Source organism: Scyliorhinus canicula, unplaced genomic scaffold (assembly GCF_902713615.1).
Source record: "Scyliorhinus canicula unplaced genomic scaffold, sScyCan1.1, whole genome shotgun sequence".
In the NCBI taxonomy this organism is placed as follows: domain Eukaryota; kingdom Metazoa; phylum Chordata; class Chondrichthyes; order Carcharhiniformes; family Scyliorhinidae; genus Scyliorhinus; species Scyliorhinus canicula.
In genome coordinates this window covers 24,727-96,815 of record NW_024055881.1, presented here as the reverse complement: position 1 = coordinate 96,815, position 72,089 = coordinate 24,727, and the positions used below count along the sequence as shown (strand labels likewise).

The following is a 72,089-nucleotide window of genomic DNA, read 5'->3' as shown; positions in this document are numbered from 1 at the left end:
TGTCGACATCCTGGTCAATCTCCTCTGCATTCTCTTTGGGATGAACACATCCTTCCTGTAATGTGGTGCCCAGAACTGTACTCAGTAATGCAGCTGTGGTTTAACTAGTGTTTTGGACAGCTCCAGTATAACCTCCCTGATCTTATTATAAACACAGAAAATGCTGGAAATACTCAGCAGCTCTGGCAGCATCTGTGGCGAGAGGGGTTTCAGGTCTTTCCTCCAATAGAAATTGCCGGGAATATTCCCTGCTCTAGTACTCTGTCCCCGTGAATAACAAAGAATCCTCTCTGCCTTTCCAATCACCGTATCTACCTCTCCTGTCACCTTCAGGGATCTGTGGACATGCACTCTAATGCCCCTTTGTCCCTCTCACCTCACTATCATACCATTCATATTCTTTCCCTTTGCCGTGTTTTTCCACCACAAATGTATTTATTATCCCGCGCTTCTCTGGATTGACCTGTTTGCTACTTTTCTGGCCGGCTGATCAGTCTATTGATGTCTTCCTGTAGTCATTACAGCCTTGGTTCAAACATGGACAAAAGCGCTGAATGCCAGAGGTGAGGTGAGAGTGTCTGCCCTTGACATCAAGGCAGCATTTGACCGAGTATGGCATCCAGGAGCCCCAGTTAATCTGGACTCACTGGGAATCAGGGGAAAACTCTCCGCTGGTTGGAGTCGTACCTGGCACAAAGAAAGATGGTTTTGGTGATTGGAGGCCAACCATTTCAGCTCCAGGACATAGAACATAGAACAGTACAGCACAGAACAGGCCCTTCAACCCTCGATGTTGTGCCGAGCAATGATCACCCTACTCAAACCCACGTATCCACCCTATACCGGTAACCCAACAACCCCACCCCCTCCTTAACCTTACTTTTTAGGACACTACAGGCAATTTAGGTGGCCAATCCACCTAACCCGCACATCTTTGGACTGGGAGGAAACCGGAGCACCCAGAGGAAACCCACGCACACACGGGGAAGACGTGCAGACTCCGCACATACATCATTGCAGGCATTCCTCAAGGTAGTGTCTTCGGCCCAACCATCTTCAGTTGCTTCATCAATGACCTGCCTTCATCATAAGGTCAGAAGTGGGGATGTTTGCGGATGACTGCACAGTGTTCAGAATCATTCGCCAACTCTCAGATAATGAAGCAGTCCATGTCCAAATGCAGCAAGACCTAGACAATATCCAGGCTTGGGCTGAGAAGTGGCAAGTTACATTCGTGCCACACTAGTGTCAGGCAATCACCATATCTTCCAAGAGAGGATCTAACAATCGTCCCTTGACATTGAATGATATTTACCATTGCTGAATTCCTCACAAGCAACATCCTAGGGGGTGCCATTGATCAAAACATTAACTGGATGAGCCATATTAATACTGTGGTTACCAGGAAAGGTCAAAGACTAGGAATCCTACGAAGGGTAACTCATCTGAACCCCCTCTCTCCCCCCCCCCCTCCCCTCTCAAAGCCTGTCCACCATCTGCAATGCACAAGTCAGGAGTATAATGGAATACTCTCCAGTTGCCTGGATGAGTGCAGCTCCAACAACACTCAAGAAGCTCAACAGCATCCAGGACAAAGCAGCCCGCTTGATTGCTCCCCCTTCCACAAACATTCAGACCATCTATAACCGACGAACAGTGGCAGCCATGTGTACCGTCTACAAGATGCACTGCAGTAACTCAACAATGTTCCTTATTCAGTACCTTCCAAACCCATGACCACCGCCATCTCGAAGGCCAAGAGCAGTAGATCACTGGGAACCACACCAGCTGGAGGCTCCCCTCCAAGTCACTCACCACCCCGACTGGGAAATATATCACCGTTCCTTCGCTGTCACTGGGATAAAATCCTGGAACTCTCTTCCTAACAGCACAGTGGGTGTACCTACACCTGAAGGACTGCAGTGGTTCAAGAAGGAAACTCCCCACCATGTTCTGAAGGGCATCTAGGGATGGGCAATAAATGCTGGCCTAACCAGTGAAGCCCACATCCCATAAATTAATAATAAAAGTCTGCAGCTTTCTTTCTCACTGCCAAAAAGAGGACCGTAAATGACTTAATCCCATCCCCATGTTAAAGTCTAAAGCATTGATATAGAACTCAAGAAGCATGGAATCATGTCCTGGGAAATCTAGAATCCCACTGGAAATACTCCACCAATCACAAACATACCTCTCGACCACTGCCCTTTGCTTCCTGCTGCTCCAGCTGATGTCACTTCCTGCACTTGTGATTGTTCTGGACATGAGAAGTATCCTGGTTTTCCCACGTGGAGCAGGACTGGAATCCCCAGCCAGGTCTTTAATTATTTGATTATTTGACTTAAGCAAAATAAATTTAAGATTAAAATAAATAAAGATCCATCAGCTTCTCACCAATCAGTTTCTTCCATTGAGCTGAAGTCACCTTTTATCCGGAATTAACTGAAATGTTTTGATAATTTTTAAAAAAAATAAATTTAAAGTATCCAATTCTTTTTTTTTTAATTAAGGGACAATTTAGCATGACCAATTCACCGACCCTGCTCATCTTTGGGTTGTAGGGGTAAGACACACGCAAACACAGGGAGAATGTGCAAACTCCACTCGGACAGTGATCCTGGGCAGGGAACGAAACCAGGTCCTCAGCGCCTTCAGGCAGCAGTGCTAACCAGTGTGCCACAATGCCACCCGTTTTTGTTAATTGTTAATATCTAAACCTCTCAAATGATTAATTCACTAAAAATTCAGACGTCTTTACTCTTACAATGCCAACTTCATCTTTATTCCCTGGATTTGATTAACGGACCGCAAACTGTAATTCTATGAACGATGATCAGATTATTTCAGTTTTGTGATAATTAATGAATCGTCTCACTTTATAATTGATGAATGCAGTGACCAGGATGTGCTCCCCACAGGACTGGGATGCCCTGTCATTGCCACAGGACTGGGATGGCCTGTCATTGCCACAGGACTGGGATGCCCTGTCATTGCCAAGGGACTGGGATGCCCTGTCATTGCCACAGGACTGGGATGGCCTGTCATTGCCAAGGGACTGGGATGCCCTGTCATTGCCACAGGACTGGGATGCCCTGTCATTGCCAAGGGACTGGGATGCCCTGTCATTGCCACAGGACTGGGATGCCCTGTCATTGCCAAGGGACTGGGATGCCCTGTCATTGCCACAGGACTGGGATGGCCTGTCATTGCCAAGGGACTGGGATGCCCTGTCATTGCCAAGGGACTGGGATGCCCTGTCATTGCCAAGGGACTGGGATGGCCTGTCATTGCCACAGGACTGGGATGGCCTGTCATTGCCACAGGACTGGGATGGCCTGTCATTGCCAAGGGACTGGGATGCCCTGTCATTGCCACAGGACTGGGATGCCCTGTCATTGCGACAGGACTGAGATGCCCTGTCATTGCCACAGGACTGGGATGGCCTGTCATTGCCAAGGGACTGGGATGGCCTGTCATTGCCACAGGACTGGGATGCCCTGTCATTGCCACAGGACTGGGATGCCCTGTCATTGCCACAGGACTGGGATGCCCTGTCATTGCCAAGAGACTGGGATGCCCTGTCATTGCCACAGGACTGGGATGCCCTGTCATTGCCACAGGACTGGGATGGCCTGTCATTGCCACAGGACTGGGATGGCCTGTCATTGCCACAGGACTGGGATGCCCTGTCATTGCCAAGGGACTGGGATGCCCTGTCATTGCCACAGGACTGGGATGCCCTGTCATTGCCACAGGACTGGGATTCCCTGTCATTGCCACAGGACTGGGATGCCCTGTCATTGCCACAGGACTGAGATGGCCTGTTATTGCCACAGGACTGGGATGGCCTGTCATTGCCACAGGACTGGGATGCCCTGTCATTGCCACAGGACTGGGATGGCCTGTCATTGCCACAGGACTGGGATGGCCTGTCATTGCCACAGGACTGGGATGGCCTGTCATTGCCACAGGACTGGGATACCCTGTCATTGCCACAGGACTGAGATGCCCTGTCATTGCCACAGGACTGGGATGGCCTGTCATTGCCTTTATTTATTCCATTATTAACTGACTGAAGCAACAATAAATTGGAGGTTAAAATAAATAAAGATTCATCAGCCACTCACCAATCAGCTCGTTCCATTTCCCTGAAGTCACATTTATTTATAATCTAATAATCTAGGAATTAACTGAAATGATTTTCTTCATTCTTATTACCTAAACAGATTGGATTTTAACTTACTGAAGAATTCAGACTTTTTCACTGCTCCAATCACTTGTCATTCAGCTTCAACTTTATCCTCTTGATTTGATCAACAGAACACTAACTGCAATTATATAAATAATCACATTGATTCAGGTTTATACTAATTAATGAATCATGACTTATAGTTCATTAATGCAGTGACCAGAATGCTTCTCGCATAATCTCCTTGCTCTTATATTCCAGGCCTCATCCAAGAAAGGATTCTTGGCTGCCTGATCAATCTATCCAGCTACCTGTGGATAGGGACTCCAATGCCTCTCTGTTGCTCTATGTTCTCAGTATCATTCTATTTATAGTTCATTCCCTTGTCTTGTTTTCACTCTGAAATTCATTATCTCTCAATGTTTGCAGCACAGCAGTTAACACTGTTCACAGCGCCAGGGTCCCAGGTTCGATTCCCAGCTTCGGTCACTGGTCTGTGCGGAGTCTGCATATTCTCTCTGTAGCTGTCTGGGTTTCCTCCAGGTGCTCCAGTTTCCTCCCATAATTCCTGAAAGACATGCTTGTGAGGTGAATTGGACATTCTGAACTCTCCATCTGTGTACCTGAACAGGCACCAGAATGTGGCGACTAGGGGATTTTCACAGTCACTTCATTGCACTGTTGACGTTAGCCTACTTATGACAATAATAAAGATTATTATTAAATTGAATTCCGGGGCGGCAGGTTGGCGCATTGGGGTATGTGGAACATTCCTTGTTCCAGGCCTACCCGGGTCCCCTCCCATAACCCCTTTACCGGTACATTGATGACTATTTTGGTGCTGATTTATGCTGTCGTCCGGAACTGGAAAAATTCATCAACTTTGCTTCCAGTTTCCACCGCTTCATCACTTTCAACTGGTCCATCTTAGACTCCTCCCCTCCCTTCCCTTCCTTGACCTTGCTAGCTCCATTTCTGGCAATAGACTATCTACTAATATCTATTACAATCCCACTGACTCCCACAGCTATCTTCGCACCCTACACCCTGTAAGGACTCCCTCCCTTTCTCTCAGCTCCTCCGCCTCTGTCGCATTTGTTCCGATGATGCCACTTACCAAAGTGGTGCTTCAAATGTGTTCCTTCTTCCTCAACCATGATTCATCACCTACAGCTGTAGTCAGGGCCCTCAACAGTGCACGGTCCATCTCCCACACCACTACCCTCACACCGTCCCCTCCCTCCAAGAACAAGGATAGAATCCCCCTCATTCTCACATTTCACCCCACCAGCCTCCGTATACAAAGCATAATCCTCTGCCATTTTCACCAACTTCAACATGATGTCACTACCAAACACGTATTCCCTTCACTCCCTCTGTCAGCATTCCACAAAGACCATTCCCTCCAAGATAATCTAGTCCACTGCTCCACAATACCCAACACCTCTCCCATCACCTATGGCACCTTCCCATGCAATCGCAGAAGATGCAACACCTGCCCTTTTACCTCTTCCATGCTTAACATCCCAGGCCCAAAACATTAATTCCAGGTTTAAGCAGCGTTTCACATGCACCTCTTTCAATTTGGTCTATTGCATTCACTGCTCCCAATGTGGTCTCCTCTATGTCAGAGAGACCAAATGTAGATCTTCGGTCTGTGCGCATTCAGGTCCCTGACCTTTCCGTTGATTGCCATTTTAACACAAGACCGTGTTCCCATGCCCACATGCCTGTCCTTGGCCTGCTGCAATGTTCCAGTGAAGCTCAAAGCAAACTGGAGGAACAGCATCTCATCTTCCGGTTGGGCACGCTACAGCCTTCCGGTCTCAACATTGAATTCAACAACTTCAGATGATTAGCTCGAGCCCACCTTGACCCCTTTATTTTTATTCCATTTCATTTGAACTGTCTTTTACCTTTTATTTCTTTGTCTTTCTTTACATATATTTCCCCCCACTCTGTCTCACTACCTGATCCCCCCTTTCCCGCTGTTACCAGACTCCTAAACGACCCTCTTATGGACTGACCTCAGTAACACTACACCCCTGTATGCTTCATCCGATGCCGGTGTTTATGTAGTTACATTGTGTACCTTATGTTACCGGATTATGTATTTTCTTTTCATGTACTTAATGATCTGTTGAGCTGCTCGCAGAAAAATACTTTTCACTGTACTTCGGTACACGTGACAATATACCTGACTAACCTTTTGGACACTAAGGGGTAATTTAGCATAACCAATCCACCTAACCTGCACATTTTAGCTCTCTTTTCCCTTGGTTTCTGTGGCTATGACTAATCTTTCATTCGCTCACCCTACAGTATAAGTATCTCCCACTTTCAACGACTTTTAGCTTTGACAAAGGAGCATCTGGGCTCTTTTTTCTCCTTACAGATGCTGCCAGACCTGCTGAGATTTTCCAACATTTTCTCTTTTAGTTTCAGATTCCAGCATCCGCAGCAATTTGCTTTTGCAAATCACTTTGGGAAATAGAACATTACACAACACCCATTTGCACGAATTTGTGTTTTATTTCAACTAGGTAACAAAATATATTTTCTACTGCCTATTTGGAGTTTCAACGGTGCTGTTATTACCCAACATACCCAGCGTTTGTGAATCTGCCCTGATCACTCCCCAGGAGCCCAGTACGCAGGCGCAGTGTTGTATATAGAGCATGCGCAGTTTCACTTTGCTCGGAGTCCTGCGAGCACATGAGGCTTTTTTCGGCAGGTGAGGGTCGCTGGGGCGGAGGGAGGAATTGAGTCGGGAATTGGGGTGGACAGCGAGCGGAGGCTTCATAAACACCTGGTGCAGGTTGCAAGCCCCGACAAGAGCCTGCCGGTCCCCTGCTTTCTGTTCCAGGGCGTTTTCCCGGGAACAGGCCCGGGTTAATTGCCGCCATCTTGTTTGGGCGGGCAGCGAAGCGCATGCGCGGATTCGGCCGGACGAGTGGGCGGGGCCTCAGGTTCCCAGTGACCCGGATGGTGACAACAATCCAAACGAAACAGCTGGAGGACATTCCACGGAGCTGACTGGGTGGGAGGAGGTCTGAAGGTTCAAATTAGAGCAAAATACTGCGGATGCTGGAAATCGGAAGTAAAGACATAAAATGTGGATAAATGTTCAGGTGTGTCAGCTTCTGTGGAGAGAAACAATTAATGTTTCGGATCGAAATGATCACAGCTGCAGGGACTGAGTATGCAGAGGGGAGGTTGGGGAAAGTAGATTGTTAGTGAGCAGGGGTAGTTGGAGTGAGTGGGGAAGGAGGTCTGAAGAGAGGAACCTGAGTGAGATGGGGGGGGGGGGGGGTTGAGAGAGGGGCTTCTGACTGAGTTGGGGGAGGAGGTTTGATGAGAGTGACCTGAGTGGGCAATGGTAGTTAGGCTTCTGTCTGTCAAGGGACGGGATATTGACAGAGTTTTTGTGTTTATATGTTGGGAACCCGCATGGAGTGTCTGGGAGCAGCCTAAGGTCCAAGAGAGCTCTGTGCACACTGTTGGTGGGGAGAACAGGCAGAGTGTAAGTCAAATATTTTATATCTGGAATGTTGCAAGGGCATATTTTTGGTTTTGGACAACTCTTGGGCCTCCTCCACCATGTAAATGGTGTACACTTGATACCCCTGATAAACCCACATGTCTCCAGTTTCCACAATCTTCACTCTCAACAGGTTTCACCCTTCCCCCATCAATGGTTTTGTCATCAACATCTCCCACCATACCCCCCCCCCCCCCCCACCACCATACCCTCGCCCCTCACAAGATGTCCCCTTTTCTCCAGTGGATTTGGTCACTCCTGGTGTTGGGTGAACAGGTATTAGTGTGAATCTGCATACAAGCAGCAGATTTTGACATGACCTTGTGTGGAGTTGAATCTGAGAGGTTGGCAAGGGGATAATTAGAGTCGTCAAGGTTTGAGGTGACAAAGGAATGAATGAATTTCAGTAGCAGATGTGATGAGGCAGCAGCAACTCTGGACAAGGTTACTGAGTTGGAAATAGACAGTCTTTGCGATGTGTCATCAAAAAAACAGTTTGGGATGAAATTTGAGAACCAGATTATGAACAGATTGGTTCAGCCTCAAAGTGTTGCAATAGAGATAGTAGCTAGGGAATGGGATATGTAACAGAAACTGAAGATGGTTGCTTTCCTCGTCCTGATATTTAGATGGAGAACATTTCTGCTTATCCAGTAATGAGTCAGATAATTTGGGATGTTTCCGGATTTGGAGGGACACTTGGAGATGATAGTGGAGGTTAAGGGTTTTGGACGTCACATGAAAGCTCTGGTCGAGTTTTAGATAAAATCCTCTCCTTCAAGCCTTCCCACCTCCTTCTTCCTCTCTCCCCCAGATTGGGGGGTGTAGGCCCAGATCAGGTGGCAGCTTCCCTTCCCGAAAGGACATTGGTGAACCAGTTGTTTTTTATGACAATTCAGCAGTTTTCATGGTCACATTTCCTAGTGTCAGTCCCACAAATGACCAGATTCATCCAACTCCATTTCACAAGCTGCCTTTGTGTTTATCACTCTCTTTTTCTCCTCTTTGAATTCATTTTTCAGGATATTGGAAGGGTAATTTGTCAATATCACATCAGGATGTAACAGTCACTCGACTCATCAGAGCCAAAACATCAGCTTTTGAACATGGAATCAAAAAAAAACACTCACAAGAGGGAGAAAGTGTTTCCGTGTTCTGTGTGTGGACGAAGCTTCAGCCAATCATCAAACTTGTCAAAACACAAGTGCTGTCCCATGGGGGAGAAACCGTGGAAATGTGGAGATTGTGGGAAGGGATTCAATTGTCCGTCTGAGCTGCGTATTCATCAACGCAGTCACACTGGGGAGACCATTCACCTGTTCTGTGTGTGAGAAAGGATTCACTAAATCATCTGACCTTCTGAGACACCAGCGAATTCACACTGGGGAGAGACCGTTCACCTGCTCTGTGTGTCGGAAAGGCTTCACAACTTCGTACCACCTCCTGAAACACTATCGTTCCCACAGTGAGGGGAGAAATGGGGAGAACGTGTTTCCGTGTTCTGTGTGTGGACGATGCTTCAGCCGAAAAGCAAACCTGTCAAAACACAAATGCTGTCCCAGCGGCAAGAAACCGTGGAAATGTGGAGATTGTGGGAAGGGATTCAATTACTCGTCTGAGCTGCGTATTCATCAATACAGTCACACCGGGAAGAAACCATTCCCCTGCTCTGTGTGTGGGAAAGGATTCAACAAACCATCTGACCTTCTGAGACACCAGCGAGTTCACACTGGGGAGAGACCGTTCACCTGCTCTGTGTGTGGGAAAGGCTTCACAACCTCATATGGCCTCCTGTCCCACCATCGTATCCACAGTGAGGAGAGACCTTTCCAATGTTCTGACTGTGAGAAAAACTATAAAAGGAAAACAGGTCTGTTGAGCCATAAACTCACTCACACCGGGGAGAAACCGTTCACCTGCTCTGCTTGTGGGAAAGGATTTGCCCGTTCATCCGAGCTCCTGACACACCAACTTGTTCATACTGATCAGAGGCCGTTTAAATATCCTGACTGTGAGAAGAGCTTTAAAAGCCGGAAGGATCAGCTGACACATGAACACACTCACACCAGGGAGAGATCTTTCATCTGTTCTTTCTGTGGGAAAAGTTTTACTTGGAAGTCCAACCTACTTAAGCACCAGCGGATTCACACTGGGGAGAGGCCATTCATCTGCTCAGTGTGTGGGAAGGCATTCATTCAGTCATCCCACAGGCTGAGACACCAGCTATTTCACAAGTGACTGAAGGGATTGGATTTGGATTCTGCTGTTAATCACATCCGGACCGAACCATCTTCACACTGACAGCTGGAGTTTGTTGCTGCTGATATTAATAAGCCTGAAAACTGGGGTGTGTATTGATGTTCTGTATAAATATTGATTAAATCAGCTTTGATTCAGACACTGTGTTTTGAATATTTGGTTTCCTCAATGATGAGAGGAGACTGATTGATCTGCTGACTGGGACATTATTTTGATCTTTTCTTACTCTGAATTATTTCTGTTCTCTGGTTCACCTTCTCCCAGATCAAACACTGAGCTTTCATCAATCCTATCAATCTGTTGGAGACATTGGGCGGTTGGTGAGTTTCACCTGATGTTGGTGTCAGTTGCCCTCGGAAGATTTCCCAGTTTTCTGAAATTCCAGTGTGGTTGTGTGTTGATGTAATGACCGGAGTTTCAGTTCCAATGCTGATGATGGAGGGCCTGTGCTGCCAGAACCACAGAATGATTACAGTTCAGGAGGAGGCCATTCAGCCCATCGAGCCTGCACTGCTCACTGAAAGAACATTCTACCTAATCCTACTCCCCTGCCTTATCCCTGTAACCTTGCACATTCTTTCTTTGCAGATAATAATCCAATTCCCTTTTAAATACATTGATTGAAGCTCCATCTCCATCTTAATATGTTCATTCCAGACTCTATCCACCATCTGGGTGAAAACATTTTTTAGCCTCCCATCACTTCTGCTCCTTTTGCTAATTATTTTAAATCTGTGCTCTCTAGTTCTTGATGTACTCCTGAGGGGAAATAGCTTTTCATTATTTACCCTGTCCAAACCCCTCAGGATCTTGATTACCTCTACAAGTCTCCTATCAGCCTTCTTTTCTCCAAGGAAAACAGACTCAGCCTCTCCTCATAGCTCCAGTTATTTATCCCTGGAATCATTCTTGTAAATCTTCTCTGGACTCTGCACTCCAATGCCTTCACATCCTTCCTCAAGTTTAAAAAAAATAATTTCATTGGGATGTGGTGTCGCTGGCTGGGCATTTACTGCCCATCATTGATTGCCCTTGAACTGAGTGGTTTGCTCAGCCATTTCAGAGGGCATTTTCAGAGTCAACCACTTTGCTGTGGGTCTGGTGACACATGAAGGCCACACCAGGTAAAGGCAGGAGATTTCCTTCCCTAAAGGACAAGAGTGAATCTGATGAGATTTTATTGCATTATTTTATTGCTTTTTTCATAAATTTAGAGTACCCAATTCATTTTTGCCAATTAAGGGGCAATTTAGGGTGGCCAATCTACCTAACCTGCACATCTTTGTGTGGGGGCGAAACCCACGTAAACACGGGGAGAATGTGCAAACTCCACACGAACAGTAACCCAGAGCCGGGATTGAACCTGGGACCTTGGCACCGTGAGGCAGCAGTGCTGCCCCCAGATGGGTTTTTCTGACAATAGATGATGGTTTCATGGTCATCATTGGACTTTTAATTCAAGATTTTAAAATATTGAATTCACAATCCACTATTCTAAATACTAAGAAGTTAATTTCTGGACTAAAGAATTGTGAGTTCTTCGAAGATGTAACAAGCAAAGTGGATAATGGGGATCCTGGAGATGTAGTATATCTGGACTTCCGGAAGGCGTTGGATAAGTTGCCACACAAAAGGTTAATTGACAAGGTGAGATCACATGGGATTAGGGGTAATTTATTAGCTTAGATAGAAGACTGGCTGACCGACAGGAGACAGAGAGTCAGGATAAATGGTTCTTTTTCTGGATGGCAAGATGTAACTAGTGGGGTGCCACAGGGTTCAGTCCTTGGGCCCCAGCTATTTACAATCTATATTAACTACTTGGATACAGGGATAGGAGGTTCTATAGCCAAATTTGTAGATCACACTGCGCAAGCTTCACTCAAGCCCAGTCCCGCCCCCTCATTCACACTGATTGGTTGGAGGACCCCTGACTCCCCACAGGTCCTCCGTGCCAACCTATTCTTTACCTATTGGTCAGTGCTGCCGTCAATCATTTCGCGCATTGTGAGGTGTCAGGTGAGAGGTCTGTCGGGGGGCGGGGTTTACAAACCCCAGTGCGGCCCCAGAGCCGAACAATGAACATTCTCCACTTTTACTGTCCGTCACTTCCGGCTTCTCTCCATAAACAACATCATAGAGACCAGGGGAGGGAGACACTGACCCAGTGACAATGTCACTGCATTAGTGGGCAAGTCTAATGTAACCTCTCCTGTTCCCAAAGGCAGAAACTAGAAACCTAGTTAGTTTAAAAACTGTTGTTGGGAAACTTGGAATCCATTAATGAAAAAATGAAAATCGCTTATTGTCATAAGGTGGTATAGGGTGGATATGTGGGCTTGAGTAGGGTGATCATGGCTCGGCACAACATCGAGGGCTGAAGGGCCTGTTCTGTGCTGTACTGTTCTATGTTCTATGTAAATGAAGTTACTGTGAAAAACCCCTAGTCGCCACATTGCGGCGCCTGTTTGGGAAGGCTGTAACAGGAATCGAACCGTGCTGCTGGCCTGCTTTCAAAGCCAGCGATTTAGCCCTGTGAAAAACAGCCCCGCATTAGTGAGGATGTAGCAACTGGACATTCGTAAAGTCAAAATGCATCAGAGTCAGTGGAAAAGTCTAATGTAATCCCCCCCCACTGGTTAATGATTTGCCGCACACAGCCACTGGTTAATGATTTGCCGCACACAGAGCCACTGTGTATTGATTTCCCGCTCTAATTGACTTTCATGAATGGAGGCGGATATAATATATGTCCCCACAGGCCAATTTGAAAGGCAGGCCGGCTTTGGGGGCTTCCTTGATGGGTGGTTTGCAGCTAGGACCCCATCGGCCCTGGTCCCTGTGGGAAGGGCGGAGGGCTGGTCCCGACGGTGCTCCTTTTCCGGGGAAACGGTTCAGATTCGCTCCCTTACTCTTTGGCGGGCAGGGAGCACCCTTTCCCAGGGACACGGTTCGGATTCACTTCCTTACTCTCTGGAGGGAGAGGGTGCTTCTTTCCCGGGGAACATATTTCAGATTCACTCCCTTACACTCTGGCGGGAGAGGGTGCTCCTTTCCTGGGGACACATTTCAGATTCACTCCCTTACTCTCTGGCGGGAGAGGGTGCTCCTTTCCCGGGGAAACATTTCAGATTCACTCCCTTACACTCTGGAGGGGAGGGGGTGCTCCTTTCCCGGGGACACGATTCAGATCCAGTCCCTTGGACTCTGGTGAACTCTCTCAATTAACAACAGGGAGGTGACTTTTTAGAAATGAATCCATGGACTATAAAGCAATGTGGATGTTGCAGAATTAAAGTCTCTGAATGGGAAGTGGGTGTAATTCTGGATTTAATAATCCTGGAATAAATGTGTTTCAGACTGAAATGTGAGGCTGGAATGAAATGGAGTTTCTGCTGCTGTTGTTAGCACTGTTGGATTGCTGTGTGTGTGAGCCTGGGGACAGGAGAGAGAGGGAGAGGGACGGAAAGCAGCAGTTGAAAAAAAAATGAAAATCGCTTATTGTCATGAGTAGGCTTCAATGAAGTTACTGTGAAAAGCCCCTAGTCGCCACATTCCGGCACCTGTCCGGGGAGGCTGGTACAGTTCCCCTTGTACAAAGGGTCAGTCACAAGGGGACACACATTCATGCTGAGGGGCAGGGGATTTAGAAGGTTTTGAGGAAAGTGAGGAAAGAGGGTGGTGACGGTCTGGAATACACTGCCTGGAAGGATGGTAGAAGCGGGTTGCCTCACATCCTTTAAAAAAGTTCCTGGTGAATAGTTGGCACGCCATAACATTCAAGGCTATGGCCAAATGTTGGCAAAGGGATTAGGTAGGTAGGTCGTGTTTTTCATGTGTCAGTGCAGACTTGAAGGGCCCCAAGGGCCTCTTCTGCACTGTTGCTGATGAAACAAATTTAAGTGGCATTGCAGACAGCCAGATGATGGCATTAAATTGCAAGGAGATATTGACAGATTAAGTAAATGGGCAAATTTGTGACAGATCAAATTGAATGTAAGCAATTCTGGACCAAAAAAGGATAGAGCAGTGTATTTTCTAAATGGAAAGAGGTTTGGTACAGTGGATGTTCAAAGAGACTTGGGGTACAGGTGCACAGATCCTTAAAATGTCACAATCAAGTCCAGAACATAATTAAAAAGGCGAAAGCCATTCATATCTAGAGGATTTCAGTATAAAGACTGCAGTTATACAAAACCCTGGTAAGACCCCACTTGGAGAACTGTGAGCAGTTCTGGGCACCACACCTTCGGGAGGATATTTTGGCCTTGGAGGGAGTGCAACTAAGGTTTACTAAAACGGCACCCCACAATACACTGACTACGGGGGGGGGTTACGTGACAAGGAGAGATTACACAAATTAGGCCTGTTTTCGCTAGAATTTAGAAGGTTAAGGTGTGATCTGATTGAAGTATTTAAGATATTAACAGGGAAAGACAGGGTTGATGAAGATAAACTATTTCCACTGATTGGCGATTCGAAAACTAGGGGTCATTGTCTAAAAATCAGGGCTGGACCGTTCAGGAGATGTTCGGAAGAACTTCTTCACACACAGGGTGGGAGAGGTTTGGAACTCTCTCCCACAAACAGCAGGTGAAGCTGGATCACTTGTTAAGTTTATATCTGAAATAGATAGATTTTTGTTGAGCAAAGATACAAAGGAATATGGAGTTAGGTCACAGATCAGCCATGATCTCACTAAATGGCAGGACAGATTTGAGGGGCTGAATGGCCTACTCCTGTCCCAATGTGTATTTCTGTGATTCTGTGAAATTCAGACAACACCATGACAGGGAAAGAGTCCGGATTAGAACCTGAGTTAGTCTGAGCTGCAAACCATCCCTCCAGATCCTTGCCCTTCATGGATTTAGTGAAGATCAAGGCAATAGTTGGGGCAGCACGGTAGCATTGTGGATAGCACAATCGCTTCACAGCTCCAGGGTCTCAGGTTCGATTCCGGCTTGGGTCACTGTCTGTGCGGAGTCTGCATATCCTCCCCGTGCGTGCGTGGGTTTCCTCCGGGTGCTCCGGTTTCCTCCCACATTCCAAAGATGTGCAGGTTAGGTGGATTGGTCATGATAAATTGCCCTTAGTGTCCAAAATTGCCCTTAGTGTTGGGTGGGGTTATTGGGTTATGGGGATATGGTGGAGGTGTTGACCTTGGGTAGGATGCTCTTTCCAAGAGCTGGTGCAGACTCGATGGGCCGAATGGCCTCCTTCTGCACTGTAAATTCTATGATCTATTGAAAGACTTGACGGAGTTGTTGGATACCGTTTTTCGGGTTGCAGGATAAAGCCTGACGGAATTCACTCTCCACAGCCTTGAACTGCCTTTGAACTTCATCGATGCCTTGACGCTTTGTTTATGTTGCTGCCGAAAAGTCCTGAATCCTCCCCCTCTCCGGGGGCCAGGTGCCACCTCACCGTACCCATCTCCAGAATCTTCTTTCAGATTGTGGAAGCGAATGATAACAGGCCTGGGATAAAAACTATCCCTCAGCCTCAGAGACAGGATATGATGCACACTTTCTAATTTTAAACTCCCAGGCTTCAATTATCCCATTGAATGGTTCAGGTTGGATGGGCCGAATGGCTGACTGCAGCTCATATTTTTTATGACCTCCTAGACAGGAAGCAGTGAGCTGAGCTTGGATCTGTCAATCAGCCTGAATCAGCACCTTCAGGGGAATAGGGAGGGTGAATATTAGATACAGCAGAGTGAGAATGGAGGGAGAGTGTGTGGGGTGGAGATTTCCAGCTTTCGGGGAATAAGAGAGAGGAAACAAATGTTCCATTTATTGAGAATTATTGTTCTGAGTTTCTATCCTGTACTGACAGTGATGAATTTTGTAATTTTTTTTTACAGAATATTCAATGAGGAGGAATTACAGACAGAAATCTCAACAGTCAAGTCTCAATTTGACAGTCACTCGATTCCTTAGAACCAGATTATCATTGGCCTTTGAGTTGATAAGATGAAACATTTACCCAAATTGTCGGCTTCTTAACATTTCAAACATTAGTGCGACTGGAAAAGCACCAAGACCCACACAACACACACCCCAGTGGGAGTGTTCCAGTGAACTGACTGTGGAAAGAGCTTTGACCAGTTACACAGCCTGAAAAACAACATTCAGAGCGGGGAGGGACCTTACCCGTGTTGTGTCTGTGGACGAGGCTTCAACTGATTGGGAGACCCAAAAAAATGGAGAAACCATGGAAATGTGGGGACTGTGGGAAGGGATTCAGTTTCCCATCTCAGCTGGAGACTCATCGACGCAGTCACACTGGGGAGAGACCATTCACCTGCTCCAAGTGTGGGAAGGGATTCACTCAGTTCTCCAGCCTGCAGACACACCAGCGAGCCCACGCTGGGGAGACGCTATTCACCTGCCCTCTGTGTGGAAAAAGATTCACTGATTCATCCTCCCTGCGGACACACCAACGAGTTCACACTGGGGAGAGGCCATTCACCCCTCAATGTGAGACGGGATTGCATGTTGGACCACACCTGCTGTGACACCAACAATTTCACAATTGATTACAGGGGTTGGATTCTGCTGTTATTGTTTCTGCTCTACAGCCAGGACTGCATTTTGTTCATTCTGACAGGTGGTCAGTGGGGATGGTCGGAGGGTTTCTTTCTGCTGGACTGGCCGGTCTCACCACTTTGCCTCCAGTGGGCTGATGCTCTTTGAGCCTTGTTGCTAATACCTGGCTTCAAATTGCACAAGGATCTCAGAGTGAAAGGGTGTTTGGAAGTTGAAGATATTTAGTTCCCATTTCTGTTTGGAAACCCCCCCCTCCCAAGCAATGATGCCATGGAGATGGGCCCTGGTGGTTACATGGTTCTTTTGTTTAATTTATCTGGGTGTTCCTCACAGAAGGAAACTATCAGGGTATGAGGGGCAAGTTGTCTGAGGTCGACTGGGAAACTGATTGGTACAGGGAATACCTAATATTTAAGGAATTATTACATATTTATCAGGGGGTCGGTTAGCTCAGTTGGCTGGACGGCTGGTTTGTGATGCAGAGCGAGGCCAACAGTGAGGATTCAACACCTGTACTGGCTGGGTTTATTCATGAAGGCCCGGCCTTCTTTTTTTTTTTTTTTTTTTATAAATTTAGAATATCCAATTCATTTTTTCCAATTAAGGGGCAATTTAACGTGGCCAATCCACCTAACCTGCACATCTTTGGGTTGTGGGGGTGAAACCCACGCAGACACGGGGAGAATGTGCAAACTCCTCACAGACAGTGACCCAGGGCCGGGATCCGAACCCGGGTCCTCAGCGCCGTAGGCAGCAATGCTAACCACTGTGCCACCGTGCCGCCTGGCCCGGCCTTCTGAACCAGGCCCCTCGCCTGAGGTGTGCTGACCCTCGGGTTAAATTACCCCCAGTCAGCTCTCTCTCTGTCAAAGGGGAGAGCAGCCTATGGTCCTCTGGGATTTTTGCAACTTGTATTTCACATATATACAACAAATATAGATTCCTTTAAGGAACAAACATCCAACAGGAAAAGTAATGTAACCGTGGCGAACAAGAAAAGTTAAAGATTCCATGAGAGCCATTAGAATTCTGCAAAGGAGGACCAAGAAACTGATGCGAGCAAACTGGCGAGAAACATAAAAACCAACTGGAAAAGCTTCTACAGGAATGTGAAAAGGAAAAGATTAGCAAAGACCAATGTGGGTCCATTCCAGGCAGAGACAGGAAAGTTTATAATGGGGAGCAGAGAAACTAAACAATGTGTGTCTGTCTTCACAGAGGAAGATACAGAAATAGTCCCCAAAACACCAGAGAACCAAGGGACTGGCAGAGATTAGTAGTGGTGAAAAAGTAGCACTGGAAAAATTAATGGGGTTGGAAGTGAATAAATCCCCAGAAGCTGATGATCTACGTCCCAAAGTGCTGAACGAGGTGACTGTCGAGATCTCTATTCCTCATTCTAAATTCTCCTGACTCTATCTGGAATGGACAAACCTTTGAGGGAAACATAAGAACTAAGAGCAGGAGTAGGCCATCTGGCCCCTCGAGCCTGCTCCGCCATTCAATGAGATCATGGCTGATCTTTTGTGGACTCAGCTCCACTTTCCGGCCCGAACACCATAACCCTTAATCCCTTTATTCTTCAAAAACTATCTATCTTTGCCTTAAAAACATTTAATGAAGGAGCCTCAACTGCTTCACTGGGCAAGGAATTCCATAGATTGACAACCCTTTGGGTGAAGAAGTTCCTCCTAAACTCAGTCCTTAAATCTACTTCCCCTTATTTTGAGGCTATGTCCCCCAGTTCTGCTTTCACCCAGTGGAAACAACCTGCCCACATCTATCCTATCTATTCCCTTCATAATTTTAAATGTTTCTATAAGATCCCCCCTCATCCTTCTAAATTCCAACGGGTATAGTCCCAGTCTACTCAACCTCTCCTCATAATGCAACCCCTTCAGCTCTGGGATTAACCTAGTGAATCTCCTCTGCACACCCTCCAGTGCCAGTATGTCCTTTTTACGTAGCCACAGAAACTTTTACAGTCCATTTTTATGTATTTTGCTAGTTCACATTCTATTCTATTCTCCCTTTTTTTTCCTCGGTGTCTTGGTTGAAGAACTGAAGTAAATCCTCGGGAATGAATCATCGCTTTGGACAGGTTCTGAGACAATTAAGTTTTGATTTATAAGGCAGAGTAACTATAATCGTGGAGTGTATTTCTAGATTGTGAAAAAGGGCAAAGTTCTAGTTTATAGTTTAATGTGTAGGGATCTGACTTAAAGTAGCTTCTAGTTTGTTTGTTTGTTGTATTAAAACTCATAAAACCTAGTCATGTCGTGTGATCCTTTAATTTGTTGACTGGGAGTTTGATTTTTTCTAAGAAGTTGCTGACCTTTATGGGGGTCCAAATCCACAAGTTTTGTTTTCCTATTTGAGCCTCGGGCACCTTTCTGTCGCTATTGTTCGTGTCAATGACAGCCAGGTGATGGAGCTGAGGGCTGAATTTAGCTGAGAATAACGGGGCCTGTTCCCCAGTTGAGAAACTGCCATGGGCGTCGCTAATAGAGACAGGGAGGTGCTGGAGGCCTGACTGGGAACTGCACCTCCAACCAATCAGGGTTCAGGGCAGGGAGGGTGACCGGGACTGATAGTGACGTGACCCCAGGGTTCAGTGCCCCCGTATCCAAAGCGGGGAGTCACGGGGACAGGGTACAGAGGAGCTGAAGGGAAACCATTTGGGTCCAGAACATTGTGAACATCCTGTTACTCTGATTGTCTTTGATCCTCAAGTAATTTTCCATCAGTTTTTTTAACCATGTTCTATTTCAGCAATAAACTTTTAAACAGAAAATATTTGAATTTGTTGGGCTTTTCCTGATTAAAATTGTTCACTTTCGGGAAAGTGGGTGAGAGGGGTTGACAGGCTCTTTAACAGAAAGTGAGTCCGTCTAAGGTAATTGGCAAAGGAGCCAGAGGGGCAGAGGAGATTTGAATTTTCTTTTGACACAGTGTTTGAAAATGGGTTCAGGGAATCAATCGTGATTGACTAATTTAGCAAGATGCTTGAGGAAGTAACAAGAAGGGATGTCAATAAAGGGAAACATGTAGATGTGCTTTATCTGGATTTCCAGAAGGTAGGCTGTACCTGTCCTGGGACTGTTTGATGGGGACAGTGCAGAGGACCATTTACAATGTATCCAACCTTGTGCTATACCGATCATGGGAGTGTTTGATGGGGACAGCATCGAGGGAGATTTACTCTGCATCTAAACCATTTTGTATCAGCCTTGGGGGTGTTTCATGGGGCAATGTAGAGGGAGCTGTGCTGGAACTGATTGGAGAATGGTTCAAGCTGGCACTTAGTACTCAGATTTCCCAGTACAGACACCCTTCACTTTAAAAATAACATTTCATTCAGTGATCAGAGAAACCATCACCGGTTCCCCCACTGGTTCTCCCCCCCCCCCCCCCCCCCACCCCCCCCCAAAAACACACCGCAGGCCCAGAGGGACAGTGAGAGTCCTGAATATTGTTGTACAGTCTGCTTGATATTTCATATACGTCTTTTTCTGTTCCATAGAATCTCTAAAATGCAGAAGGAGGCCATTCAGCCCATCGGGTCTGCACTGACCCTCCAATATGGCACCACACTCAGGACCCCTCCTTCACCCTATCCCCAGAACCCAACCTAACCTTTCGACACAGAGGGGAAATCTCTTATTATGGCCAATCCACCTAACCTGTGCATCTTTGGACTGTGGGAGGAAACTGGAGCACCCAGAAGGAACCCACGCAGACACGGGGAGGAAGTGCAAACCCTACAGAGTCACCCAAGGCCGGAATCGAACTCCCTCCCTCTGATCTCCAGTCAGCCTCTGTTCGAATGAACAGAGCCCCAGTTTCTCTAATCCCTCCATGTAACTAAAGCCTTTCTTCCCTGGGATCATCTCAGTGAATCTCTTCTACACCCTCTCCATGGCCTTGACATCCTTCCTGGTGTAAGATCCCCAAAACCTGATCTAATATTCCAACTGCAGCCTAACCAATGATTTGTACAGATTTACATGACCTCTGTCCTTTTGTATTCCACACCCAGAATTATAAACCTTGGATCCCATGTGTTTTTGAAACACTTTATCAACTTGTCCTCCCACATTTAAACATTTGTGTATCTGAACGCTTTTTAGGGTTTTGGAGATATTAACATAACATGGCTGAAATACATTGACATCTAATGTCTGATATAATGTGTTATGGGACAGAGAAGTTTAGTCTGAGTTAGAAACTCAAACAGGCGCTTCATTGCAGACAGGTCACCATGGAAACGCTGATCAGACATTCCTTCACTGCAGACAGGTCACCATGGAAACGCTGATCAGACATTCCTTCACTGCAGACAGTTCACCATGGAAACGTTGATAAGACATTCCATTCCACAGAATCCACTCATTGGAAACTCTAATCGGATCGGGGAGAGGGACAGATTTTGTCTGTTATTAACCTCAACATAAACTTAAACCAGAGCGAATAATGGAACAGATTAAATTCTAATGTGTGATGTTTTCGCTACAGTAATGGAATTATCAGAAATAATAGAATTAACAGGCAGGGTAGTTTAGGGAAAATGAAGAAATTACTGAAGAAACGTAACTGCTGGGAACCAAGAATGTGTCCTTGTAAATCACAGATTAGATAAATTCCTGCTGTCTTTTCCTCACTTGCTGCATGAACTGTGTTCCGTACTGGCCACCAAACCTCAGGAAAGATACATTGCACTTGGAAACAGTCCTGTACAGATTGACCATGATGAAGTGAGGCTGGTGAACTGAGTGAATCCCTTCCCACACACGGAGAACATTAACGGTCGCTCCTCAGTGTGAACATGTCGATGAATCTCCAGGTCTGATTAAATCTATTCCACAGTCCCCAGATTTCCAAGGTTTCTTCCAGCGTGACTACATATTGTTCGAAAGGTCAGACCATCGGCTAAAATGTCATCCACATGCCAAACACGGGAACTGTTTCTCCCACATTGAACAGGGTCTTTGAACAAAGAACAATACAACACAGGAACAGGCCATTCGGCCCTCCAAACCTGTACCGGCCATGATACCAATCGTTGGCAAAACGTTCAGCACTTCCTTGTGCTGTATCCCTCTATACCCATCCTATCCATGTGTTTGTCAAGATGCCTTTTGAACGCCATTAATGTATCTGCTTCCACAACCTCCCCTGGGAATGCGTTCCAGGCACTCACCACCCTCTGCGTAAACAAACCTGCCTCGCACATCTCCTCTAAACTTTGCCCCAGAGACCTTAAACCTATGCCCCCTGGTGACTGATCCCTCCACCCTCGGAAAGAGTGCCTGCCCATCCACTCTATCCATGCCCCTCATAATCTTGTCGACCTCTTTCAGGTCACCCCTCAACCTCTGTCTTTCTAACGAAAACAGTCCGCGTCTATTCAGCCTCTCCACATAGCTAACACCCTCCAGATGAGGCAACATCCTGGTAAACCTCCTCTGCACCTCTCCAAAGCCTCCACATCCTTCTGGTACTCTGGCAACCAGAATTGTGGACAATACTCCAAGTGTGGCCTTACCAAGGTTCTATGCAACTGCAGCATGACTTGCCAGTTTTTATACTTGATGCCCTGTCCAATGAAGGCAAGCAATCCGTCTGCTTTCTTGAGTAACTTGTCTATTTGTGCTGCCAACTTCAAAGATCTGTGCACATGCACACACAGCTCTCTCTGACTTTCTATATTCCTCTGAGTTTTGACATTTACAGTATATTTCCCGTCATAATATTATAATATTCTCTTTATGAAATGAAATGAAATGAAAAATGCTTATTGTCACGAGTAGGCTTCAATGAAGTTACTGTGAAAAGCCCCTAGTCGCCACATTCCGGCGCCTGTCCAGGGAGGCTGGTACGGGAATCGAACCGTGCTGCTGGCCTGCTTTAAAAGCCAGCGATTTAGCCTTGTGAGCTAAACCAGCCCCTTTAACCAGTAATGCTACTCCCCCACCACTTTTACATCCCTCTCTATCTCTCCGGAAGCATCAGTATCCTCCAACATTCAGTTGCCAATCCGGCCCTTCATTTAAACAGGTTTCTGTGATAGCCGCAACATCGTAATTCCAAGTTATAATAAGTGCTCTAAGTTCATCTGCCTCCCCGCTATACTTCTGGCGTTGAAACAAATACTCTTCAAAACGCTATGTTTGAGCAGACAAGGTGATGTTGTTCTCATATTTTTGTTCTCCAATTCCCCCTCAGTTATTACACCTTCTGCGCTCTGGTTCCCACCCCCCTGCCATACTAGTTTAAATCCTCCCGAGTGACTCGAGCAAACCTCCCAGCCAGGATATTGGTGCCACTCCAGTTTAGATGCAACACTTCCTTCTTGTACAGGTTATACCTGTCCCGGAAGATATCCCAGTGGCTGTTCACCCTCCCCCTTCAGGATGTACTGTGTTCGTTCAGAGACATCCTGGACCCTGGCACCAGGGAGGCAATGTACCATCCTGGAGTCTCTTTCCTGTCCACAGAAGCACCTATTTGTGCCCCTTCCTATCGAGTCCTCTATAACTATCGTTCTCCTGCACTTTGCCCTCCCCTGCTGAACAACAGAGCCGGTTGTGGTGCCACTGTTCAGGCTGCTGTTGTTGGTTTCCCCACTGGCCTATCCCTCCAAACAGTATCCAAAATGGTATACCTGTTAGAGAGGGGGACAGCCATAGGGGATTCCTGCACTGCCTGCCTGCCCTTCCTAGCAGTCACCCATCTGTCTGATCCAGTGAACAGACTGTGGAAATAACTGGAACCAGTTACGCAGCCTGACATCACACCATTCACAGCACAGAGACACCATGCACGTGTCCTGTGTGGACAAGGCTTCAACTGCTCATCCAACCTGGAGAGACACAGGACACAGGCATCATGGAGAACGTGTGGAAATATGAGGACTGTGCGAAACAGTTCAAATGTTCATCTCGGGCACCAATATCCTGAGAGTAGGGCTGATCAGGGATAGTGGACAGAACACATGCCACGAGTGTGAGGAGATGGGCGAGGCCCTAAATGAATATGTTGCTTCAGTATTCACGGGAGAGAGGGACCTTGTTGCTCATGAGAGCAGTGTGAACCAGGTTGATAGACTCAAACAGGTTGACATTAAGGAGGATGTGCTGGAAATTTTGAAAAGCATCAAGATAGATAAGTCCCCTGGGCCTGACGGGATATAACCAAGGTTACTACAGGAAGTGAGGGAGGAGATTGCTGTGCCGTTGGCGATGATTGTTGTGTCCTTGCTCTCCACTGGAGTAGTACCAGATGTTTGGGGGGAGGCAAATGTTGTTTCCTTGTTCAAGAAAGGGAATAGGGAAATCCCTGGGAATTACAGACCCATCAGTCTTACGTCTGTGGTGAGCAAATTATTGGAAAGGATTGTGATAGGTAGGATTTATGATTACTTAGAAAACCATAGTTTGATTAAAGGTAGTCAGTCATGCATCACAAGCCTCATTGAATTCTTTGATGATGTGACAAGACACATTGATGAAGGTCGGGCAGTGGATGTGGTGTATATGGATTTCAGTAAGACATTTGATAAGGTTCCCCATGATAGGCTCATTCAGAAAGTTAGGGGGCATGGGATACAGGGAAATTTGGCTGTCTGGATACAGAATTGACTGGCCAATAGAATACAGCGGGTAGTGGATGGAAAGTATTCTGCCTGGTGGTCGATGACCAGTGGTGTCTTGCAGGGATCTGTTCTTGGACCTCTGCCCTTTGTTGTTCTTATAAATGACTTGGATGAGGAAGTGGAAGGCGGGTTAGTACGTTTGTCGATGACACAAAGGTTGGGGAAGTTGTAGATAGTGTTGGGGGCTGATGCAAGTTACAACAGGACATTGACAGGATGCAGAGCTGGGCTGAGAAGTGGCAGGTGGAGTTCAACCTAGATCAATGTGAAATGATTCATTTTGGAAGGTCGAATTTGAATGCTGAATACAGCGTTAAAAGGCAGAATTCTTGGAAGTGTGGATGAACAGAGGGATCTTGGGGTCCACATACACAGATCCCTCAAAGTTGCCATCCAGGTTGATAGGGTTGTTAAGAAGGCATATAGTGTGTTGGCTTTCATTAACAGGGGGATTGAGTTTAAGAGCTGCGATGTTTTGCTGCAGCTTTATTAAACCCTTGTTTTTTTGTTTTTTTTTATAAATTTAGATTACCCAATTATTTTTTCCAATTAAGGGGCAATTTAGCATGGCCAATCCACCTACTCTGCACATTTTTGGGTTGTGGGGGCGAAACCCACACAGACACGGGGAGAATGTGCAAACTCCACACGGACAGTGACCCGGAGCCGGGATTGAACCTGGGACCTCAGCGCCGTGAGGCGGTTGTGCTGCCCACTAGGCCACCGTGCTGCCCCTATTAAACCCTTGTTAGACACACTTGGAATATTGTGTCCAGTTCTGGTCGCCTCATTATAGGAAGGATGTGGATGCTTTGGAGAGGGTACAGAGGAGATTTACCAGGATGCTGCCTGGACTGGAGGGCATGTCTTATGAAGAAAGGTTGAGGGAGCGAGGGCTTTTCTCACTGGAGCGAAGAAGGAAGAGAGGTGACTTGAGAGAGGTGTACAAGGTGATGGGAGGCATGGATAGAATGGATAGCCAGAGACCTTTCCCCAGGGTGGAAATGGCTATCATGAGGTGACATAATTTTAAGGTGATTGGAGGAAGGTATGGGGGAGATGTCAGATGTAGGTTCTTTACACCGAAGGTGGTGGTTGCGTGGAATGCACTGCCAGCAGAGGTGGTGGAGTCAGAGTCATTCGGGACTTTTGGCATATGGACATCAGTAAATTGAAGGGTGTAGGTTAGGTTGATCTTAGATTAGGAGAAATGGTCGGCACAATATCGTGGATGAAGGGCCTGTCCTGTGCCGTACCATTCTATGTTCTAAACTCTTCCCAGTCATTATGGTCAATGCATATTATATAAGTGGGGAGTGAACAGGAGTGGAGTAAATTCAGAGTCAGGCAAAGCAGCACTCACTTATTAGCCTTGACCAGAACACCAGGGGTGGTATTCTCCCCTACCCGGCAGGGCAGGGGGTCCCGGCGTACCGGAGTGGCCCCAACCACTCTGGCATCGGGCCTCCCCAAAAGGTGCAGAATTCTCCACATCTTTAGGGGCTCAGCCCGCACCGGAGTGGCTCCTGCTCCGCCGGCAGGCGCGAGCGGCCTTTGGCTCCCCGCCGGCCGCCGTGAACGGCCATTCCGCCCTGACTGCCGGAGCGAACAGCTGGCCAAAAGGCCTTCGCCAGCCGGCGTCAGGCCGCACGTGCGCCGGAGCATCAGCAGCTGCTGACGTCATCCCGGCATATGCGTGGTAGGGGGGTCTCTACCGCCTCCGCCATGGTGGAGGCTGTGGCGGCGGCGGAAGAAAAAGAGTTCCCCCATAGCACTGGCCCGCCCGCCGATCAGTGGGCCCTGATCGCAGGCCAGGCCACCATGGGGTCAACCCCTGGGGTCCAACTGCCCTATGCCCCCCCCCCGGACCCCAGGCCCACTTGCGCCGTCTGCTCCCGCCAGCATCAGAGGTGGTTTAAACCACGTCGGCGGGAGAGGCCTGTCAGCGGTGGGACTTTGGCCCATCGCGGGCTGGAGAATCGCCGTGGGGGGCACGCCGACCGGTGCGGCGTGATTCCCACCCCCGCCGATTCCCAGGTGGCGGAGAATTACGCCCAGCTTTTTCAGCATTGTTTATCCAGAGTTATTAAAGTTCTCGAAGGAAGGAAGCACAGGTTCAGGTGCTGATGGAGATCTGGTGCATCCTCAGTCACCAATAGTAATTATATATAAAATCGATGTCTTGAAATATATGAAGGTATGATCGATAAGTTTGCAGATGGAAAATTGTTGGTGGGGTAACTAGCGAGGAGAAAAGCCTTAAATTACATGATGATACAGATGGGTGGGTCATATGGGCAGAACAGTGGCAAATGGAATTTAACCAGGAAAAGTGGTAGCTCTTGTACAGGGTCAGTATAGACATGGTGTGCCGAGTGACATATGTGCTGGATCATTCTAGAAAACATTGAACATTCAGTATCATCACGAGAAAGAGGGAAGAAGATGGAGGAATTACTGATTCTGGGATTGAACCCAGTAAGAGTTTGCATCTTCTGTGGAGGAGAGAGGAAGGACCCATTGGGGGAAAAAACCTTAGGTTCTGCATTGTTCCACAGGAGAGCAGCATTTAATCATTTTGAAAAATAGTGAATAGCACATTACCCATTGACAATAATTTGTTTGATTATTTTTATCAATTGGTAACCAAGTTATTTTTTATTTACAGTTTGGGGTGTCAATGGTGCGGCTATTACCCAACCTTCACTGCGGCTGTGAATGTGCCCTAATCACTCCACAGGACCCAGTGCGCAGTCGCAGTGCTGGGTGAATCGAGCATGCGCAGTGCCACTGTGCTTGGAGTTCTGCGAGTGCGGGAGCGGCTGTTTGGGGCGGTGAGAGTCGGTGAGGCGGAGGGAGGAATGGAGACGGGAGTCGGGGTGGGGAGGGAGTGAAGGTTTCATAAACACCCCCTGTTGGTCACAAGGCCGGAATAAGTCCCGTGTTGGCAGCTGCGGAGCTTTTATCGGGTGCCAGGCCCAGTTCCACGGCCGCCATCTTTGATTAGCGGTGCTTCAGGATCCCGGTGAGACTCTCGCTGTTATTATTGGCCAGTCAGCCTGAGCCTGTGACCGTTCTCACCACCTGAAACCGTCACAATGCCCGCGTGATTGACGGCAGCTCTGGACCAATGGGAAGAGGAGGGGCAGGACTGGAGAATTGACCTAGAGCTGCTGGTCCTCCAACCAATCAGAGTGAATGAGGGGCGGTGCAGACTCACTGGGCCGAATGGCCTCCTTCAGCACTGTAGGGATTCTATGATTCTACATTGGATCCAATGATATGTTCACTCACACACTGTAGCCTGACTCTTATTAGAACACAGTGTTTGTTACTCTCAAAGTGAGTAAATCCTTTGCTGTTTATCCTCTGGGCCCCATCTCCACTATTATTGTCTGATTGTCCCACTGAGACTCTCACTGTTATTATTGGACAATCAGCGAGTCAGCCAGAGCCTGTGCCGCTCTCACCATCTGGAACCGTCACAATGCCCGGGTGATTGACGGCAGCTCCGGACCAATAGGAAGAGGAGGGGCAGGTCTAGAGGACCGAGTGAGGGCAGCTGGTCCTCCAACCAGTCGGAGTGAATGATGGGCGGGACCCGCTGTGATTGAAGCATGCGCAGTCTGGGTAATGACAATGTCGAAGGGCTTCTTCATAGAATCATAGAATTTACAGTGCTGAAGGAGGCCATTCGGCCCATCGAGTCTGCACCAGCCCTTAGAAAGAGAACCCAACTCAAGGCCACGCCTCCACCCTAAGCCCGTAACCCAGTAGCTTGGACACTAAGGGCAATTGATCATGACCAATCCACCTAAACTGCACATCTTTGGACTGTGGGAGGAAACCGGAGCACCCGGATGAAACCCACGGAGACCCGGGGAGGACGTACAGACAGTGACCCAAGCCGGGAATCGAACCTAGAGCTGTGAAGCAACTGTGCTGCGGTGCTGCCCTAACTTTTAATACTAAGAATCAAAGAAAAATTAACTATATTATATTGGAGAAAGAAGATCTCAATACAAACACAAAAGTACAATTCAAATTCGAACTTTTCTTTTACCCCAGCAATATCCTGACAGAAACATAGGCAGGAATTCTCCATTCACACCGCTGCAGTGAATGAAGTTTTGGATGAGTGTCAAATTCTCTGTTCTGCATCAATTCCAAAATCGGTGAGAGGTGTTTAACAATATACAGGGAGCGAGAGATCGCGGGTGTGGGCGGAAACATTGTGTAAAGCTGTTGTAAGCTGCAAACCTCGGAAAAGAGATTCCGGGACCCAGTTTGTATCGAGCGGAGCTGTAGTTCATGTTCGGCTCGGGTTAACGGCCGCCATCTTTATTGGATGTGCAGCAGGGCGCATGCACGTTTGTCATCTTTGGCGGGGCGATGTTTCAATGAGTGGGAGGGGCTTGTTCCCCATTGTTCAGAATGGAGACAACTTGTCCATCAAACTGGATTAGTCTTTGAGTCCCAATGTCTTATTGATGATGCAAAGCGGTGGCAGAGATGGAAAGAAAAGGAAGCCAATCCTGCTCTCCGGATTTCACTGTCTCATTGGACATCCTGCCCCATGTGTCCAAAGCTCTGTGGCTCTGTTCAGCCACATGAAGACCCCGGGTAGAAATTCACAACCCCGAGTAGATGTCACTGTCAAATCAAGGGACTGCTCTGACAACGAGGGTCAGTGTGCAGCGGGGGGCATGAGCAGTCATCCTGGACCCGGGAGCAGGAGGAGAGAATGTTGTGAATTTCTATCCTGGACTGACAGTGATTAATTTTGGAAACTCCTTTTACAGGGGGTTAGTAGGGGAGGATTTACACACAGCAAACTCAAACCAGGCGAAACGTTTATCTTTCCTGAATTACATTTCTGGACTGACAGTGATGCCTTTGTAAACTTCTTTCACAGGGGCTTAGAAAGGGATTCGCAGACAGGAAACTCACAACCAATCCTCACATCAAATTCGGGTTACCGGGACCTGGAGATTGTCGACCTTTGTGTGTAAGCATTGAGTTCCATATCGTTATCACTCACTGTATAAAATGTCTACCTCCTATCTCCCCTGTAGATCTTGTTCACAATCTTAAATCTGTGTCCCTTTTCACAATTTACTGATGGGAACAGTTTTTAAAAATCTGTTGCTGGGTTTGCCATTGTTGTTTCTGGTGCCTGGGTTGATGCCGGGTGGTCTGTCTGGTTTCATTCCTTTTTCATGTGTTTGTTGTGGTTGAATCAGCTGGGACCAGTCCATTTCGGATCCAGAACACAATTGAAGTCTCCTCCAAGAATCAATTGATCTGGATCCAGGTCTGGGATGGATTCCAACAATTTTTTTACAAATGTTTCTATGAGATCCCCTCATTGAAAAAAAAGATAGAGAAGCAGAATTAGGCCATTCAGCCCATCAGGTTTTGGAGTTTGCTCTGCCATTCGATCATGGCTGATATGTTTCTCATCCCCATTCATCTTATATTGTAGCTCTCTTGAAATGAATGCGAACATTGCATTTGTCTTTCTAGCTGCCAACTTTCCTTTGTGTTTTGGGATGTGGCTGTCGCTGGCTGAGCCGGCATTTGTTGCCCACCCCTAATTGCCCTGGAACTGAGTGGCTTGCTGGGCCATTTCAGAGGGGGGCAGTTTGGGAGGATGTAAGGCTGAAGTGATGAAATGACAAAGGGGATAATGGTGCAAGATAAATCTGGGTGACAATGAGATAAGTAAATAAACTAATAGGACAAGAGAATAAAAGGCAGGTCCAGGTGAAGTATAAATGGCAACAGCAGAACCATTACCAGCACCAACTGTCTAAAAATATCGGAGTGATGATTATAATCTGAAATTACTGAAATGAATGTTGTGTCTGGAAGGTCAGGAATTGCCTGATCAAGGATGAGGTTCTGTTCCTCGAGTTTCCTTTGAGCTTTATTGGAGCAGTGCAGGAGGCTGAGGACAGAGTGGGAATGGGGCGGGGAATTAAAATGATCAGAAGCTCAGGATTATGCTTGCAGACTGAATGGTGATGTTCCACAGTCACCCAATCCAGATTTAATCTCCTCAGTGTAGGGAAGATCAAATCGTGAGCAGTGCATACACAACAGTGGATAGCAAGAAGTACAAGTAAATCACTGTCACCTGGAAAGTATGTTTGGAATCCTGGAATGTGGGAGGGAAGGCGATGAACTGGTGGTTGTTGCATCTGTTGTGTCTGCATAGAAATGATTTACAGTGATGTTCATAAGAACACAAGTAATGGAAGCGGGTGGAGACCATATGGCTCATCGAGCCACTGCATTTCTTGCTGGCTGTAACCTGCTCGTTCAGGCATCATTCTGGAATACTTTCCCAGTCCTTCCAGATCCATTTTACGACATGGAGACATTAGCTCCACAACCCTGTGAACGAAAATTTAGTCTGGCCGAGTGTCACCGAGCTGAAATCCACTTTTTCTCTGACACATTATTCTTAATACCATAGCTGACAGGCTAAGAGTGAAAAAGTCAACTGTTTAGCAGTGAGGGGAAGAGGCAAGTTTGTAGATGTTCTACAGTGTTACAGACTCGTTGGATCTGCTTCTTCTGTCCCATCTTACATTCAGCTAATGGTAAAATGATTAAAATACTGCAACATACAGGCATTTGAGGACAACGGTGGGTTTATTGCTCAGATTAAGTAAAGTCTCCACATCACAAAATGGACCTAGAAGGACTGGAGAAGATGCAGGCAAATATATTTAAATTATGCCTGAACTGGCAAGTTACACCTGGCAAAAGGGATTGGACAGGGCATAAACTTTTCTCTGGAAAGGGGAATAAAGGATGGCCTGATCCTGTAAGATTATGAAAAGGTTTGATGTGATAGACAAGTGGAAGATGTTTCCACTGGATGAGAAGACATTTAAAGAGTCAACCACATTGCTGTGGTTTGGCCAGACCAGGTAAGGATGGCAGATTTCCTTCACTGAAGGACAGGAGTGAACCAGATGGGTCTTTGCAACAACCAACAATTGTTTCATGGTCTTCAGTAAATTTTCAACAAATTCAAATTTTACCTTCTACCTTGGTGAGATTCATACCTGGATTTCTGGAAAATCATAGGGACAGGAAAGATTTTTGAACATTTCTCTTCAGCGGATATAAAAATATTGAAAATGGGATAAAGGATGTTTGGCTGACAGTCAAACACTATCCTGTGAGGTAATGAGACCTTTTGCTTCCCAATTGGCCGAGGAAGGCAGTGTGTCACAAGGATGGATGTGTTGACCGATTAATGGCTGGAGGATGGAGGGGAGGTCATGTGATCAAACCTCCAGGAATACATTTAATCAAAGTTGGCGAGGAGAGAATGTTGTGAATTTCTATCCTAAACTGACAGTGAGGTTTCTGTAAATTTACAGGATACTGGAAGTGGAGGTTTAACAGACGGGAAACGCAAACCAAATGTCACATCGCGATCTGACAGAGTCACTCGATTCATCAGAACCTGAATATCAGCAGCATCTGGGTGTGGAAGGTAAAAGGTTTGTCTGTTCTGTCTGTGAGGGAAGATTTCAGGTCTCAGTGTGACTGGAAAAGCCCGAGATTCACAATCCCTGGTTAGACCAAACCTGGAGAACTGTGTTCAGTTCTGGACAACAAACCAGAGGAAGGATAGAATGGCCTCGGAGGGAGTATAGCACAGCTTTACCTGAATGATATCTGAACTCTCCAGGGTTAAATTATAAAGCGAGATTAGACAGAAATGTCAGAGTCAGCTGTCAGCACGGTGGCGCAGTGAGTAGCACTGCTGCCTCACAGCGCCGAGGTCGCAGGTTCAATCCCGGCTCTGGGTCGCTGTCCATGTGCAGTTTGCACATTCTCCCCGTGTTTGCTTGTGTTTTGCCCCCACAACCCAAAGATGGGCAGATAGGTGGATTGACTGCACTGAATTGCCCCTTGATTGGAAAAAAATGAATTGGGTACATTAAATTTATTTTTAAAAAATAGAAAAAGGGCAGAGAAGGGCATTCGGTCCATTGAGTCCATGCTAGCTCTAATCAGCATGGTTAGCACTGTTGCTTCATAGCGCCAGGGGCCCGGGTTTGATACCCGGCTTGGGTCGCTGTCTGTGCGGAGTCTGCATGTTCTCCCTGTGTCTGTTATGGGTTTCCTCCGGGTGCTGCGGTTTCCTCCCACAAGTCCCGAAAGATGTGCTTGTTAGGTGAATTGGACATTCTGAATTCTCGCTCTGTGTACCCGAACAGGAGCCGGAGTGTGACGACTTGGGGATTTTCACAGTTACCTCATTGCAGTGTTAATGTAAGCCTACTTGTGACACTAATAAATGTTATTATTATCTGGAGCAATCCAGTCAGAGTTATTCTCCTGCTCTATCTCTGTACCCTCACCGGTTTATTTCTCTCAGGTTTCTATCCAATTAAAAAAAAAAATTATTGTGTCTATTTCCAAACTCCGTCATTGGCAGCAAGTTTAAGGTCATTGCCACTGGCTGTGTAAAAACATTCTTCCTCATAGCTCCTGGACCATTTACATGCACAGATACGGAGCAACGTAGAAAATAGAAGCAGGAGGCCATTTGGCCCTTCGAGCCGGCTCCACCATTCATTACGATCAGAGCTGATTAGGCTCAATAGCCTAATCCCGCTTTCCCCCCATATCCTTTGATCCCCTTCACCCTACTTCTTGAAAACATGCAATGTTTTAGCCTTAATTAGTTCCTGTGGCGACGAATTCCAAAGGCTCACCACTCTCTGTGTGAAGAAATTTCTCCTCATCTCTGTCCTAAATGGTCTACCCCGTATCCTCAGACTGTGACCCCTATTTCTGGACACACCCACTATCGGAAACATCCTTCCTGAATCTACTCTGTCTCGCCCTGTTTTTTTTCTGAGGCCTTGACAGAAATCTTTGGATCCTCACTGTCTTCAGCTGATGTCCCGGGGGACTGGAGAATAGCCAATGTTGTTCCTTTGTTTCAGAAGGGTAGCAAGGATAACTCAGAGAACTATAGGCCGGTGAGCCTTACGTCAGTGGTAGGGAAATTACTGGAGAGAATTCTTCGAGACAGGATCTACTCCCATTTGGAAGCAAATGGACGTATTAGTGAGAGGCAGCATGGTTTTGTGAAGGGGAGGTCGTGTCTCACTAACTTGATAGAGTTTTTCGAAGAGGTCACAAAGTTGATTGATGCAGGTAGGGCAGTGGATGTTGTCTATATGGATTTCAGTAAGGCCTTTGACAAGGTCCCTCATGGTTGACTGGTATACAAGGTGAAGTCACACAGGATCAGGGGTGAGCTGGCAAGGTGGATACAGAACTGGCTCAGTCATAGAAGGCAGAGTAGCAATGGAAGGGTGCTTTTCTAATTGGAAGGCTGTGACTAGTGATCTTCTACAGGGATCAGTGCTAGGACCTTTGCTGTTCGTAGTATATATAAATGATTTGGAGGAAAATGTAACTGGTCTGATTAGTAAGTTTGCAGATGACACAAAGGTTGGTGGAATTGCGGATAGTGATGAGGACTGTCAGAGGATACAGCAGGATTTAGATCGTTTGGAGACATGGGCGGAGAGATGGCAGATGGAGTTTAATCCGGACAAATGTGAGGTAATGTATTTTGGAAGGTCAAATGCAGGTAGGGATTAGATCACTGGAACGACGGAGTTTGAGGGGCGACCTGATAGAGGTCTACAAAATTATGAGGGGCATAAACAGAGTGGATCGTCAGAGGCTTTTTCCCAGGGTAGAGGGGTCAATTACTAGGGGGCATAGGTTTATTTAAGGGTCATCTTGACAAATACATGAATAGGATGGGATTAGAGTGGTACGGACCCAGGAAGTGTTGAAGATTTTAGTTTATACGGGCAGCTTGGTCGGCAGGGGCTTGGAGGGCCGAAGGGCCTGTTCCTGTGCTGCACTTTTCTTTGTTCTTTGTTCAATTTAGAGTGCCCAATTCATTTTTTGCAATTAAGGGCCATTTTAGCGTGGCCAATCTACCTACCCTGCACATCTTTGGATTTGTGGGGGTGAGACCCACACAAGAATGTGCAAACTCCACACAGACAGTGACCCGGGTCGGGATCAAACCCGGGTCCTCGACGACATGAGGCAGCGGTGCTAACCACAGCGCCACCCACTTTTTATACGTTTCTGTGAATCCCCCCTCATTCTTCTGAACTCCAGCGAATACAATCCTAACCAATTCAACCTAATCTGCACACCTTTGAACTGTGGGAGGAAACCGGAACACCTGGAGGAAACCCACACAGACAGGGGGAGAACGTGCAAACTCCGCACAGACAGGGTGGGAATTCAACCTTGATGCTGTGAGGCAGCAGTGCTAAGCACTATGCCACCCCTTGTCTTGCAACCCTCAAGAGAAAAACAAATCCTTATCTCCATCTGAAATGGGTGACAGCCTTACTTTGCAACAGTGATGTGGGTTGTTCCAGATTCTCCCACAAGAGGAAACATCCTCTCCACATCCACCCTGTCAAGACCCCTCAGGATCTTATATAGTTAAATCCAGGTTTTACCCAAAACTTTAAATCTGTGTCCCGACTGTTTGTACGATCAGTGAATGGAAACAGAGTTTCTTTGTCCACCCGATGGAAATCTGGCATAATCTTGTGTCCCTGAATCAAATCTCCTCTCAACCTCCTTTGCTGGATCCAGTCTGGTAAATTACCTCTGCACCTTCTCCAAGAACCTTCACATCCTTCCTGAAGAGTGGTGACCAGAGCTTTATGAAGATTCATCAAATAGAATTAGAACCATAGAATTCCTACATGGCAGAAGGAGGCCATTCGGCCCATTGAGTCTGCACCTATTCTCTGAAAGGGCACCCTGTCTAGGCCCACACCCCTATCCTGTCCCAGTAACCCCATAGCCCCACCTAACCTGCACATCCCTGGACACTAAGGGGCAATTTATCAAGGCCAATCCACCTAACTTTCCCTTCTTTGGACTGTTGGAGGAAACCTGAGCACCGGGTGGAAACCCACGCAGACACAGGGAGAAAGTGCAAACTCCACACACACAGTCACCAAGGCCGGAATTGAACCCGGGTCCCTGGCGCTGTGAGGTAGCAGTGCTAATTACTGTGCCACCAGAAGCATAGTTTTGGTTTCATTATTACTGTTTATGAAGCTCAAGATCAAATTTGCTTTGCCAACTACTCTCTTGATGTCTTGTAGATGTACAAAATCCCTCTTCACCTCTTTCTCTCTCCTCCCAAAGAGGCCAGTTGGGTTTTATAACAATCCAGCAGTTTTCATGGCCACTTCTTTTCCCAGTGTTGACCCCACAAATGACCAGATTCATTCAGTTTCACAACCTGCCTTTGTGGGTTCTCTCTCACTCCCTATTTACTGTTTTGAATCCGTTTCACAGGGTGTTCGAAGGGGAGGCTTCAAAGTCCGGAAACTCAAACCAAGCATCACATCAGGATCTGACAGAGTCCTCAATTCATCGTATCCTGAATATCAGCAGATTTTGAACATGGAACGAAAAAGCATCGTTCACAGTGGAGAGAAACCATACACGTGTTGTGTGTGTGGACAAGGATTCAGTCAATCATCAGGCCTCACAAGCCACAAATGCAGTCACACCGAGGAGAAACCATGGAAATGTGCAGACTGTGGGAAAGGATTCACCTCCCCATCCAAGCTCGAAACTCATCAACGCAGTCATACTGGGGAGAGACCATTCACCTGCTCCAAGTGTGGGAAGGGATTCACTCAGGTATCCAACCTGCAAAAACACCAGCGAGTTCACACTGGGGAGAGGCCGTTCACCTGCTCTCAGTGTGGGAAGGGATTCATTAATTCAACCAATCTGCTGATACACCAGCGAATTCACACTGGGGAGAGGCCATTCAACTGCTCCAAGTGTGGGAAGGGATTCACTCAGGTATCCAACCTGCTGAGACACCAGCAAATTCACACTGGGGAGAGGCCATTCACCTGCTCCAAGTGTGGGAAAGGATTCACTCAATCTTCCGACCTGCAGAAGCACCAGCGAATGCACACTGGGGAGAGACCGTTCCAATGTCCAGACTGCGGGAAATGCTTTAAAAGTTCTGGGGAACTGATGCTCCATCAACGTGTTCACACTGACGAGAGACCGTTTAGGTGCTCTCACTGTGGGACTGGATTCAGAGAATCAACTCAGCTCACTGTACATCAGCGAATTCACACTGGGGAGGGGCTATTCACCTGCTCCGAGTGTGGGAAGGGATTCACTCAGTCATCCAGTCTGCTGAATCACCAGCGAATTCACACTGGAGAGAGACCGTTCACCTGCTCTGTGTGTGGGAAGGGATTCACTCAGTCATCCTCCCTACTGCGACACCAACGAGGCCACAAACCACGGTGAATGAATTTTGCTGTTTACTCACATTCAGGACTGAACCACGTTCATTTGGGTCTCTTTCTGCTGATAACAAACTCCAGCCCATTTACAGGGGCTCATATTCTGCCTAAAAGTCAAATAAATTAGATTTGTGTTAAATGCGCAGTGTGTTGAAACTTTTTAATATCTCTGACACAAGTTAGTTCCTTTTGAAATACTCTCGCTCTCCCCTGTCTCTTCCATCCTCACCTCCAACAAGAAGTGTGAGGAGCTTGTGGAGCTTCTTGTGACTGAGATTGAGTCAATCCGATCAGCTGCCTCTGCTGCTTCCCTCCCTTCCACGAGCCCACCGGATCAAACTGTCTCTAAATCTCATCCTTTCCCAAGCCCTGAACCCACATCTTTCTCTAGTTTCTCTCCCATCTCCCCTCATGCCCTCTCAGAGCTCATCTTGTCCATGAGACCCAGCTCCTGCTACATCGACCCTATTCCCACTGAGCTACTGATAGGCCAACTACCCTGTGTCCATGGATATTGTCAACATTTCTCTCTCTTCAGGTACTGTCCCTCTGTCCTTCAAATCTGCCATCATCACCCTCTCCACAATAAAACAAACCCTTGACCCTGCCATCCTTACAAATTACTGCCCCATCTTCAACCTCCCTCTCCTCCCCAAACTCTTTGAACATATTGCCACCTCCCAAATCCTTGCCCATCTTTCCCAGAATACCCATGTTTGAATCCCTTCAATCAGGTCTCTGCTCTGTCACAGTGAAATACAAGAGAAAAACAGAATCTCACATGGAGAGAACGACAGACAATCCGGGAGCTTGGATGCAAGGGTAGCACAGTGGGTATCACTGTTGGTTCACAGCACCAGGGACCCGGGTTCGATTCCCAGCTTGGGTCTGTGCAGAGTCTGCAAGATCTCCCCGTGTCTTTGTGGGTTTCCTCTGGGTGCTCCACTTTCCTGCCACAGTCCAAAGATGTGCAGATGAGGTTGAAATGTTATGCTGGCACATACTCGATGGGCTGAATGGCCTCCTCCTGCACTGTAAATTCTCTGATTCTATGAGGTGAGATTGTCCCAGGTGATGTTAAACACTCAGGCGGGAAAGACAAAAATCTACAACGTGTTTAAAGCAGCTGATTTATTTCACCAATATCCTAGAATGTTAAACTCCAGTCCCTTAGAGGTTATTATCATCAGAAACAAACTCCAACTCTCAGAGTAAAAACCTCAAAGTTCTGGTACAGAGAGAGGCCATTTGGCCCATTGTGTGTGTGCTGGCTGCAGTGGAGCTATTCAGCTTAATCCCATTTTGCAGATCTCAGTCGATTGCCCTGTATGTCCCAGTCCTTCAATTGGATATCCAAGACGTTTATTTTAAACTGATCGGGGTTTCTGCTTCTATGACCCCATCAGACAGCGAGTCCTAAACTCCCACCACTGAAATGATGACGTCCTGGAAGCAACAGCTTTGCCAAAAGAAGTATCCATTCTAAAGTGCAAGGCCCATACTGAAGACAACACTATAGAAGCACAAGGAAACACCCTTGCAGACCGAGTAGCAAAGGAAGCTGCCTCCCAGTGGGATTCTTCAGCAGAAACAAGACACATCTACAAATTGGGAGTGACCGATTTATTACAAGATCTACGTGAAATGCAACATGTCTCTACACAAGAAGAGAAATGGTCATGGTTAGACTCGGGTATCCAGTGGTATGATGATATTTGGAGACAAGTTCAGACGGATAAACCAGTTGCACCACAGGCACTGATGCCATTTCTGGCCCAACAGATCCATTCATGGGGACATTTAGCCCCAGGACAGATGATGACTCGATTCCAGAAAAGTTGGTGTGGCACGGGATTCAAAAAACATACACCATTGGTAACGAACCACTGTGCAACCTGTCAAAAGAACAACTTAGGATTCTATAACATCAATGCCTCAGCAAAAAGCTCCTGCCCCTGCAGGACCATTCCAGAACATACATGTCGATTACATCACCCTTCCTGCATGTCAAAGATACACTGATGTCCTTGTAATAGTGGATACGTTCTCGAGATCAGTAAAGGCTGCTCCAGCCAGGAGGGCTACAGCCACCCATACAGCCAAAGTCCTACACAAAGACGATATTCCCAGATGGGGAGTACCAGCTAGCATTGACTCAGACAATGGAACCCACGTTACAGGTGCTGTTTGCCAGGAGGTGTGCAGGTTACTGAACATTGATTGGAATCTACATTGCCCTTATCATCCAGAACCATCAGGACAAGTGGAACACATGAATCAGATTTTAAAAGAACGACTGTCCAAATACAACCAAGAAGGCAGGAATTGGATTCAAGCCTTGCCACTAGTTTTGTGCAGTTTCAGAGCAACCCCAAACAGAACCACAGGCCGAAGCCCATTTGATCTCATCACTGGCCATGTCCCTGCCAGGAACTATTGACTTAAGAAAGGCAGATTTTCATCTGATGAGTGATGCTTTACTCAGTTATTGTCAAACTTAACAAATGCTGTCAGGTGTCGGCGGCGTGGGGCGATCCTCCTGAGGGGGGGCGGGGGCACGACTTGGTGCCCGGCAAATCCGTTTACAGAAAACAAATTCAGCATGAACCGTTCGCAGCCAAGTGGGAAGGCCCCTACCAGATATTACTCACAACCCAGTCAGCCGTGAAACTCCAAGGAAATAAATCATGGATTCACACGTCACATGTGAAGCGCACGTTCCAAAATCAGAATCTGTAAAAATGTTTGCCATAATATAGATTTTCAGTTCCATGTTTGGCCCAGCAGGCCTTATCCAGGAGTTCAATGTTAACACGTTCCTTTACATGTCCTATACCTATGTCAGAGACTTTAACGTCTCTAAGTGCTGGGTCTGTTCTTCTATCCCTACCAATTCCCAAGCAGGTATCCCACTACAGCCTGTTCCTTTTGCTTTATCCCAAATGGCAGAAAGGCACATTTTCCAAAATCCCGACTATACCCTTCCCCAATGTGGAGACACCAGAACCAAAGAAATGATAAACCATGAGGTTAAGAGATGGCGATCTGCAGGCTGCCCACTAAACACTTTCAAGGGATGGTATCAACATGTCTATGATCAGAAACAGAAACCACCCCAAGTAACCTTCCCAACTGGTCATAATCATACTGGGACCATATGTTTAATCAGCTATAATCATAGAGCATGGAATGCTGGATACAGTAAATGTGAATATTATTTGGATGTGAGTGCCAGTAAAATGTGCACTCATGACACAAGAAAGGTAGTGGTCCAGGGACATCAAGAGAATCCCATCGACTTTAAAGGGCTACCTAATCACACCGATGGGACAAATTTTACAGAAGTTGGTCCCAACAAGTGGTTGCCCAATGTTCTACCTATAATGGCACCTATTACATCTGCTGTAATACTGCATAATCTTGGCTCCCAGTGAGCTGGAGAGGAGAGTGCTATTTAGGATTCATTCTCACCTTTATCCGCCATTCCCATTCCCTTTCCCTAGCCGATGCTATAAACGCAGACTCAAAACATGGACCTCTCATCCCACAGTTTGAGAAATATCAACCTACCACTATCATCAAGGGGTCTAAACATGAGATCACAGGGGCTGAGAAATTCTTTTCTACTCTCATCCCTGCCTATGGCGTCTCGTATTGACCAGAGAATATATTAAATTGGCTGCAGAGTTTGAGAAAACAGCCAATGACACTGCCCGAGCCCGAAGTACCATTTCAGCTGAGACGCTAGCCATTCCAACTGTGGCTTTACAGAATCGGATGGCACTTGACTATTTGCTCACCGAAAAAGGTGGCACCGGTGCCCTGATTGGTGCAGAGTGTTTCACCTATGTCCCAGATAATTCAGAAGAAATCAAAAGCTTGTCACCACATATTCAAGAAGAAGTTAGGAAACTTTACCAACCCTCTGACACCACTCTTTGGGGATGGCTCTCTGGACGGGTGGGTGGCACAGGAATTTCCATCATTCAGGGATTTCTCTTATTTTTTATTTTTGGGCTTGTCATTTAGGTAGTGATCTTGCCAATCAGATGCATTGGCCAATGTATGGCTACCCATAATGCCCCAACAATCAAAGTGGTTCATAGTGGTCAAACTGCACCATCAGCCCATGACATTGAACAAGGCTCCTACTATTGAACTGTTATTTCTGCATTATTGCATTATTACCCAATTATTACTGCAATCATATTATCAATTTCCATTATTACTGAATTGTCATTGTACCGTATAATTACTTTTTTGAATAAAATACTTCCAGAATGCTTGTAACGCTTGCAAAGCTTTGTCCGCTCCAGTGTTGAAGGCTGTTCTCAAACAAGTGAACTATTCAAGACAATGTGAATGAGTTCCTCCCCACGCTTACTTCTATCCTGTCACATTTCTTCCTTAATTTCTATGCGTTATTTTGATTCATCTTATTAATCTTTGGAAGAATAAAAAGGGGGGACTGATAAAAATTAGCTTTTCTAGTTAGATATAGATGATAATGGTAAAAAGGTTAAATGAGAACTCATTCAGCATATTAAGCATTATTTGAGTGCAACCATAGCTGGAAACCCATTAAGGGTAATCCATTAGGGCGTTTGTTAAGCGGCAGGTGGTGGAATTTCTGCTATTGCCGCCAAGGGGAGTGCAGGATAGGGTGCTCTCGGGGACGTGGGTCGGTGAGGGTAAGATCTCGGCAATTTATCAGGTGATGCAGGAGGGGGGGGGGGGGGAGGCCTCGGTGGAGGAGCTGAAAGCAAAGTGGGAGGAGGAGCTAGGGGAGAAGATCGATGAGGGGACGTGGGCAGACGCCCTGGGGAGGGTGAATTTGTCCTCTTCTTGCACACGGCTCAGCTTAATTCAGCTGAAGGTGCTGCATAGGGCGCACATGACTGGAGCCAGGCTGAGCCGGTTCTTTGGGGACGAGGACAGGTGTGGGAGGTGTTTGGGAGGCCCGGCGAATCACTCACATTGGAGGGGTTCTGGAAGGGGGTGGTGGGGACCTTGTCCAAGGTGGTCGGTGCCAGGGTGGAACTGGGCTCTGGGCTCGCTATCCTTGGGGTAGCGTTAATCCAGATCATATACTTTAGTTTTCTTTCATTAAACATAGATTTTAACATTTGCAAATTGCTTGTGACAAGCAAGGTCAGTGACGCCAACTAGCTAAAAGACCCCATTGTCTGCTGCTGCTTTTCCAGCACGGGCAGTCCTGTTTCCATGGTAATAGACAGTCTGAGGTCATAATGCCCTGAATGCTGTGTTTTTTCTAATTAATGTTGAGATGCAGGTGTCGATAGTTTGGAAAATTGTCAAGCGATGGAATGGGAAAATTCCACCAACATATTCAAATACCTATATCTTGTAATCGTAAATTGATGGACAGACACTTTGGTCGAATTGAGTAAATTATAAATTAGTTAAAGTCAATCAGTAGTAATAATAATACTAATCGTTTATTGTCACAAGTAGGCTTCAATGAAGTTACTGTGAAAAGCCCCTGGTCGCCACATTCCAGCACCTGTTTGGAGAGGCAGGTACGGGAATCGAACCCGTGCTCCTGGTATTGTTCTGCATTGCAAGACAGCTATTTAGCCCACTGTGCAAAACCAGCCCCAGTAAAACAAGGTCAGACTTTGAGATAACAATTCTCTGAAGAATCACTTACCGGAATGAAAAAGTGCTTCTGTTGCTCTGTTCTGTTTCTCTTCTTGATCACTCCATCAATATTTCTGAAACCTTTGCTGCTCGCTTTGCTAATCACAATTACCCAGTTATTAGGTCAGCATGGTGGCACAGTGGTTAGCATTGCTGCCTACCGCGCTGAGGACCTGGGTTCGAATCCCGGCCCTGGGTCACTGTCCGTGTGGAGTTTGCACATTCTCCCCGTGTTTGCGTGGGTTTCACCCCCACAATCCAAAGATGTGCAGGGTAGGCGGATTGGCCATGCTAAATTGCCCCTTAATTGGAAAAAATAATTGGGTACTCTAAATTTATTCAAAAAAATTACCCAGTTATTTTATCTGGTGTATTATGATTTGAATGAAAACTCAACTTCTGTATTCGCTAAAGACAATTAATCTGACTAGCTTGCTGCAGGGCGAGTTCTTTCTAAATTTTGTATTAAAAACAAGTTTTCCAGTGGCACAGCTGACAAAGTTCAACTGGACTTTGCCAAAAAGCACAGACTTGATCTCTGTTATTTGGGAGCTGAGAAGGGATAACGCATATCCAGGGTTCCGAATAGACACAGAGATCCATTAGCCCCCTTCCACTCCCAATCCTCTGCGAATTACTTTAAATCTAAACCCCTTGGTTATTGATCTGTTAATGAAATAGATCCTTCTTATCCATTCTATCCGGGCCCCTCAGAATGTTAAACACCTCAATTAATCTCTCCTCAGCGTTCTCTGTTCCACAGAAAACCACCTCGGCCTCTCCAATCTTTCCTCATTGTTAAAATTCTCCATTTGTGTCGACATCCTGGTCAATCTCCTCTGCATCCTCTCTGGGAAGAACACATCCTTCCTGTAATGTGGTGACCAGAACTGTACTCAGTAATGCAGCTGTGGTTTAACTAGTCTTTTGGACAGCTCCAGTATAACCTCCCCGATCTTATAATAAAAACAGAAAATGCTGGAAATACTCAGCAGCTCTGGCAGCATCTGTGGAGAGAGGGGTTTCAGGTCTTCCCTCCAATAGAAATTGCCGGGAATATTCCCAGCTCTAGTACTCTCTGTCCCCGTGAATAACAAAGTATCCTCTCTGCCTTTCCAATCACCGTATCTACCTCTCCTGTCACCTTCAGGGATCTGTGAACATGCACTCTAATGCCCCTCTGTCCCTCCAAACCTCACTATCATACCATTCATATTCTTTCCCTTTGTTGTGTTTGTCCTCCCCAAATGTATTTATTATCCCGCGCTTCTCTGGATTGACCTCAGTTTGCTACTTTTCTGGCCGACTGATCAGTCTATTGATGTCTTCCTGCAGTCATTACAGCCTTGGTTCAAACATGGACAAAAGCGCTGAATGCCAGAGGTGAGGTGAGAGTGTCTGCCCTTGACATCAAGGCAGCACTTGACCGAGTATGGCATCCAGGAGCCCCAGCTAATCTGGAGTCAATGGGAATCGGTGAAAACTCTCCGCTGGTTGGAGTCGTATCTGGCACAAAGGAAGATGGTTGTGGTGGTTGGAGGCCAAACACTTCAGCTCCAGGACATCACTGCAGGCGTTCCTCAAGGTAGTGTCCCAAGCCCAACCATCTTCAGCTGCTTCATCAATGACCTGCCTTCAGCGTAAGGTCAGAAGTGGGGACATTTGTGGATGACTGCACAATGTTCAGCACCATTCGCCAACCCTCAGATAATGAAGCAGTCCATGTCTAAATGCAGCAAGACCGGGACAATATCCAGACTTGGGCTGATAAGTGGCAAGCTATATTCGTGCCACACAAGTGCCAGGCAATGGCGGCGGGGAACAGAGGGAAGTAGATCCTTGGAAAATAGGAAACAGGATCTGGATCAGCGCAGGCTGGGAGGGCCGAAGGGCCTGTTCCTGTGCTGTAATTTTCTTTGTTCTTGTTCTTTATCTCCTACAAGAGAGGATCTATCCATCATTTAATGACATTACCATCGCTGAATCCCCCGCTATCAACAATCCTGGGCTGGGAGACGGTGAGGGGGGGTTGGGGGGGGGGGGGTGCCATTGATCAGAAACTGAACTGGACTAGCCATATTAATACTGCGGCTACCAGGGCAGGTTAAAGGTTAGGAATCCTACAGTGAGTAACTCATCTCCTGACCCCTCAAAGTCTGTCAACCATCTAAAAGGCACAAGTCAGGAGTGTAATGGAATACTCTTCACCTGCCTGGAGTACAGCTCCAACAACACTCAAGAAGCTTAACACCATCCAGCCAAATCAGCCCGCTTGATTGCTCCCTCTTCCACAAACATTCAAACCATCCATCATTGACGAACAGTGGCAGCCATGTGTTCCACCTACAAGGTGCACTGCAGTAACTCACCAATGTTCTTTAGTCAGTAACTTCCAAACCAATGACCATTACCATCTAGAAGGCCAAGAGCAGCAGATCACTGGGAACCCCACCACCTGGAGACTCCCCTCCAAGTCACTCATGACCCTGACTGGGAAATATATCACCGTTTCTTCCTGTCGCTGGGAGAAAATCCTTGAACTCTCTCCCTAACAGCACAGTGGGTGTACCTACACCTGAAGCACTGCAGTGGTTCAAGAAGGAAACTCCCCGCCACGTTCTGAAGGGCAACTAGGGATGGGCAATAAATGCTGGCCCAACCAGTGAAGTCCACTTCCCATAAATGAATAATAAAAGTCTGCAGCTTTCTTTCTCACTGTCAAAAAGACCGCAAATTACTTAATCCTGTCCCCATGTTAAAGTCTAAAGCATTGATATAGAACTCAAGAAGCATGGAATCGTGACCTAGGAAATCTAAAATCCCACTGGAAATACTCCACCAATCACAAACATACCTCTCCACCACTGCCCTTTGCTTCCTGCTGCTCCAGCTGATGTCACTTCCTGCACTTGTGATTGTTCTGGACATGATAAGTATCCTGGCTTTCCCACGTGGAGCAGGACTGGAATCCCCGGCCAGGTCTTTAGTTATGTGATTAGTTGACTTAAGCAAAATAAATTTAAGATTAAAATAAATAAATATTCATCAGCTTCTCAGCAATCAGTTTCTTCAATTGAGCTGAAGTCACCTTTTATCCTGAATTAACTGAAATGTTTTGATAATTGTTTTTTAAAATAAATTTAAAGTATCCAATTCTTTTTTTTCCAATTAAGGGACAATTTAGCAGGGATTCACCTACCCTGCACATCTTTGGGTTGTAGGGGTAAGACACATGCAGACACAGGGAGAATGTGAAAACTCCACACAGACAGTGATCCAGGGCCATGATCAAAACCAGGTCCTCAGCACCTTCAGGCAGCAGTGCTAACCAGTGTGCCATCATGCCACCCGTTTTTGGTAATTGTTAATATCTAAACCTCTCAAATGATTAATTGACTAAAAATTCAGACGTCTTTACTCTTACAATGCCAACTTCATCTTTATCCCCTGGATTTGATTAACGGACCGCAAACTGTAATTCTCTGAACGATGATCAGATTATTTCAGTTTTGTGATAATTAATGAATCGTCTCACTTTATAATTGATGAATGCCGTGACCAGGATGTGCTCCCCACAGGATTGGGATGGCCTGTCATTGCCACAGGACTGGGATGCCCTGTCATTGCCACAGGACTGGGATGGCCTGTCATTGCCACAGGACTGGGATGGCCTGTCATTGCCACAGGACTGGGATGCCCTGTCATTGCCACAGGACTGGGATGCCCTGTCATTGCCAAGGGACTGGGATGCCCTGTCATTGCCACAGGACTGGGATGCCCTGTCATTGCCAAGGGACTGGGATGGCCTGTCATTGCCACAGGACTGGGATGCCCTGTCATTGCCACAGGACTGGGATGCCCTGTCATTGCCAAGGGACTGGGATGGCCTGTCATTGCCACAGGACTGGGATGGCCTGTCATTGCCACAGGACTGGGATGGCCAGTCATTGCCACAGGACTGGGATGGCCTGTCATTGCCAAGGGACTGGGTTGGCCTGTCAATGCCACAGGACTGGGATGGCCTGTCATTGCCACAGGACTGGGATGCCCTGTCATTGCCACAGGACTGGAATGCCCTGTCATTGCCACAGGACTGGGATGGTCTGTCATTGCCACAGGACTGGGATGGTCTGTCATTGCCACAGGACTGGGATGGCCAGTCATTGCCACAGGACTGGGATGCCCTGTCATTGCCACAGGACTGGGATGGCCTGTCACTGCCACAGGACTGGGATGCCCTGTCATTGCCACAGGACTGGGATGGCCTGTCATTGCCAAGGGACTGGGATGCCCAGTCATTGCCACAGGACTGGGATGCCCTGTCATTGCCACAGGACTGGGATGCCCTGTCATTGCCACAGGACTGGGATGCCCTGTCATTGCCACAGGACTGGGATGGCCTGTCATTGCCAAGGGACTGGGATGCCCTGTCATTGCCACAGGGCTGGGATGGCCTGTCATTGCCACAGGACTGGGATACCCTGTCATTGCCGCAGGACTGGGATGGCCTGATTTTGCCTTTATTTATTCCATTATTAACTGACTGAAGCAACAATAAACTGGAGGTTAAAATAAATAAAGATTCATCAACCACTCACCAATCAGCTCATTCCATTTGCCTGAAGTCACGTTATTTTTATCAGGAATTAACTGAAATGATTTTCTTCAATCTTATTACCTAAACAGATTGGATTTTAACTTACTGAAGAATTCAGACTTTTTCACTGCTCCAATCACTTGTCATTCAGCTTCAACTTATCCTCTTGATTTGATCAACAAAACACTAACTGCAATTATATAAATAATCAAATTGATTCAGGTTTATACTAATTAATGAATCATGACTCAGTACATTAATGCAGTGACCAGCATGCTTCTCAGCATAATCTCCTTGCTTTTATATTCCAGGCCTCATCCAAGAAAGGATTCTTGGCTGCCTGATCGATCTATCCAGCTACATGTGGATAGGGACTCCAATGCCTCTCTGTTGCTCTATGTTCTCAGTATCATTCTATTTATAGTTCATTCCCTTGTCTTGTTTTCACTGAAATTCATTATCTCTCACTGTTTGCAGCACAGCAATTATCACTGTTCACAGCGCCAGGGTCCCAGGTTCGATTCCCAGCTTCGGTCACTGGTCTGTGCGGAGTCTGCATATTCTCTCTGCAGCTGTCTGGGTTTCCTCCAGGTGCTCCAGTTTCCTCCCATAATTCCTGAAAGACATGCTTGTGAGGTGAATTGGACATTCTGAACTCTCCATCTGTGTACCTGAACAGGCACCAGAATGTGGCGATTAGGGGATTTTCACAGTCACTTCATTGCACTGTTGGCGTTAGCCTACTTATGACAATAATAAAGATTATTATTAAATTGAATTCCGGGGCGGCAGGTTGGCGCATTGGGGTATGTGGAACATTCCTTGTTCCAGGCCTACCCGGGTCACCTCCCATAACCCCTTTACCGGTACATTGATGACTATTTTGGTGCTGATTTATGCTGTCGTCCGGAACTGGAAAATATTCATCAACTTTGCTTCCAGTTTCCACCGCTTCATCACTTTCAACTGGTCCATCTTAGGCTCCTCCCCTCCCTTCCCTTCCTTGACCTTGCTAGCTCCATTTCTGGCAATAGACTATCTACTAATATCTATTACAATCCCACTGACTCCCACAGCTATCTTCGCACCCTACACCCTGTAAGGACTCCCTCCCTTTCTCTCAGCTCCTCCGCCTCTGTCGCATTTGTTCCGATGATGCCACTTACCAAAGTGGTGCTTCAAATGTGTTCCTTCTTCCTCAACCATGATTCATCACCTACAGCTGTAGTCAGGGCCCTCAACAGTGCGCGGTCCATCTCCCACACCACTACCCTCACCCCGTCCCCTCCCTCCAAGAACAAGGATAGAATCCCCCTCATTCTCACATTTCACCCCACCACCCTCCGTATACAAAGCATAATCCTCTGCCATTTTCGCCAACTTCAACATGATGTCACCACCAAACACATCTTCCCATTCACTCCCTCTGTCAGCATTCCACAAAGACCGTTCCCTCCAAGATAATCTAGTCCACTCCTCCACAATACCCACCTCTCCCATCACCTATGGCACCTTCCCATGCAATCGCAGAAGGTGCAACACCTGCCCTTTTACCTCTTCCATGCTTAACATCCCAGGCCCAAAACATTAATTCCAGGTTTAAGCAGCGTTTCACATGCACCTCTTTCAATTTGGTCTATTGCATTCACTGCTTCCAATGTGGTCTCCTCTATGTCAGAGAGACCAAATGTAGATCTTCACTCTGTGCGCATTCAGGTCCCTGACCTTTCCGTTGATTGCCATTTTAACACAAGACCCTGTTCCCATGCCCACATGCCTGTCCTTGGCCTGCTGCAATGTTCCAGCGAAGCTCAAAGCAAACTGGAGGAACAGCATCTCATCTTCCAGTTGGGCAGCTACGGCTACAGCCGTTCCGGTCTCAACATTGAATTCAACAACTTCAGATGATTAGCTCGAGCCCACCTTGACCCCTTTATTTTCATTCCATTTCATTTGAACTGTCTTTTACCTTTTATTTATTTGTCTTTCTTTACATATATTTCCCCCCACTCTGTCCCACTATCTGATCCCCCCTTTCCCGCTGTTACCAGACTCCTAAACGACCCTCTTATGGACTGACCTCAGTAACACTACACCCCTGTATGCTTCATCTGATGCCGATGCCGATCACCTGAAGAAGGAGCCGTGCTCCGAAAGCTCGTGTTTGAAACAAACCTGTTGGACTTTAACCTGGTGTTGTAAGACTTCTTACGGTGTTTATGTAGTTACATTGTGTACCTTATGTTACCGTATTATGTATTTTCTTTTATTTCCCTTTTCTTTTCATGTACTTAATGATCTGTTGAGCTGCTCGCAGAAAAATACTTTTCACTGTACCTTGGTACACGTGACAATAAACCCGACTAACCTTTTGGACACCAAGGGGTAATTTAGCATAACCAATCCACCTGACCTGCACATTTTAGAACATAGAACATAGAACAGTACAGCACAGAACAGGACCTTCAGCCCTCAATGTTGTGCCGAGCCATGATCACCCTACTCAAACCCACGTATCCACCCTATACCCGTAACCCAACAACCCCCCCCCCCCTTAACCTTACTTTTATTAGGACACTACGGGCAATTTAGCATGGCCAATCCACCTAACCCGCACATATTTGGACTGTGGGAGGAAACCGGAGCACCCGGAGGAAACCCACGCACACAGGGGGAGGACGTGCAGACTCCACACAGACAGTGACCCAGCCGGGAATCGAACCTGGGACCCTGGAGCTGTGTTTAGCTCTCTTTTCCCTTGGTTTCTGTGGCTATGACTCATCTTTCATTCTCTCACCCTACAGTATAAGTATCTCCCACTTTCAACGGCTGTTAGCTTTGACAAAGAGGTATCTGGGCTCTTTTTTCTCCTTACAGATGCTGCCAGACCTGCTGAGATTTTCCAACATTTTCTCTTTTAGTTTCAGATTGCAGCAATTTGCTTTTGTTTAGAACAGCCATTTAAATCACTTTGGGAAATAGAACATATCACAACACCCATTTGCACGAATTTGCGTTTTATTTAACGAGGCAACAAAATATATCTTCGACTACCTATTCGGAGTTTCAATGATGCTGTTATTACCCAACATACCCAGCGTTTGTGAATCTGCCCTGATCACTCCACAGGAGCCCAGTACGCAGGCGCAATGCTGTATCTGGAGCATGCGCAGTGTCACTTTACTCCGAGCCCTGCAAGTGCGGGAGAGGCTTTTTTTGACAGGTTGACAGGTGAGGGTCGCTGGGGCGGAGGGAGGAATGGAGTCGGGTGTTCGGTTGGGGAAGGAGCGGAGACTTCATAAACACCTGGTGCAGGCTGCAAGCCCCGACAGGAGCCTGCCGGTCTCCTGCTTTATGCTCCAGGGCTTTTTCCCGGGAACAGGCCCGAGTTAATGGCCGCCATCTTGTTTCTGCGGGCAGCGGAGCGCATGCGCGGATTTGGGCGGACTAGTGGGCGGGGCCTCAGGGTCCTAGTGACCCGGATGGTGACAACACTCCAAACAAAACAGCTGGAGGAAATTCCACTGAGCTGACTGGGTGGGAGGAGGTCTGAAGGTTCAAATTAGAGCAAAATACTGCGGATGCTGGAAATCGGAAAGACATAAAATGTGGATGAATGAGCGGGTCTTTCAGCTTCTGAGGAGAGAAACAATTAATGTTTCGGATCGAAATGATCACAGCCGCAGGGACTGAGTATGCAGAGGGGAGGTTGGGGAAAGTAGATTGTTAGTGAGCAGGGGTAGTTGGAGTGAGTGGGGAAGGAGGTCTGAAGAGAGGAACCTGAGTGAGATGGGGAGGGGGTGGAGTTGAGTGAAGGGCTTCTGACTGAGTTGGGGAGGAAGTTTGATGAGAGTGACCTGAGTGGGAATGATGGTGAGGGCAATATGCTTCTGACTGTGAGGGGAGGGGATATTGACATTATATGTTGGGGACCAGCATGGAGTGTCTGGGAGCAGCCTAAGATCCAAGGGAGCTGTGTGCATACTGTTGGTGGGGAGAACAGGCAGAGTGTAAGTCAAATATTTTATATATGGAATGTTACAAGGGCATATTTTTGATTTGATTTATTGTCACATGTACCAAAGTGAAAAGTATTTTTCTGCGACCGAGGGAACGTACACAGTACATACATAGTAGACAAAAGAATAATCAACAGAGAAGATTCACAAATTGTACATCGACAAACAGTGATTAGTTACAGTGTGGAACAAGGGGGCAAACAAAGCAAATACATGAGCAAAAGCAGCATAGGGCGTCGTGAATAGTGTTCTCACAGGGAACAGATCACTCTGAAGGGTGTCGTTGAGGAGTCTTGTACCTGTGGGGAAGAAGCTGCTCCTATGTCTGGATGTGCGGGTCTTCAAACTTCTGTCTGATGGAAGGATCTGGAAGAAGGCAATGCCTGGGTGGGATGGGTCTCTGATAATGCTGTCTGCCTTCCTGAGGCAGCGGGAGGTGTAGACAGAATCAGTGTGGGGGTGGCAAGCTTGTGTGATGCATTGGGCTGAGTTCATCAAACGCTGCAGTTTTTTGTGACCTGGACCGAGCAGTTGCCAGACCAAGCTGTGATGCAGGACAACTCTTGGGCCTCCTCCTCCACCATGTAAATTATGTGCACTTGATACCCCTGATACTCCCACATGTCTCCAATTTCCACAATCTTCAGTCTCAACAGGTTTTTTCCATTCCCACATCAACACCTCCCACCCCAAGATGTCCCCTTTTCTCCAGTGGATTTGGTTACTCCTGGTGTTGGGTGAACAGGTATTAGTGTGAATACGCCCACAGGCAGCAGATTTTGACATGACCTTGTGTGGAGTTGAATCTGAGAGGCCGGCAAGGGGAACATTGTGTAGCTAAGGTTTGAGGTGACAAAAGAATGAATGCATTTCAATAAGTGTCGAGGGTTATGGGGAACTGGCAGGAAAATGGAGAGAAAGCTGAGATGAGGAGGGATCTTTACTCGAGGATGTGGTGAAGCTTTTGAATTCTGGAACTTCAGTCACCAAATATGTTCAAGACACAGACTAATAGGTTTCTAGATATTGAAGATGTCGAGGGATATGGGGGATAGTGTGGGAAAACGGTGCTGAGGTAGATCGGCCAATGATCCCATTGAATGGTTCCGGATCGATGAGCCGAATGGCCGACTGCAGCTAGTATTTATTATGATCTCCTGGACAGGAAGCTGTGAGCTTGGATCTGTCAATCAGCCTGAATCAGCACCTTCAGGAGAATAGGGAGGGTGAATATTAGATACAGCAGAGTGAGAATGGAGGGAGAGTGTGTGGGATGGAGATTTACAGCTTTCGGGAAATAAGAGAGAGGAAAAAATGTGACATAGAAACAAGAATTGTCTGTTCTAAGTTTCTGCCCTGTGCTGGCAATGATGAATTTTGTAAATTGTTTTTACAGGATATTAGATGAGGAGGAATTACAGACAGAAATCTCAAAGGTCTCGTCTCGATCTGACAGTCACTCGATTCCTTGGAACCTGAATATCATCGGCCTTTCAATCCAGAAGGAGAAATGTTTGCCCGAACTGTCACCTAAAGATTTCAAACATCAGTGTGGATGGAAAAGCACCGAGACCCACACAACACACACCCAAGTGAGAGTGTTCCAGTGAACTGACTGTGGAAACATCAGTGTGACTGGAAAAGCACCGAGACCCACACAACACACACCCGAGTGAGAGAGTTCATAGACTCCCAGAATTTACAGTGCAGAAGGAGGCCGTTTGGACCATTGAGTCTGCACCATCCCTTGGAAAGATCAGCCTGCCGAAGCCCACACCTCCACCCTATCACCGTAACCCAATAACCCCTCCCAACCTATTTCGACACAAAGGGCAATTTAGCATGGTCAATCCTCCTAACCTGCACATCTTTGGACTGTGGAAGGAAACCGGAGCGCCCGGAGGAAACTGACGCAGACACGGGGAGAACGCGCAGACTCTGCACAGCCAGTATCAGTGAACTTACTATGGAAAGAGTTTTAACCAGTTACACAGCCTGAATAAACATAACATTCACACCAGGGAGAGACGTGTTCTGTCTGTGGAAGAGGCTTCAATTGATCATCCAACTTGGAGAGACACGAGGAGACCCACAACATGGAGAAACAGTGGAAATGTAGGGACTGTGGGAAGGGATTCAGAGCCCCATCTGAGCTGGAGATTCATCGACGCAGTCACACTGGGGAGAGGCCGTTCACCTGCTCTCAGTGTGGGAAGAGATTCAGTCAATTATCTAACCATCAGGCACACCAACGAGTTCACACTGGGGAGAGGCCATTCACCTGCTCTCAGTGTGGGAAAGGATTCTGTGATTCGTCCCACCTATTGAGGCACCAGCGAGTACACACTGGGGAGAGGCCATTCACCTGCTCTCCGTGTGGGAAGGGATTCACTCAGATAACGCACCTGCGCATTCACCAGCGAGTTCACGCTGGAGTGAGGCCATTCACCTGCTCTCAGTGTGGGAAAGGATTTACTGAGTTATCCACCCTGAAGACACACCAGCGAATTCACACTGGGGAGAAGCCATTCACCTGCTCTCAGTGTGGGAAGGGATTCACTCAGCCATCCGGCCTGCAGACGCACCAGCGAATTCACACTGTGGAGAGGCCATTCACCTGCTCTCAGTGTGGGAAGGGATTCACTCAGCCATCCGGCCTGCAGACGCACCAGCGAATTCACGCTGTGGAGAGGCCATTCACCTGCTCTCAGTGTGGGAAGGGATTCACTCAGTCCATCCGGCCTGCAGACACACCAGCGAATTCACGCTGGGGAGAGGCCATTCACCTGCTCTCAGTGTGGGAAGGGATTCACTCAGTTATCCACCCTGAAGACACACCAGCGAATTCACACTGGGGAAACACGGTTCACCTGCTCTCAGTGTGGGAAGGGACTCACTCGGTTATCTCACCTGCGGAGACACCAGCGGGTCCACACTGGGGAGAGGCCATTCACCTGCTCTCAGTGTGGGAAGGGATTCACTCAGTTATCTCGACCTGCAGGACACACCAGCGAGTTCACACTGGGGAAGAGGCCATTCACCTGTTCTCAGTGTGGGAAGGGATTCACTCAGTTATCCGACCTGCGGACACACCAGCGAGTTCACACTGGGGAGAGGCCATTCACCTGCTCTCAGTGTGGGAAAGGATTTACTCAGTTATCTCATCTGCGGACACACCAGCGAGTTCACACTGGGGAGACGCTGTCCACCCCACAATGTGAGATGGGATTGCATGTTGCACCGCTCCTGCTGTGACACCAACAATTTCACAATTGATTACAGGGGTTGGATTCTGCTGTTATTGTTTCTGCTCTGCAGCCAGGACTGCATTTTGTTCATTCTGACAGGTGGTCAAGTGGGGATGGTCGGAGGGTTTCTTTCTGCTGGACTGGCCGGTCTCACCAGCTTTGCCTCCAGTGGGCTGATGCTCTTTGAGCTTTGTTGCTAATACCTGGCTTCAAATTGCACAAGGATCTCCGAGTGAAAGGGTGTTTGGAAGTTTGAAGATATTTAGTTCCTATTTCTGTTTGGAACACCCCCCAAAGCCATGTTGCCATGGAGATGGGCCCTGGTGGTTACCTGGTTCTTTTCTTTAATTTATCTGGGTGTTCCTCACAGAAGAAAACTATCAGGGTATGAGGGGCAAGTTGTTTGAGGTGACTGGGAAACTGATTGGTACAGGGAATACCTAATATTCAAGGAATAATTACATATTTATCAGGGGGTCGGTTCAGCTCAGTTGGCTGGACTGACTGTTTGTGATGCAGATCAAGGCCAACAGTGAGGATTCAACTCCCGTACTGGCTGAGTTTATTCATGAGGGCCCGACCTTCTCAACCAGGCCCCTCGCCTGAGGTGTGCTGACCCTCGGGTTAAATCACCTCCAGTCAGCTCTCTCTCTGTCAACCTTAGCACTTCGCTTTACAGCAAGCCCACAGACAACCTCACGATGCTCCACTTCTCCAGCTTTCATCCGAAACACATTAAAGAAGCCATCCCCTATGGACAAGCCCTCCGTAAACACAGGATCTGCTCAGACGAGGAGGAGCGTAACAGACACATACAGATGCTCTCGTACGAACGGGATATGGCGCTCGACTCATCGATCGACAGTTCCAAAGCGCCACAGCAAAAAACCGCACCGACCTCCTCAGACGACAAACACGGGACACCACTGACAGAGTACCCTTCATCGTCCAGTACTTTCCTGGGGCGGAGAAACTACGACATCTTCTTCGCAGCCTTCAACACATCATCAATGAAGATGAACATCTTGCCAAGGGCATCCCCACACACCCACTACTGGCCTTCAAACAACCGCACAACCTCAAACAAACCATTGTTTGCAGCAAATTACCCAGCCTTCAGAACAGTGACCACGACTCCACACAACCCTGCCAGGGCAATCTCTGCAAGACATGCCAGATCATCGACTCGGATACCACCATTGCACGTGGTAACACCACCCACCTGGTACGCGGCACATACTCGTGCGACTCGACCAATGTAGTCTACCTCTTACGCTCCAGGAAAGGATGTCCCGAAGCGTGGTACATTGGTAAGACCATGCAGACACTGCGACAACGAATGAACGGGCATCATGCGACAATCACCAGGCAGGAATGTTCCCTTCCAGTCGGGGAACACTTCAGCAGTCAAGGGCATTCAGCCTCTGATCTCCGGGTAAGCATTCTCCAAGGTGGTCTTCAGGACACGCGACAACGCAGAATTACCGAGCAAAAACTTATAGCTAAGTTCTGCACGCATGAGTGCGGCCTCAACCGGATCTTGGATTCATGTTGCATTACATCCACCCCCCACCATCTGGCCTGGACTTGCAAAATCCTACCAACTGTTCTGGCTTGAGTCAATTCACACCTCTTTAACCTGTGATTATCCCTCTCCCTGGATCTGTCATGATTTGATTACCTGCAAATGCTCGCATTCCAAGCATTGTCCAGCATCTCTGACTTTGTCTATATAAATGTTTCTGGAACATACCTCTCCATTCACCAGAGGAAGGAGCTGCGCTCCAAAAGCTTGTGTTTGAAACAAACCTGTTGGACTTTAACCTGGTGTTGTAAGACTTCTTACTGTGCTCACCCCAGTCCAATGCTGGCATCTCCACATCATGTCAAAGAGGAGAGAAGCCTATGGTCCTCTGGGATTTTTGTGACTTTAATTTCACATATATACAACAAATACCGATTCCTTTAGGGAACAGAAATCCAACAGGAAAAGTAATGTAACCTTGGCTCACAAGAAAAGTTAAAGATTCCACAAGATCCATTGGAATTCAGCAAAGGAGGACCAAGAAACTGATGAGAGCAAACTGGTGAGAAACATAAAAACCGACTGGAAAAGCTTTGACAGGAATGTGAAAAGGAAAAGATTAGCAAAGACCAATGTGGGTCCATTCCAGGCAGAGACAGGAGAGTTTATAATGGGGAGTAAGGAAATGGCAGAGAAACTAAACAAAGTGAGTCTGTCTTCACAGAGGAAGATACAGAAATTGTCCCCAAAACAACAGAGAACCAAGGGACTCGCAGAGATTAGTATTGGTGAAAAAGTCGACCTGGAGAAATTAATGGGGCTGAAAGTGAATAAATCCCCAAAAGCTGGTGATCCACATCCCAGAGTTGAACGAGGTGGCTGTAGAGATCTCCATTCCTCATTCTAAATTCTCCTGACTCTATCTGGAATGGACAAAGCTTTGAGCCAAACATTTCCTTTTTACGTAGCCACAGAAACTTTTACTGTCCATTTTTATGTATTTTGCTAGTTCACATTCTATTCTATTCTCCCTTTTTTTCTTCGGTGTGTTGGTTGAAGAACTGAAGTAAATCAAAGAACAAAGAAAAGTACAGCACAGGAACAGGCCCTTCGGCCCTCCAAGCCCGTGCCGACCATGCTGCCCGACTAAACTGCAATCTTCTGCACTTCCTGGGTCCGTATCCCTCTATTCCCATCCTATTCATGTATTTGTCAAGATGCCCCTTAAACGTCACTATCATCCCTGCTTCCACCAACTCCTCCGGCAGCGAGTTCCAGGCACCCAATACCCTCTGTGGGGAAAGAACTTGCCTCCTACATCTCCTCTAAACCTTGCCCCTCACACCTTAGATCTATGCCCCCCAGTAATTGAACCCTCTACCCTGGAGTAAAACGTCTGACTATCCACTCTGTCTATGCCACTAATAACTTTGTAGACCTCTATCAGGTCGACACTCAACCTCCGTCATTCCAGTGATAACAAACCAAGTTTATTCAACCGCTACTCATAGCTAATGCCCTCCATACCAGGCAACATCCTGGTAAATCTCTTCTGCACCCTCTCTAAAGCCTCCACATCCTTCTGGTAGTGTGGCGACCAGAATTGAACACCATACTCCAAGTGTGGCCGAACTAAGGTTCTATACAGCTGCAACATGACTTGCCAATTCTTATACTCAGTGCACCGGCCAATGAAGGCAATCATGCCTTCATTCCATGAAGCAAGCATACTTCTTGACTACCTTCTCCACCTGTGTTGCCCCTTTCAGTGACCTGTGTACCTGTACACCTAGATCTCTCTGACTTTCAATACTCTTGAGGGTTCTACCATTCACTGTATATTCCCTACCTGCATTAGACCTTCCAAAATGCATTACCTCACATTTGTCCGGATTAAACTCCATCTGCCATCTCTCCGCCCAAGTCTCCAAATGATCTAAATCCTGCTGTATCCTCTGACAGTCCTCATCGCTATCCGCAATTCCACCAACCTTTGTGTCGTCTGCAAACTTACTAATCAGACCAGTTACATTTTCCTCCAAATCATTTATATATACTACGAACAGCAGTTCTTTCCTCGGGAATGAATCATCACTTTGGACAGGTTCTGAGACAATTCAGTTTCGACTTCCAGGACAGAGTAACTATAACCGTGGAGTGTGATTCCAGGTTATTTAACAGGGCAAAGTTCTAGTTTGTAGTTTACTGTGTAGTTTTCCAAGTTAAAGTAGCTTCTGGTTTGTTTGTTGCATTAAAAGTCATAAAACTTGAAGTCCTGCCGTCTGATCCTTTTAATTTGTTGACTGGGAATTTGATATTTTCTATGAAGTTGCTGACCTTTACGGAGATCCTAATCCACAAGTTTTGACTCCCTATTTGAGCCTCGGGCACCTTTCTGTCTCTATTGCTCGTGTCAATGACAGCCAGGTGATGGAGCTGAGGGCTGAATTTAGCTGAGAATAACGGAGCCTGTTCCCCAGTTGGGAAACTGCCATGGGCGTCGCTAATAGAGACAGGAAGGTGTTGGAGGCCTGACTGAAATGAAATGAAATGAAAATCGCTTATTGTCACAGGTAGACTTCAAATTAAGTTACTGTGAAAAGCCCCGAGTCGCCACATCCCGGCGCCTGTTCGGGGAGGCTGGTACTGGAATTGAACCGTGCTGCTGGCCTGCCTTGGTCTGCTTTCAAAGCCAGCGATTTAGCCTTGTGCTAAACTGGGAACTGGACCTCCAACCAATCAGGTTTCGGGGTCGGGGGGTGACAGAGGCTGGCGATAAAGTGACCCCCAGGGTTCAGTGCCCCGTGTCCAAAGCGGGGAGTCATGGGAACAGAGTACAGAGGAGCCAAAGGGAAACCATTTGGGACCCAGGACATTGTGAACATTCTGTCACTCTGGTTGTCTTTGATCCTCAATAAATGTTCTGTTAGTTTTTTTAACCATGTTCTGTTTTGTCAAATTTTGAACAGGAAAATATTTGAATTTGTTGGGCTTTTCCTGATTAAATATGTTCACTTTCGGGAAAGTGGGTGAGAGGGGTTGACAGGCTCTTTAACAGAAAGTGAGTCCATCTGAGGTAATTGGCAGAGGGGTAGAGGAGATTTGATTTTTCTTTTGACACAGTGATTGAAAATGGAGTTCAGAGACTCAATCGTGATTGACTAATTTATCAAGGTTCTCTGAGGAAGTAACAACAGATGTCAATAAAGGGGAACCTGTAGATGTGCTTTATCTGGATTTCCAGAAGGTATTTCCCAAGGTGCCATATCAAAGGTTATTCCACAAAATAAGAGCTCTTTTTGTGGGGAGTAACATATCGAAAAGGAAATGAAATGAAAATTGCTTATTGTCACGAGTAGGCTTCAATGAAGTTACTGTGAAAAGCCCCTAGTCGCCACATTCCGGCACCTGTTCGGGGAGGCTGGTACGGGCTGGTACAGGTATCAGCATGAATAGAGGATTGGTTAGCGAACAGGAAGCAGCCAGTAGGTATAAATGGGTCATTTCTGAGTGGGTAAGATGTGACAAGTGGAATGTCACCAGGATCAGTGCTGGGCTCCCAACCATTTACAATCTGTATGAATGTGTTGGATGACTGGGATTGAATGTCTGGCGGCTAAATTTTCGGATGGACTCAAAGACAGGTCAGGAAAGTAATTTGCGAAGTGGATTTAAGGACTGCAAAGGACTACAAACAGGTTAAGTGAGTGGGCAAAAATCTGACAGATGGAGCAAACTTGGGAAAATGCCAATTGTCCACTTTGTCAGGAAGTATTAAATAAAACAATATTATTTAAATGGAGAGAGATTGCAGAACTCTGAGGTACAGAGGGATCGGGGTGCCCAATCTCACGTTAGTCTGCAGGTACAGCAAGTGATCAGGAAGGTCAATGGAATATTATTGTTTATTGCAAATGAAATCTAATATAAATGTAGGGATGTTTTGCTGCAGTTGGATAGAGTCATAGAGGTTTACAGCATGAAAACAGGCCCAACTTGTCCCTACCGCCCGGTTTTTACCACTAAGCTAGTCCCAATTTCCCGCATTTCGCCCATAACCATCTGTACCCAGCTTTCCCATACGTATAACTGTTGAAATGCTTTTTAAAAGCAACGTTGTACCCACCTCTATTACTGCATCTGGCAGCTTGTTCCAGACACTCACCACCCTCTGTGTGAACAAAATGCCCCTCTGGACCCTTTTATATCTCTCACCTCAAACCTATGCCCTCTCGTTCTAGACTCCTCTACCTTTGGGAAAAGATGTTGACTATCTACCTTATCTGTGCCCCTCATTATTTTACAGACCTCCATAAGATCACCCGAATCCTCCTGCACTCCAGGGAAAAAGGTCCCAGTCTATCCAGCCTCTCAACCCAAACCATCAAGTCCTGGTCACATACAAGTAAATCTTTTCTGCACTCTTTCTAGTTTAATAATATCCTTTCTATAAGAGGACCAGAACTATACACAGTATTCCAAGTGTGGTCTTATTAATGTATTATACAACTTCAGCAAGACGTCCCAACTCCTGTATTCAATGCTCTGACTAATGAAACCAAGTATGCCGAATGCCTTCTTCATCACCCTGTCCACCTGTGACTCCATTTTCAAGAAGCTATGAACCTTTACTCCTAGATCTCTTTGTTCTACCATTAACTGAGTAGGTCCTGCCCCGATTATCACCTCACACTTATCAAAATTAAACTCCCATCTGCCATTCATCGGCCCACTGGCCCAATTGATCGAGTTCTGTTGCAATCCTAAATAACCTTCACTGGTCATTATGCCACCAATCTTGGTGTCATTTGTAAACTTACTAACAATGCCTCCTACATTCTCATCCAAAGCATTAATATAAACAACAAATAATATTGGACCCAGCACTGATCCCTGAGGAACACCGCTGGTCACCAGCCTCCAGTTTGAAAGACAACCCTCTACAACCGCTCTTTCTCTTCTGTCGTTAAGCCAGTTTTGTATCCAATTGGCAACCTCATCCTGGATCCCGTGAGATTTAACCTTATGCAGCAACCTACCATGCGGTATCTTGACAAACGCCTTGTTGAAGTCCATGTCGACAACATCGACTGCACTGCCCTCATCTACCTTGTTGGTTACCTATTTAAAAAACTCAACCAAATTTGTGAGACATGATTTTCTACTCTCAAAGCCGTGCTGACTGTCCCTAATCAGTCATTGCCTCTCTAAATGCCTGTAGATCCTGTTTCTCAGAATACCTTCTAACAACTTATCCACCATGGATGTTAGGTTCACCGGTCTGTAGTTCCCAGGCTTTTCCCTGCGGCCTTCCTTAAACAAAGGCACAACATTTGTTACCCTCCAATCTTCAGACATCTCACCTGTGGCTGTCGACGATTCAAATATCTCTGCTGGGGAGCCCCCCCCCCCTGCCTCCTCCTAGCCTCCCACAACGTCCTGGGATATAATTCATCAGTTTCTGGGGATTCATCTACCTTGATGTGCTTTAAGCTGGATCTAACCCCATTCCCCCACTCCACTTTGTGGGTAATCTGCGATCCAAAAACCAAATTTTAATAGTCCCAGCTTCCCAAACCTTCCATCCTGTCTCTCCAAGCCTTGGCATCAGGGATGGTTTTGCTAACCTGCCTGTGTATCTGCACCTGGCAGTGTTTGATTATAAGAGTGTAACTGGAGCTTTACTCAGTATCTAACCCCGTGCTGTATCTGTCCTGGGAGTGTTTGACTGGGACAATGTACAAAGGGATATCTTCTGTGTCTAACCCTGTGCTGTACCTGTCCTGGGAGTGTTTGATGGGGACAGTGCAGAGGAGGATATACATTGTATCCAAACTTGTACTGTACCTATTGTGGGAGTGTTTGATGAGGACAGTATGGAGGGAGATTTACTCTGCATCTAACACCATTTTGTATCAGCCTTGGGAGTGTTTCATGGGGCAATGTAGAGGGAGCTGTGCTGTAACTGATTGGAGAATGGTTCAAATCGGCACTTGGTACTCAGATTTTCCAGTACAGACACCCATCACTTAAAAAATAACATTTCATTCAGAGATAAGAGAAACCATCACCAGTTCTTCCATTGCCCCCCCCCCCCCAACCACCACACACACACCGCACCCTCCCCCCCACCCCACCCCACGCGGGCCAGTGAGAGTCCTGAACATTGTTGTACAGTCTGATTGATATTTCATGTGAACCTTTTTCTGTTCCATCGAATCCCTTCAGTGCAGAACGAGGCCATTCGGCCCATCAAGTTTGCATCGACCCTCCAATACGGCACCCCACTCAGGACCACTCCTCTACCCGATCCCCAGAAACCCACCTAACCTTTGGACACTCAGGGGAAATCTTTTAGAATGGCCAATCCACCAAGGCTGCGCGTCTTTGGAGTGTGGGAGGAAACTGGAGCACCCGGAAGGAACCCACGCAGACACGGGGAGAAAGTGCAAACTCAACACAGTCACCCAAGGGCGGAATCAAAACCCCCTCCCTCTGATCTCCAGTCAGCCTCTGTTCGAATGAAAAGAGCCCCAGTTTCTCTAATCCCTCCTGGTAACTAAAGCCTCTCTTCCCTGGGATCAGCTCTGTGAATCTCTTCTACACCCTCTCCATGGCCTTGACATCCTTCCTGGTGTAAGATCCCCAAAACCTGATCAAATATTCCAACTGCAGCCCAACCAATGATTTGTCCAGGTTTACATGACCTCTGTCCTTTTGTACTCCACACCCAGAATTATTAAACCTTGGATCCCATGTGTTTTTTAAACACTTTATCAACTTGTCCTCCCACATTTAAACATTTGTGTATCTGAACTCCTTTTAGGGTTTTGGAGACATTAACATAACATGGCTGAAATATATTGACATCCAATGTCTGATATGATGTGTGTTGTGGGAGAGAGAAGTTTAGTCTGAGTTAGAAACTCAAGTAGGCGCTTCACTGCAGACAGGTCACCATGGAAACGCTGATAAGACATTCCTTCACTGCAGACAGGTAACCATGGAAACGCTGATAAGACAGTCCTTCACTGCAGACAGGTCACCGTGGAAACGCTGATCAGACATTCCATTCCACAGAATCCACTCATTGGAAACGCTAATCGGATCGGGGAGAGGACAGAATTTGTCTGTTATTAACCTCAACATAAATTTAAACCAGAGTAAATAATGGTACAGATTAAATTCTAATGTGTGATGTTTATAGCTGCAGTAATGGAATTATCAGAAATAATAGAATTAACAGACTGGGTAGTTTTGGGGAAAATGAGGAAATTGCTGAAGAAACGTAACTGCTGGGAACCGGAGAATGTGCCCTTGTAAATCACAGATTAGAGATATTCCTGCTGTCTTTTCCTCACTTGCTGCATGAACTGTGTTCCGTACTGGCCACCAAACTTCAGGAAAGATACATTGCACTTGGTATCAGTCCTGTACAGATTGACTATGATGAAGTGAGGCTGGTGAACTGAGTGAATCCCTTCACACACACGGAGAACATTGACGGTCACTCCTCAGTGTGAACAGGTCGATGAATCTCCCGGTCTGATTAAATCTATTCCACAATCCCCAGATTTCTAAGGTTTCTTCCAGCATGATGACATATTGTTCGAAAGGTTAGACCATCGGTTACAACGTCATCCACATTCCGAACACGTGAACTATTTCTCACACATTGAACTGTGTCTTTGAACAAAAAACAATACAGCACAGGAACAGGCCCTTCGGCCCTCCAAGCCTGTACTGGTCATGATACCAACCTTTGCCAAAACCCTCAGCACTTACTTGTGACGTATCCCTATCCCCATCCTATCCATGTGTTTGTCAAGATGCCTTTTGAATGCCGTTAACGTATCTGCTTCCACAACCTCCCCTGGCAATGCATTCCAGGCACTCACCACCCTCTGCATAGAAAAACCTGCCTCGCACATGTCTAAACTTTTCACCAGGGACCTTAAACCTATGCCCCCTGTCTACTGGCCCCTCCATGGTAGGAAAGAGTACCTGCCCATCCATTCTATCCATGCCCCTCATAATATTGTCGACCTCTGGGCAGCACGGTGGCTCAGTAGGTCAGCACTGCCGTCTCACGGCGCTGAGGTCCCAGGTTCGATACCAGCTCTGGGTCACTGTCCGTGTGGAGTTTGCACATTCTCCCCATGTTTGCGTGGGTTTCGCCCCCACAACCGAAAGATGTGCAAGGTAGGTGGATTGAACACGCTAAATTGCCCCTTAATTGGAAAAAAATTAATTGGGTACTCTAAATTTATAAAGAAAAAAAAAGTAAAAAAAAAAAAGAAAATAATCTTGTCGACCTCGATCAGGTCCCCCCTCATCTTCCGTCTTTCTGACGAAAACAGTCCGAGTCTATTCAGTCTCTCCACATAGCTAACACACTCCAGACTGGGCAACATCCTGGTAAACCTCCACTGCACCCTCTCCAAAGCCTCCACATCCTTCTGGTACTGTGGCGACCAGATTTGTGGACAATATTCCAAGTGTGGCCTTGACAAGGTTCTATACAACTGCAGCATGACTTGCCAGTTTTTATACTTGATGCCCCGTCCAAGGAAGGCAAGCATTCTGTCTGCTTTCTTGACTATCTTATCCATTTGTGATGCCAACTTCAAAGATCTGTGCACATGCAACACAGAGAACTCTGACTTTCTATATTCCCAGGAGTTTTGCCATTTACGGTATATTTCCCCTCATAATATAATAATATTCTCCTTAACCAGTAATGCTACTCCCCCACCCCTTTTACATCCCTCTCTATCTCTCCTGAAGCATCTATATCCTCCAATGTTCAGCTGAAAATCCTACCCTTCCTTTACACATATTTCTGTGATAGCTACAACATCGTAATTCCAAGTACTAATAAGTGCTCTAAGTTCATCTGCCTCCCCGCTATACTTCTGGCATTGAAACAAGTACTCTTCAAACCACTATGTTGGAGCAGACAGGGTGATGTTGTTCTCTTATTTTTGTTCTCCGATTCCCCATAGTTATTACACCTTCTACGCTATCGCTCTGGTTCCCACCCCCCTGCCATACTCTTCTAAATCCTCCCGAGTGACTCCAGCAAATCTCCCAGCCAGGATATTGGTACCTCTCCAATTTAGATGCAACACATCCTTCTTGTGCAGGTCACACCTGCCCCGGAAGAGATCCCAGTGGCTGTTTTCCGTCCCCCTTCAGGATGTCCTGTATCGGTCAGAGACATCCTGGATCCTGGCACCAGGGAGGCAACATACCATCCTGGAGTCTCTTTCCTGTCCACAGAAGCGCCTATCTGTGCCCCTTCCTATACAGTCCCCTATGTCTTTCGCTCTCCTGTACATTGCCCTCCCCTGCACCGTGTATGTGTTCTGTGTGGTCGAGGCTTCAACTGATCATCCAACTTGGAGAGACACAAGGACACCGGCACCATGGAGAAAGTGTGGAAATGTGAGGACTGGGCGAAATGGTTCAATGTGCATCTAAGCTGGAAAATCATCAACACAGTCGCACTGAGGAGAGGCCATTCAGCTGCACCCACTGTGAAAAGAGGTTCAGGCGGTCATCTAACCTCAAGGTACACCAACATGTTCAGACTGGGGAAAGACTGTTCACTTGCTCTCTGTGTGGGAAGGGATTCATTCATTCATCCAGCTTTCTGACACACAAGCAAATACACACAGCGGAGAATCCACTTACTTGTACTCATTGTGGGAAGAATTTCAGGCAGTCATCCATTCTCATCCATTGTCATTGCACACCAACGTAATCATACTGGGGAAAGACCGTTCATCTGCTCTGTATGTGAGAAGAGATACTCTCAGTCACTTAACCTCTTGACACATCAACAGATTCTTCAGTGACTGATGAGACGGGATTCTGCTGTTATTGCTGCTGTTAATCACATAAAAGATTTCATAGAATTTCATAGAATTTACAGTGCAGAAGGAGGCCATTCGGCCCATCGAGTCTGCACCGGCTCTTGGAAAGAGCACCCTAGCCAAGGGCAACACCTCCACCCTATCCCCATAACCCAATCCAACACTAAGAGCAATTTTGGACACTAAGGGCAATTTAGCATGGCGAATTCACCTAACCTGCATATCTTTGGATTGTGGGAGGAAACCAGAGCACCCGGAGGAAACCCACGCACACACGGGGAGGATGTGCAGACTCCGCACAGACAGTGACCCAAGCCGGAATCGAACCTGGGACCCTGGAGCTGTGAAGCGATTGTGCTATCCACAATGCTACCGTGCTGCCCCTATTGATAGATTGATAGTCTTACAATATTTGGTTATGTCTGCTGACGTCAACAATCCCTATAACTGGCTGCAGTTTAATATTCTGGATTCGTCACTGATTTTTGGGGCTGCAGTGTCTCTTTTTTAAAACTTCTTTCCTCTTTATTCAAGATCTTTCCCAGGAACTCACTTGCAATAGCGTTATGAACTTTTACTTTAATCTTAAATAGTTTTTGGTGCAAAATATATAATTCAGTTTCTGAAACATTTAACTGATCTCCAAGTGGAAAATGCTGATTAATCCTTGCTGACAATTCTTTCTGACTTACACATGCTTCACTGTGACACCACCATTATAAAATTAAATTATCAACATGAAATGAAACTTTAAAGTATTTCACAGGCTCATGAATAAAAACTTAATCAATCTACATTGTTACTGATGAAGTTTGGAAGTCACTGAGTTGAATCATTTCTGACACAGCAGCAGCAAAATTTGGTAAAGGTGGAACCCACAACAAAGACTTGTTTGAGACCCACTCAGCAGAGATGACATCTGTCGTTGAAGCAAAAACCAAAGCCGACCCGATGTCCAACATAAACCCAAGAGCTAGAACAGTGCATCACTTGGGACTTGAACATTGCCAAGACCATTGTGTAAAAGATGGAGATGCTGTGCAAATAAACACTGGAGCAGCCTGCGTCAAGGAATCTGAAACCAAAGATAGTTTCATATTTATTTTGGTTTCAGATTCCAGCATCCACAGTAATTTGCTTTTGACAAGAAGTCTGAACTGCCTTTGATTATGGATTTAAATTTTTTTTAGAGTACCCAATACATTTTATCCAATTAAGGGGCAATTTAGCTAAGCCAATCCAGCTACCCTGCACATTTTTGGGTTGTGGGAGCGAAACCAAGACAAACGGGGAGAATGTGCAAACTCTCACGGACAGGAACCGGAGCTGGGATCTAACTGGAGCCGAGATCGAACCAGGGACCTCAGCGCCGTGAGGCAGCAGTGATAACCACTGCACCACCAGGCCACCCTGATTATGGAGTATGGTGAAGTTCTCACCACCAGATGTGAAGATGTCCTGCTGGGTTGAACACGACTGTGAGCTGTACCCCTGTGAGACGGACACCTCGCGGTCTCTGTTTGACTCTCCTGCAACTTCCTATCATGATTGAGTTGGACAAGGAATCCTCATCACTTGAACTGGGAAAGGCTATTGATTGTTGAGAAATCAGAACCAACCTGGCAAGGATGGAATTCCAGCTGAACCGCTCAAATGCAGAAAGTTACATTGACTGTCACACCCTCATGACCTGCTCCTCCTCTGTTGTTCGGTTGTCAGTTGTTCCTCGTTTCGAGGATGACAGCTACTCAGGGTCATATGTTTTCTCTTGTGGTCTTTCTGCGATTGGAGAAGGTGTTTCTCGACCCGCAGATGTTTGGCAGAGATCCCTCTCTACCACTCTCTGCCTCTTCATTGAGGTGTTGGAATTCAAATATAATAATAATAATCTTTATTATTGTCACAAGTAGGCTTACATTATCACTGCCATGAAGTTACTGTGAAAATTCCTGAGTCACCACACTCCACCGCCTGTTCGTGTGAATTCAGAATGACCAATTCACCTAACAAGCAAGTCTTTCAGGGAGAATGTGCAGACGCTGCACAGATGGTAACCCAAGCGGGAATCGAACCCGGAACCCTGGCGTTGTGAGGCAACCGTGCTAACCACTGTGCTACCGTGCCACCCCAATGATGCCCCAATGATGCAGTTTGATAGGGCAGTACAGTGGCAAATGGAATTTAACCAGGAAAAGTGGTAGCTCTTGTCCAGAGTCCGTGCAGACATGATGTGCCCAGTGACTTCCATCTGTGCTGGATCATTCTAGAAAACATTGAACATTCAGTATCACGAGTAAGAGGGAAGAAGATGGAGGAATTATTGATTCCGGGATTGAACCCAGCAACTGTTTGCATCTTCTGGGGAGGAGAGAGGAAGCACCCATGGGGAAAAAGCACCTTAAGATCTGCATTTTTCCACAGGAGAGCAGCATTCAATCATTTCGAGAAATGGAGAATAGCAGAATACCCATTGACAATAATTTGCTTGATTATGTTTATCAATCGGTAACCAAGTTATTTTATTTTACTCTTGCAGTTTCAATGGTGCGACTCTTACCCAACGTTCCCTGCGGCTGTGAAAGTGCCCTATTCACTCCACAGGAGCCCAGTGCGCAGACGCAATGCTGGGTTGTACCTGGAGCATGCGCAGTGTCACTTTGCTCGGAGGTCTGCGAATGCGGGAGCGGATGTTTGGGGCGGTGAGAGTCGGTGAGGCGGAGGGAGGAATGGAGCCGGGAGTCGGGGCGGGGAGGGAGTGAAGGCTTCATAAACACCCCCTACTGCTCACGAGGCCGGTTTCAGACCCTGCAAATCCCGCGTTTGCAGCTGCGGAGCCTTTATCCGGTATCAGGCCCAGTTCCACGGCCGCCATCTTTGTTTAGCGGCGCGGCTGAGAGGCCATCTTGATGACGTAACAGAGGCGGTGCTTCAGCATCCCTGTGACCAGGAGAGAAAATCATTGTCTGGATGATTGACAGGCCCCTCCAGAGGGGAACGGTGCTCTTGCCATGTATGGCAATCCGAAGAACAGAAGAATAATAACATCAGAATTAGCAGCAGGGAACGGCCATGTGGCCTATTGACCCTGCTCTGCAATTCAATAAAGGCATGGCTGATCCGCATGTACCCTTAATCACATTTTCCTGCCTTCCCCAAAAAACCTTTGACTCCCCAGTAGATAAAAAAAAGACTAACTCAGCTTTGAGTATATTCAGTGACCCAGCGCCACTACTCTCTGGGAAAGAGAATTCCAGAAACTCAGCTTTGACAAAGAGTCATCCAGACTCAAAACATTAACTCCCTTTTCTCCCCACAGATACTGTCAGACCTGCTGAGATTGTCCAGTATTTTCTGTTTTTGTTCCAGATTCCAGCATCCGCAGCAATTTACTTTTATCCACATACTGATGACCCTCTGAGGGAAGACATTTCTCCTCACCTCAGTGTCAAATTGGAGAACTCTTATCTTTAAACTGTCCCCCTTAGTTCTTGAACCCCACGTGGGAAAATATTCTTTTATCAAAACCCCTCAGAATCTTAGACGTTTCCATAAGATCACCTCTCATTCTTCTAAACTCCATCGGGTACAGACCAAACAGGCTCAATCTTGCTCCATAAAACAAACTCGCATCCCAGGAATCAGACTAATGAAACGTCACTGAACTGCCTCCAAAGCAAGTAAAACCCTCATTAAGTAATCCTGGGACTGGCAACAAGGGGAAAGAATGTTTGGACCTTCTATCCTGGACTTGAAGAGTGATGGATTTTGGAAACTCCTTTTACCGGGGGTTAGAAGGGGAGGATTTACACCCAGCAAACTCAAACCAAGATAAAGGTTTGTCTGATCTTAATTTCTAACCTCAACTAACATTTCTGACCAGTGTAATTTCTTTTTACAGGTGCTTCCAAAGCTTCTGATATCTTTCCAGCCGAAGGTTGCAGCAGATTGTAAACTTGAAAACACCAAAATTGTGACAAGAGGTGAGTATTATTATTATTTTGTATTATGAATTTAGAGTACCCAATTATTTGTTTCCAATTAAGGGGCAATTTAGCATGGCCAATCCGAAGCTGGCACTCCCAGTGCAGACTTTGGTGTTGTGAGGATGTTGCTGTTGTGGAGAGTGGCTGCTGCTGTTGCTGCTCTCTCTCTTTCTCTGTTGCTGTTCTCTCTCACTCTCTGTTGTTGCTGCTGTTGCTCAGTTTGCTGCCTGTTTCCGGTGCTGGTTGCTGCTGAGCTGCCTGGAGGAAGGAGTGGTGAGAGAAGGAAGGAGAGGGGAGAGAAGGACAACAACAAGGAGACAACTTCAAAAACAAGGTGGGAGTAAAGCCCTTTGGACTACTTGTTTGCTGGGCCGAGGGCCCGGCCCAGTCCTCCCAACTGATAACATCTGCCTTCAGCAAGGACAAAACCTTCCTTATTCGATCCGGTGTGCTTGTTCCGGGTCAGGGGGATCGAGTAGACAGTGTGTTTGCTGAGCCCCCTCCCGGACTGAAGGCTCCACACACCAGCAGGGAGGAGGTGGATTTCATTGGGTGGTTGTTCCAGGGTGGGAGCACGGACTGTGTTTTTGCCGAGTCCTACTTGGGCCAAAGACCTCGCGAACCAGCGCCACTTACCTCCTTGTGAACCTGCTCTGGGCCTGGCGAAGTTCCTCATTTATAGGTCCAAACTGTTTGCCCCTTTTCCACGGCTACATTTGCATTTGGGTGTCCCTAGAAAGGGAGCATGCGGTGTCCATGGGCACCATCAAAGCCTTCCATGCCCGGTGGGCACCGCAGGGGTTGGGGTGCTTTATTGACTCCTTTAAATACACTCCCATTAGATGTTTTTAAGTTTCTGTTGATCTTTGTTACGTTCGGGCAGTGCCTCTAACTGGAGCGGCCTTTTTTGCTTTGTCCCTAAGTTTGTTTCCTTTGTTCTATTTTGTTGGTGGACCTCAAAAGAGTGGCCAATCCACCGAGTCTGCACATCTTTGGGTTGTGGGGGTGAGACCCACGAAGACATGAGGAGAATGTGCAAACTCCACTTGGCAGTGACCCGGGGCCAGCATCGAATCTGGGTCCTCAGCACTGTGAGGCGGCAGTGCTAACCATTCTTTGTCATGATATCTCCATTCCTATTTTATCACACATCTCCCAGTGACACTCATTGTAACCCAGAAACTTCAAAATATCATTGCTACCTTTTATCTTGCCCTCCTATTATTGTCTAATGATAACATTAACAGAGCAACACACACCAGAATTGGAATATCAGATAGGTTGTTGTCTAATAATAATAGTGACTGAGTAACATACACCAGAATTGGAATAACAGGCAGGTTATTGTCTAATCATGACAGAGTTACGGGGGTGGCTCGGTAGTTAGCACTGTTGCCTCAAGCACCAGGTATCTGGGTTTGATTCCGACCTTGGGTCACTGTCTGTGTGGAGTTTGCACATTCTTCCTGTGGCTGCGAAGATTTCCTCCCACAGTCCAACGATGCGCAGGTTAGGTGGATTGGCTGTGATAAATTGTCCCTGGGTAGGGTTATGGGGTTAGGGTGGGGATTGGCCAAGGTAGGGTGATCTTTCAGCGGGTCGATGCAGACCCGATGGGCCAAATGGCCTCCTTCAACGCTGTAGGGATTCTATGATTCTATATTGGATCCAATGATGTGTTCACTGACACACTGCAGCATGACTTATTGGAACAGACACAGTGTTTGTTACTCTCAAAATGAGTGAATCCTTTGCTGTTTCTCCATTGGGCCCCATCTCCACTATTATTGTATGATTGTCCCACTGAGACTCTCACTGTTATTATTGGACAATCAGCGAGTCAGCCTGAGCCTGTGGCCGCTCTCACCATCTGGAACCGTCACAATGCCCGGGTGATTGACGGCAGCTCCGGACCAATAGGAAGAGGAGGGGTGGGACTGGAGGATCGACCGGGAGCGGCTGGTCCTCCAACCAATTGGAGTGAATGAGGGGCGCTGTGATTGAAGCATGTGCAGAGTGGGTAATGGCGAAGGAGAAGAGCGTCTTCAGGTCCAAAATTGGTGAGAGGCGTTTAACAACATGGAGGAGCACAGTAAGAAGTCTTACAACACCAGGTTAAAATCCAACAGATTTGTTTTATGAAACAAACCTGTTGGATTTTAACCTGGTGTTGTAAGACTTCTTACTGTGCTCACCCCAGTCCAACGCAGGCATCTCCACAACATGGAGGAAGCGAGAGATCGTGGGGGTGGGCGGAAACGTTGTGTAAAGCTGTTGTAAGTCGCAAACCTCGGGAAAAGCGTTTCCCGCACCCCGTTTGTACCGAGCGGAGCTACAGCTCCTCATGTTCGGCTCGGGTTAACAGCCGCAATCTTTATTGGATGTGCATCAGGGCGCATGCGTGTTTGTCATCTTTGTCGGGGCGATGTTTCAATGAGTGGGAGGAGCTTGTTCCCCATTGTTCAGAATGGAGACAACTTGTCCATCAAACTGGATTAGTCTTTGAGTTCCAATGTCTTATTGATGATGCAAAGCGGTGGCAGAGATGGAAAGAAAATGAAACCAATCCTGCTCTCCAGGTTTCACTGTCTCATTGGACATCCTGTCCCA

The 72,089-nt window shown here is 46.8% G+C and overlaps 1 long non-coding RNA gene and 2 pseudogenes across 3 annotated transcripts; all 3 read left to right on the top strand.

Annotated features, from left to right (window-relative positions):
• Window positions 1-16,620, top strand: part of LOC119961256 — a 22,945-nt pseudogene extending 6,325 nt beyond the window's left edge.
• Window positions 16,621-26,924: 10,304 nt separating this feature from the next.
• On the top strand, window positions 26,925-31,655 carry LOC119961262. 3 transcript variants are annotated; one of them, XR_005459629.1, is made up of 3 exons: window positions 26,925-27,038; window positions 29,110-29,202; window positions 31,595-31,655. It is a non-coding gene; the product is annotated as an uncharacterized LOC119961262 (long non-coding RNA). The 3 variants fall into 3 exon arrangements; XR_005459630.1 differs by lacking the exon at window positions 26,925-27,038 and adding an exon at window positions 27,070-27,219; XR_005459628.1 differs by lacking the exon at window positions 26,925-27,038 and adding an exon at window positions 28,349-28,369.
• Window positions 31,656-35,720: 4,065 nt separating this feature from the next.
• On the top strand, window positions 35,721-54,188 carry LOC119961258 (annotated as a pseudogene).
• The last annotated feature ends 17,901 nt before the right edge of the window (window positions 54,189-72,089 follow it).